The following is a 72,089-nucleotide window of genomic DNA, read 5'->3' as shown; positions in this document are numbered from 1 at the left end:
GTTTTTCTCATTTTACACGGGAACCAATTAGTCGCGTGAGACCCTATGTAATTCCTTCAGTCTGACGCAAGCACCACTGTCAGTGTTGTCGACGGCCATTAAATTTCACTACGCATGGAGACATTTGAATTTATGCTAGTCGCAGGGGCCTTGAGGTTGCACAAGTGCTAGATTTTGTAACTTCTCAAATTAGTTTCATTATTATGTCAAACCGACTATCACATATTTCTCAAATTTGTTTTGAAGGTCTTGAAATAGGTTTGCGTGTTTTGTTCATTTTATGTCACTTTTCTGGCCTTGAAATCGTAAGTTTTCTCTCGGTTTCATTTCTATGTTGTTTGTAGAAATCTGTGAGCCAGCAATGCCTGCTATTTGCACCCGTCTGAAGATACAAGCTGACAATTATATTTTGCATCGTGTTACTATCAATGATGTCTGTAGAACTAGATAACTCACAACAACGTGAGCCAATAACGATTTTTTTTAAATAGATGGCAATATGCAAAAACCTTTTGTAATTTAAATACTGATTTCATGATGCATTTTATGAACCCCCGTGCTTTAGTGTTCGTCATAACGTGATGTCAGAAATGTAATGGTTGAAAAAGTACTGTATTGTACCTAAATTGAGAATAAAATTCCCTTCAGAATGAAATGTACGAAAACAAAACAAACTTTTTTGTGAGCTAGAGGGGATAGTAACACTAACTAAGCAAGTCATGAAAATATAAGTTTTCAAAAAGGAGAGAGGATATCTTGAGCAATTAATTCGGGCATTGAATTGGTAAAATTACACTAGAGAGAAAATCTGTTGCAAAGTTTTCAAAGTTCTTCGAAAAATAGTTTCATGTAGAAAAACCTCCAGCCAAACAATGTTCCAAAAATGTATTTACGATGGCACTTTTTGCGAAACTTGGTTCGTACTCCTTTACAGGTGTCAGTAATACAAATGTTTTCTACCACGGAATGAATCTCTGAAATTTCAAATTGATAAACGTGATGAACATTTCAAGTGCTCCTTGAACATTTTAGAATCTAAAAGTTGGCAACAGTGACTGCATGACTCATGTATCTGGAGACAGTGCAAAACCGGAATGAGAGTTTCCTGTAGATAAACTAGGTGTGTGTGTTTGGAAGTTTTCAAGGCCTGCCAGTTACCCGTGCGTTTTCGATGCTTGAAGCTTCAATACCTAGGCAGGCAGTTCTTACTCGTTGACTCGTCAGGCGGGAGGCGGAGGAAAGCCCGGCTCGGCAAGCAGGTGGGCGTAGTAAGCGAATCTGGCCGATGTGCAGCGCTCTGGGCAGGAGTGGAGCTTGATTTTTGTTGTGCGATTTTTGTTATTCAGAACATGATTAAGTGAAAATATGAGCTTGTAACAATCAGATAAACGTTACTGAACGTTTTAAAAAATCATATTTTGAATTTTGTCTAACAAATATGTCTGCATGTCTAAATGAAAACTTTAAAATATCACATCTTATACATTACTCCTATGCTTCAACTCTTCAATCCTATGAAGAGTGCCACTTTATGTAAACATGAATGTACACTCCTGTGGCACATTATTCACTGTTTAACCCTGTAAATGTGCAACTTTATTCGGACAGGACTGTACAAACAAGTACTTTAAACTGAAAATATGCAATTCAGAACATGTTAAATGTATAAATACATCAAAGTCCAGACCCTATTTATGATATAAAACTGACAAAAGAAGCTTCTTTCTCAAATTGATCTTAAAGTGAATGCTTTAAATAATCACCTGCTGTCCACGTTTCGACTTAGAATATTTCTCCTAGAGGGCCTTCATATCTGAAGTTCTCAAATGAGAAATCCCGTAAACTTATTACATAGATATAAAGCAATACCCCAAAATACAATATTGTTACACTTGTTGTTCTTTGTTTAGACTATTCCAGTCTATTTAGTTTGGTCAATCTGGAAATATTGAGTCATCACGTGTAAAATCTCTTACCTAGTTATCAGAAATTGTAACTCAAAAAGTAATATATTTCTCTACAAGGACATTTAGTGATACTTTTCAAAATAGATCGGCATTTAAAACTTTCGGAGAAAATATTCGTGATCACACTATATATAGCACCATGGGAGGGCGTTCGGTCTCCGTTGAGATAGCGGCGTTTGCTTCTATAGCTTCCTGATCCGGCACTTCTCAGGTAATTGAACCCCTGTCCTTCCAGTTTAAGGGAGTCATTTAACCGCCGGGCGAGGAGAGAGCTGACCAGGTAAACGGCCGGCGAAAAGCGGAAGCAGATAAATCCGGGCTGGAGTTCCAGAACTGGAGAAGAAGAGGAAGAAACGACGTAAAACGGGGGAAAGTGAGCTCTCGTGACGTCAGAACTTGGGCACATTCACAGAGGCTTTTTGGCTATCTCCCTGTACCGCCCATCGACTTGGTCAGGAGACAGGAGAAAAGAAAGAGAAAATAGAAAAAAGTCTGCCTTTGAGAGAGAATTTTCGCGAGAAAAGGTTCGCGGAAGTGGGAAGAATGTGGTTCACGCCTCGAGATACCGTGCGATAACTCGCCCCCCTCCCCTTTCCCTCTTGGAGCCCAACACGCTGCATGAATAGCTTCATGAAGGACTTAATCGCACAGTGCGTCGATTGGAAAATGAATTGGGCGTTATGCAACGATTGCTAGTACAGCTAGAACTTTATATCTGGGTGTGCACAAAGAAAAAAAAATGAGGTCTTGTACCTTTTTAATAGCATATTTTGCAATACAATCACTTGGCTCTTTAACTGCACTGATGTTTGTAAAGGAATATAAAATCACTAAATGACAGTGTTGAAAATTTCTGAATATATGTAGTAGAAAAGATCAAATTGCATAGAAATTACACACCCACAAAATGTTCATAAATGTTACAAACAAATGCATCAAAATACACGTCATCTATAACAAGAGACGTCTGTCAAAAGGTACAATGTTCTTAAACTCATCAATAACTTCATTTACATCCATAGACGAGGCTTTTTCCTGTTCCACAAATAGCAAGAGCAGGGCTTCCAATCTATCCTGCTTCTGAGTTGCTCTTAATTTCGTTTTAACTTGGGTAAGCTTGGAGAAAGCTCTCTCACACGTGCAGCTTGTGACAGGTATAGAAGAAAAGCGCTGTAGTACAGAGTAGAATCCAGTAAATATCTTGTTTCTGTCTTCTTTCTCCAACCACTCAAACCACTCTTGTAGCGTAATAGAAGAACTTCCCTTAGGTACAAAGGATTTTCCTTTCAGAAGTCTTACTTCTGCTGCCAACTCGTCGCCTGACAATTTGAATGTTCTAGCTAAGACGGCTATTTCTTCATCCTTTACATTAAAGCCAACCAGATTTCCCATGGCACTGACGACCCCAACAGTTTCTTCACGAAATCTCTCATCAATACCACAAACAACTAAGTCTAAAAGAGGATAATAACAATAAATTCTCATCTCCTCTTCCTTTGTTTCATTCAAATACTGCGAGCTGACTGATTCGTCAAGAGTCTTTGCAATTTTGCGCCTCCACTGGAGGAATTGAAATCTCCAGACCATCACAGACCTTCATAGCTTCGTTGAAGAGTTCCATGAATTGAGATGAATTTCTCATGGATTGCACAGCATTGCGAAGTGATCTGACACTAGATACAGCCGAAAGTAGATTTACATCTGGACTTTGGAGTAACTTGCTAACCTTCACGATCATTTGTAGGACTGGTTGCAGCATTGTGAGACAAAAGACGAACTCAAACGATCTGGCTTGTTGTTTCAGTCCATTCCCTTTAGCTCTCACATCACCCTGATGACTGTTTGAGTGATTTCTTCCAAAATAATTGCAGAGTAGTTCCCTTTTACTGCAGAAACAGCTTCAGCACGGCACGTCCATCTCGTTGTTGACAAAGACTTCAGTGTTCTTAAACTTAGACCAATTTACTGGCATACACTTTAAAAGCCTGCATGCCTTGACGAACTATCTTCAATGAAAGAGTAAAGGAATTGAATTGTTCCGAAAAAATCTGAAACTAGTCTATTTTCGGGTCGCAAGTTATATGAGTCCACAAGTACAAGATTCAAACAATGAGCATAGCAGTGAACGTACATTATTGAACTGTTCTTTTCTTTGCACTTCATTTGCACCCCAGATAGTGTCCCAGACATTGTTGAGACTCCATCAAAGCAAACTGAAAGAACATTTTGCCAATCAACACCAAACTCTGACACTACTAGTGCTAACGTATTAAAAATTGTCTGTGCATCTACAGAAGATAACTTACGAAGAGCCACTAAATGCTCAACAGGTAACTGTTTAATGACACAAAAAAATCGAAAAACTATACAATCTGTTCATGATGACCAGAATCACTCGTTTCATCAGCAATAATGCACACGTTTGTACCAAGCAATGACATTTTCAACTTCCTTACAAGGACATTTTTCAAACTGCAGATTAGATCACATTATGAATTTGTGGTCTTAAGTAAATGCAATTTTTTGGCCCGTTCACTAAGTGTTCTTTCAAAATGGGGTCATATTTGGAAATTAAATCAACTACATCTAGAAATAACCCCCTGTCGTATGCTTCTTTATTCTCAGTATGACCTCTCAATGGGCGGCCTCCTTTTGTAAGACAAAGAATTATGTTTATTAGCCTCTCCATGATTTGTCGATTTTGCAGTCTTGTTTGTTCCTGCTTTGAAAGAAAAGCCTTCTTACACTCATCTAATTGGACGTCAATTGGTTTATTTTTATTGTATAGTTTGACCAGGAACTTAAGCTTTGCTGGTGTCCTTTAGATTTTTCATGACTTCGAAAACATTCGTTTGCTCTATGCCAGTTTTTAAAACCTCGTGTGATAAATTCTTGATCAAGGTGCCCTCTCACTGATGCATTGTTTGAAGAAAAAACTCTGCAGTAAAAACAAAATGCAGAGTCAACAGCTATACTATATTCCAACCATTTGTAACTGTGAAACCAACTAGATTGAAAAGCCCTTTCTTTCCCACCTATTCTACTTCTAGGGAAAACCACCAGGTTTGGTTGGTACGGTCCAAATTTCAACCTTACATCACATTCTGTTCTGTTATGTGGCATTGCATTCACAGGGTCACAAGGATCTACTGATATGTCTAGAGCCCGGAAGTTTGGCAAAATGCCTCTTTTTATTTACTGCATATATTGATAAAAATTTTCCGAATATACGTTTTTTATGTTGTTTCGAATGTTTTAGAAGCCTTTTCATTTTGCCTATTTTGCCTATTTGGGACCCCATTGCCTATTTTTAATTATAATGCCTTTTTCTGCCTTTTTCAATGAAATTTGACCATTTTTTTTAAAAAAAATGTTGGCATTTATTTTTCTTCCGTTTATTACGTGAATAATTTTCGCCTTATTTAAGTAATATTGAACTCGTGCATGTTTCAACATTGCTGAAGGAGAAAAGTGTGAGAAAAAAGTATTTCATCCTGAGTTAGGATATTGCCTTTCGGTTAACATTTCCTTGTGCATGATTGACTGCTGAAGTGGACAGGTTGATTTCGAACACAAAGAAGATATTTCTGAAATCTCCCTCTCGAACCCGAAAATTTCAGGAAGTTGCGCCTGAGCTTAGTTTACCTCCGCAACGAGTCTTGACCAGATGGGGAACCTGGATATCAGCAGCTATATATTATGCTAACAACCTTCAAAAAATCAGTGAGGTGATCGATGCTCATCCAGAAAATGAAGCGGCTTCAATTCGTGAAGTGAAAAACTCCTGTGCTATTCAGAACTGAAGAATGAACTGTCGTTTATTTTTGCACATTATGGTGCATTGCCAGAGACAATTACAAAGCTAGAAAAAAGAGGTGAGACTCTTGTAGCATCCATGAAAATCTTCGAGGAATCTATGCAGCAGATGATGGAAGTGCCAGGAGAAAAGGGGTCAGCTGTTGCGGAAAAGTGCAAACGGGTAGTGAGTGCAAATAAGGAGTTGAAACAATTGAAAACAATTTGTGATATTCTAAAAGATGAAAATGCTGTTACCAAAATGAGTCCAGCTACATTAGCTTGTTATATGTATGCTCCAATAACTTCTGTCGAAGTAGAAAGATCATTTTCTATTATGAGAAATATTCTCTCTGACAGACGACTATCAATGAATGTTGAGAACTTAAAAAAACACCTTGTAGTTATGTGCAATCAAGACGGAGAAAATTGAAATGCTCTTCCCAATGTAGATTTTAACATGTTGCCAGATATTTTGCCTTTTTTTTCATTTTTAGTGCCTATTTTCCACATTATAAATGCCTTTTTGCCTGCCTATTTTAACGAAAATAAATGCCTGAACTTCTGGGCTCTAGATATGTCAATAGGCTTACCTGGTGTTTGTTCAGCATCAGGAGCATCGAAACAGGATGGTTTGTTATTTACAAGTTCACCGATACCACTACAACTTGCACTATCACAGGCACTACCACTTAAACTTTCAACTGTCTGCTTTCGATCGGGAGCACCTTCGTTTCTTTTCAGTCTTACGACAAAACGAACCATCTTCTTTTAGAGCATAAACTACCTGTTTAAAAAAAAGTACGGTAAGTTTACACGAACGAAATATCACGTCCACAAGCGCCAATTTTCATCAAATAATGGCTCCTTCGATCATTCCGAGAGACGAATTTGCAACAGAATCCGAAAAAGCAAGTACAACGACAGTTACAATGTCGGTTCGGGAAAGAGATGTAAATACCAGCCACCAGCGACATTGATAAATAAACTTCCAACAATATAGTTGCATTGTCAAAATGTTTACTGATAAGCTTTCTGTCCCACAGAAAGCATACAATAATTAGTTGATTGTGAGAATGGAGGGGAAGGCGATTGTTGGCAGCAAATATGTTTCTGTGACATTGTTGTTATTGTTACACATACTGTTTCCCTGTATTATATCAGTTTTTAATTTCGAGCGTTCAGTAAAGAAAATAACGTTTCCACATTTCCACAAATATAGGTAATTTTTAGACCAATATTGAGGAAGGGGGTAGGATTAATATTTCGAATAATCTCTACTTTTAATAATTTTGTCCTGGAAAAAGAAAGATGCCGCTTATTTTTTCTCTTATTGAAATATCTGTCTTTAATTATCTTTGATAAAGCAATCCATTAGGGTGTGTCTAGGCACACCCCGTAGCTACGCCTTGGTACTGCTATCTGTCGGCGATAAATGCAAAACAGAAATTTGTTCTTCGAGCACCGCACGGGATTTATGGTGGGTTCTTTTGTGGTTGCTTCTTTGTTAACTTTGTTTTCTTAGTTACTGCTGCAACAATTGCAAAGTTGATTGTAAGAATAACCACAATGCGCTTATCTCCGTCGCTATGCCCATTTACTGAAAAAAATATAATCATTAAGTACAACTCACAATTGTATGATTTCACATCCTTTTGTCAAACATTTGACATGCCTACTAACATTGAGATTGTTGATGAATGCAAGAAACACTATGTAAAATTCCCGTACGTAAGATTTTTTTACGATTTTTGTTTTGATATGCTTTGTTTGTTTGTGTGCGAAGTGCCGAGGTCAGCGGTCCTACGTAATATATTTATCCGCATCTCTCCCTTCTCGAGGAGGTAGATTGATTGACTCGGTTTATTTTACTTCGCTCTTCTGCTATTTTTGGCTAATCGTGAAGATAAGAATAAGTGAGAATATGATGAAGGAACATACACAAAGAAGACTAATGCCCAGGCAGGAATGGAACCTGGGACTTCTGGCGTCGTAGCGCGCTATGCTAACCACTCCCCCAGGGACGTCAGCCCCCTTGGGAAGGGAGTTCAGACTTCGGTTTGGACAGCTTTTAAGTAGCACATTGTATGTATATTCCGGGCAGAATTCTCGTATTTTATCTAATCAGAATTTTGTTCTAAAAGTATTTCAATTTTCTCCTGCTGCCCTAAAATAAGAAATCAGCAATTAAATCCCTCATCCCCATCTCCTCTGGGTGGATGGTTGTCTTGTGTCTCGACGATTTTTTTTAATTACTATCCGTGACAAAAATATTGACCCCTTGGTTTACACGCTTGTAAAATTGTACTCTGTGGGAGGAAAAAAGTCAAATATACCTCATTGGAAAGCTTCAGGTATCTACTTTTTAATAAGTGTTATTTGAAAATTAATCTTAAATTTGTTTTCTTAGTATAATGAAAAAATCACTGAAAACTGTAGTTTTTCTTCCAATCTTCACGAACGGGGAACTTAACACCAAACAGTTTATAATCGACTGGACATATAATTTTGAGATTTTGTGTACTTGAAGTTTGATTATTTTTGCACTTCTGTAGAAAAAATCAAATGCATATTTTTACTAGATACTTCAAAAATTGGCACTTTAGGGAAACGTGCAAACAAGAAATGCATAATTACAAATTCAATGAAATTGCAAAAAAACTGTTGATATCACGCATTTGATCAAATTCCAGAAGTTTGGCGTGTGTACCTCAAATATGGTTCCAGATATTAATTATTCTTTCGCATTCCTAATATGATAAACGGCTGCATGACGTATGGCCGGGTCGGCTAATCTCAGACTCCGCTGGCTGCAAGCGACTTCCACAGCGTTGCCGTTTCGCTGCAAGTAGGGCACTATACCCGGTTCTGCGACCTCATTTGGGGCTCGAATCATCATGTGGGGCTCAGTGTTGCCAACTCACCCCACGAAAATTTCACCAACTGATATTTTGAAGCCTTTCACGGTGTATGTTAACCTCACAAGCAGTGTTGCCAACTCGGGCGAGGCGTAGCCTTTCACGGAGTATGTTAACCTCACCAGCAGTGTTTCCAACTCGGCGTAGCCTTTCACGGTGTATAATTTTTTAGCTTTTTTTTTGTGTGTGAGTGTACATGTGTTCGGGCGAGGCGTAGCCTTTTACGGTGTATGTTAACCCCACTAGCCTCAGCGTACATGAGAGTTCTGAATCTTTTTTTGAGGCTCGAATCATCATTTGAGGCTCGTCGTAGCCTTTTATGATGTATATTTTGAAGGCACAGAATTGGCAACACTGTGGCCTATTACTGTAGCTTTTTATGAGGGGCCTATGTGCGCCCAGTGTTGCAAACTCTGTGGGCCCTTGTCGTAGTTTTTTATGATGTATATTCTGAGGACAGAGTTGGCAACACTGTGGGCTTTTACTGTAGCCTTTTATGAGGGGGGTCCATTGCTCTTTGTTTACATCTGGCAACACTGCCGTAGATTTTCTGACAGTGTTGTCAACCTACTGGGTTTTTTTTACTGTAAATTTTTATTAAAGGGCCTGAGGGGCCCATGTACCCTTTATGTTTGGCAACACTGTTGGAGGCCTAGTGTTGGCGACCTGTGGGCTCTTACTGTAGCTTTTTATGAGGGGGGTTTATTGTTTTTTTATATTTGGCAACTCTATTAGATGCTTTTTTTTTTTTGAGGCTTGGGTTTTGCCAACCTATTCGAAGAAAATTCTACTATATGATTTTTCACTGGTTAAGCTAACCTACAAATAGGAATTGGCAGCACTGACGAGGCTCGAAGCTTTGCTTTACCAACGCTGAAATTGGCTTGCTCGAAACGAATCGCTAAATATAAAATAAAATAACAATGCCTATGAACCTGTTTGGCTTCAGGAAGCAGGCTATGGAGGCATTCGCCCAAAGCGCACCGTCGCCACCTGCAAGCTGGGACTTGTTACCCTCCCTATTATCTAAACTCAACGGTTTGTTGATTATACACTTGAATAGCATCCTGACCCAGTACGACGAGGATGTGGGCAAGACTTTCTACATATTCAACAACAACTTGAATTATTACCAATTCCCCATCTCCGGCAAACTGCAGTTTGACATGAATCCCGAGAATAAAGGAGAGGCCAAAATTTCCTCCGGCAAGAACATCTATCGCATCAAACACGATAGGATGAACAGTACCACCACGTACGATGTATCTGCTGGCGATCGCCTGTACATAGAGCTCTTGGACGACTACGACAAACTCATCCCTCTTTTCATAGAAATGAAAATTAGCTATCCTATAATAAATAACAATAATGCCTAACGATATTTTTGGCCATACGAAACGCGACGACCATGGCGACGAGCTTCTCATGCTCGACGTCAGGGTCAAGAAGCTGCGAAGCGATCTGCAGGCCCTCCAGTCCACGCTCAACTCCAGCCTCCAGTCCGAGATAGCCAGCTTGCAGTCTCAGTGCTTGGACCCTGTACTCAAGATTGATGCATAGCTAAAATCGCTGCTGCAAAAATACACCGACCTCGCGTCGATAGACAATCTCGACAAGCTGGCACTGAGTGTGGGCAATCTGCAGAACGAACTTCTGAAGCTGCAACAAACGCAAACCTCAGACGTTGAACAGCTGAAACAACGCTTGCAGGACCAAACAAGCAACATCCAGACCGAACTGCAAACTATCATCCAGAGCATTAAAACACAAGACGACTACGATCGCGTGAACGCTAGTATTGCTAAATTGCGCGAACAGTTTCAATCTTTCAAAATCCCTACGTTGGAAAGCATCAAGGCTGAGCTACAAACGGACGCTTTGCATGCGGCCATCAACGAAGTAAAAACTAAACTCCAAACACTGGAGGATTTTATCGACAATTTACCGTCGTCTAGCGAACTGAACGCCATTGCCCGTAGCGTGGCCAACATCAAACTCCAACTTGAAACCTACGAGGATTTCGGGAAGCTGCACGGCACCATAACCCATATTGAGGATGCACTTGCTGTCATTAGAAATGATCTGGCGAACGTTCACGATGAGCTGGAAACCAAACTGCCGGGCATCAGGGATACACTGGCCAACGTTCAACAGCAAATCGCCAAACTGGAAAATCTGAATGCAGAATCCGAGTTGTCTCATTTCCATCACTTGATCGACGACATACAGACTAAGTTGGAAACCCTGCAACAATCTACCCCCACCCAGGATGACATAACACAACTGCAAAAAGGCATACGTGCTGCTGCCGATGCCTCCGAGTTGGACGCGGTGAAAAAAGCTTTGGAGTCGCTCCAAAACACGGTGGCCACCTTACCTACCTCTCAGGAACTGAAAAGCGTGAAAAGAACTCTAAACCGAATACTCAAATCCGACGACATCAAAAACATTCAAACCGAAATTGAATCGATACGGGGGTCTGTCGCGACTTTACCTACCAACCAGAACATCACCGAGCTGCATGAATTGTTTGCGGAAATTAGAACCCAGGTCCACGACCTTGTAATACAGAGCTCCAAGTTGACGCTTGTAGAAAGCCTGCAGCAGATTATTGCCAGCGTGAAAGAGCAAATTGGGAGTATCGAGGCAAGTCAGGAATCGACTATAGCTAATTTCAGCACCCAACTACATGACTTAAATGAAAAATTCAAGAGCCTTATTGTTGATGTAAAGATCAAACCAAACTACGACACTGTTGTTCATGCTATCGAGGAACACCTGGAATCGGTGAATGGCAGATTGGAGGATGTGGAGACTGAGGTTCGAACCAACATAAACACTCTAAATGCCAGCATCGACAATCTCAAGTCTACGATTGTCATCGAACTGTACAGCATACCAAACAGAGAGTTCTCCTCCCCTTTCAATCCAGGTTACAAACTCTACATGTTGACTCCTGCAAAAGCCTATCATCAATTTTTCCTCGCTGGCACACTTCAGTTCGTCAAGGTTTCCTACTGGTCTTTGCCTCACGCAACCCACTACCCAATTATGACCGTGACGAACATTGGCGATGAGCCTAAAATAAGAGGAGTTGAGCTGGTCGATTTCACACACCCCGAAAGTCGCGAGACTGCCTATGCCGAAGATGCCACTCAAATTATCGACATAGAAATAGGTGACAAGCTGTACATAGAAAACCCAGCATTGTCTGCAGCCAGAAATCCCATCCAGGCTATATTCTTATTTTCGCGCCATGTCTAGGCAGGGTATTGTGAACGAGCTTCATAAACCTGCACGACGAAACTACAAACGACTGGCGGTGGTGACCAAAGGCGTGGATGATCTTTGGCAGGCTTACCTTGTGGAAATGAGTAGCGGCAACCTAAAAAATTTACATAAAATCAATAAAGGATACAAGTATCTTCTTACTGTTATAGATACATTTTCAAAATTTGCGTGGGCTTTGCCCCTCAAGGCTAAAACAGGTGTGTGCGTAATGGAAGCATTCAAAACTATTTTCAATGAAAGTGGCAGGCGACCTCGATTTCTTCAAACGGATAACGGAAAAGAATTTTACAACTCGATATTTCAACAGTTTGTTCAGAAGCAAAATATTCAACATTACTCGACTTTCAGTCACATCAAAGCCAGCGTAGTAGAACGTTTTAACCGTACTCTCAAAACACGCATGTGGAAACGATTTACGCTTCAAGGTAACCACAAGTGGGTAGACGTACTTCCGGAACTCGTAAACGACTATAATCACACGTTGCATAGCACGATACGCATGAAGCCTGCCGATGTCAGCAAGTCTGATGAAGCACGACTGATCTCTACTGTTTATTGCCCCAAGTACCGGCCCACTAACAAAAAACCGAAATTCAAAATTGGAGACCAAGTAAGAATTAGTAAATTTAAGCGCATGTTTGAAAAAGGCTTTACCAAAAACTGGAGTACAGAACTTTTCACCGTTGCTCGATTGTTACCCGGTAACCGTCACACGTATATAATAAAAGATAATCGCGACGAAATTTTGAAAGGGCGATTCTACGAGGAGGAACTCTCCAAAACAAAATACCCCAATACGTATCTTATCGAAAAAGTATTACGTAGAAAAGGTGACAAACTGTTGGTGAAATGGTTGGGACTCGAGGAAAAAAGTTGGATCGACGCAAACGAAGTGATTGTGTAACAGGTGCTTGGGATGTGGTGAGACGACTGCCAGATTTTCCCTCGGAGTGTCAGGCTAGGAAAAACGGCGAATTGTTGCCGGACAACATTCGCAGCCTTATTGTCGGACCTTCAGGGTGTGGGAAAACAACTTTACTTATTGATAATTTTCTTCTTGCTCCCGACTGGTTAGATTGGAAGAACAGGCACTTGTATGTTTTTTCCAAAAGTTTGGAGCAAGCAAAATATCAACAGCTGACAAAACTGTACGAAGGGCTGAGCATAGCTACTTTTGCCTCCGAAGTAATGCCACTAGACTGCTGCCATGAAAATTCGGTGGTGGTCTTCGACGATGTCATCCTGGAGAACCATAACGAAATTCGCAATTTTTTTACACAGGGGCGGCACAGAGGCATGGACTGCTTCTACCTTGCTCAGACCTTCTCCAAAATTCCCAAGCAGCTTCTCCGAGACAACGCTAATTTTATTTGCTTGTTTCGTCAAGACCACACCAATTTAAAACATTCTTACGATGATTATGTAGGCGGGGACATGAACTTCAATCAGTTTTCCAAATTTTGCTCTTCATGCTGGAACCAAGATGATTTCGGATTCGCCACGATAGACATGACGAGGAAACCCAATGACGGAAAATACAGAAACAAAATAAACAACTTTCTAAACGTTGCGACGTTACAAGAAACGTCTTGTCGTATTATAAATAACAAATAATGAAACGCAAACTCGCAGACGACAACTTGAAGCTGCGCGACTACCTGGCCAAACGCTTCAGGGGTTGGAAATCAGAGAATCGCGGAATTTACGAAGAGAAAAAGCGACAGGACCAACCTATTATTGATGCTATAAGTGGACTAGGTAAAGACATCAAAGATGTTACCGAGCAAAATAAAGATTTAATCAACGAGCTCGTGCCACTTGCTGCTCGAAATTATGCTGTGCCTACACCGATATCCAGTATTCACACTACCCCGTTCGAACTTGGAGCTGCACCTCTGAGACGTCAGGTTCTAGGCAGTACCTCTTCGGACAAGGTAGTTGAATTAGGTCCGTTGGCGAGAGATTACCTGAGCACCGGGAAATTTGAAAAGGACGAGGTGTTTGGATTGTACCCCTCTGTGGAACCTAACGAGGGTGTGGTTTGGAAAATTGGAAAGTCAAAAGTTACGTTCGAAGGTGACGACGTGAAAATTAATTTGGGCGAGAAGAACAGCTGGACTAGGTATCCTGGCACTGTGGGCCTGTGGGAACTTATCACCAAAAAGCAACCTAAAGATTATACAGACGAGGATTACCAAAGTTACACAGAAATTTTAATCATGACGGATGCCCTGTACCAAAACAACGATGCAACACAGAATTGCGTAAAATCAAGCAGTGGAGAAAAATACAGGAACCTCATCAAGCCAATATGGAACCAGCTCAAGACTGGCAGCGGTGTCAAACTCTACAATACCCTACCTAAAGAGTTTGTTTGGGTAGACGACGTAAGGAAGCTTGTAGATCGATTGCTGGTTATCGCAGGCGAAGAAAATGCAGGCAATCGCAACTTCCACAACGAGAAGGTGGGCATCATGGACATGATTAGCACCAAGCTTAGCAACTTTATTGTCAACGACAACAAAGGTATAGGTTACCTTATCAAAATCATCAACACCCTGCCTCCCAAATTCTGGAATGTGGCCGAGGGTCGAGGTCTCGTGAACGACATCATCAACAAGCTACCCTTCGAGATGCACCTACCAGGTTACCAATACTGCGGACCGGGTACTAAACTGGAACGGCGACTGGAGAGAGGAGACAAGGGGGTAAATCTGCTGGATGCTGCATGCAAGGATCACGACATTGCTTACAACACATATACGAATTTAGATGCGCGTCACGATGCTGATAGAAAATTGGAGCATGCCGCGTTCGGGAGACTCGTCAGCAGAGACGCCTCGCTGGGTGAACGGGTTGCAGCATTGGGCACGACCATTGCCATGAATACAAAACGAAAATTGGGGTGGGGGCTGTAATTAAATAACATACAGTAAAAAATGTCTACGCATATAACAGACTTACCAACAGAAGTGTTATACAAAATATTTACATTTACTTTCGACGATAGTCACGAGGATGTTAAAAAGCTTATTGATTTAGTTAAAATAACACCACAATTTCGCTTGCCCTGTGAAATGCTACTTCTGGATCATCTGAGAAAAATAAGCGGTGTAAAATCTTCTTCTTCTCCCTATGCTCTTTTTCGGGCTGCTGATGAAAAATTGGCTGATAAGATGGACGAACTTCACGAGTGGAGACAGGGGAGGAGACGATATACAGACGACTGGTATGCTTCAAATGCTGAAACCAGCAGGATCATCGATCACTTGATCGCATTAGGCAATGCCGAAATTTTTTTCTATAAATAACACACTGTAAAAAATCTACGAGACCAAAAAAAATATTTCTTCGATATGAGTGAAAAAATTAGTGACGTCCAGGCATTAAAACAAATGCTAAATTTGTCAGTCGAATATATAAAAATTCAGGAATTGGAAGTGGACAAACCTTATGCAATAACTTCTGGTTCAATTGTTGCAACCCAGTTTGGTCCTAAAGTACGTCTGTTGCTCAACGGACAATACAGTCTATTTTTACCAGATCGATACGCTAGCATGTTATCCGACGAGAAGCTATCCATTTTAATCGAGAACACAACTCGAATCGTGTACAAGGGGGCAAAAGAACTTCTTGGTAAGAAAACAAAGCACATAATCGAATTTGTTTAATAGCTGCAAAGTATATATAAATAACATACCGTAAAAAAATTACACGGGAGGGAAACAAAAAATCTCTGAACATATATAAAATAACATACCGTAAAAAAAAAATTACATCATGAAGGCCAAGGGCGTCGTGTACCAGATACCATATTCGAATCTGAAAACGCTGGGTGCCCTCAATGGGTTACTCACCAAGAAACAACGCGAGAAGAAACGTTCATGCTTGTCTAAAGGACACGGAATGAAATTGCTGCTCAGCACTCCACAATTGAAAAAGTTGCAGCATTCGCGGAAGCAGCAGAAGATTGGAGGTTTCATATTCAGCATTCCGGCCATCTTGGCAGCTTTGGGTGCAGTGGGCAGCTTGGCAGGAGGCAGTGCTGCCATTGCCAAAACCGTCATCGATGCAAAAAAGAACAAGGCCGAGCTGGAAGAACAGAAACGTCACAACCTGGCTATGGAGAAGAAGGGGAAAGGTGTGACCAAAAAGCGAAAAAACAACCTCGATGCTTTGAAGAAATATAAAAAAAAGAAGAAGCCCTGTCCAACTTCGATATTGAATCTCTGATCGAACTGTTGGGAATAAGGAACTTTAGGGGTGTTTTCATGTCCGATTCTCTACCCTCTGCTGTGAAGAAAAAGGAGTATGGCGTGGTCAACCTGGACAGTTACAAAAATCCTGGTACACATTGGATATGCTACCTCAAAATTGACGATGACAAAGCATTTGTTTTCGATTCGTTCGGTGGCACACCGCCTCCCAGGTTGGTGAAGTATCTCAGTGTTGCCAACCTCTACTACAATGACGAACGCATCCAGGGTTTCACCGATGTTAACTGCGGCCACCTATGCCTTTTCGTTCTCGCATACATGTCTAAAATAAATAACCCCTCAGTGGAGCATTTTCAGAAAGCATTGTGGTACCTAAAACACCATGGGAGTGTTCCATCTCACCAGCGAGACTTCGGTCTTGAAACTCGCGTTGCATGACGACATCATCTATCCTAAATCTATTGCTCTTCGTGCATTCTACAGCATGTACCTGATACCCAATGTCACGGAGCACAATAACAAAATTACTGTTGGAAATGAAAAAATAGTTATCACGCCAGGACAGTACAATCTGTCTACCTTGCAAGCCCAATTGCCAAGAAATATACTGCTATCTCAAAATTCTGTAACTCACAGAGTTGAAATTGTGTCTGCTACGGAAACAGTAGACCTAGGCACTGTTGGAGAGCGTCTGGGATTCGAGAACAACACAAAGCTCGAACCTGGCATCAAGCACATCGGTGCCAACATTCCTAAATTTCTAGCCATCGAGACTCTGAACATACATTGCAATGTGGCAGAAGGCATGATCACCAAATCCTCGGATGGTATCCCAGGCAGCCACAAGCAAACAGGTATCATCGCTACGTTCAAACCAAACTCTGAATTCATGGAACCGATTATCTACACACCCTCACCACCGATATACTTCCCTATATCTCGTAATCGCATAGACAACATAAAATTGGCAGTGACAAACGAGAAGGGGGAGGTGGTGAATTTTGCCGGAGCTACTACCACCGCCGTCGTGGAGATTAACGTATAATAAATAACAATCATGGAGCAAATCGAAAGTTACGAGTTGCAGTCCTTCCCACCCAATCGTCGCACGTTCGCCAATTTGAACGAACCGAACAGGGAGATTGAATACGATGTGGACGTCGGGGATGGGTTCATTCACCCTCACAGAGCTGATTTGTATATCAAGTTTGATGTGGTGAAGAGAGACAACGGGGAAGCATTTAACGCCAATGCAAATTTAAAACTTGTGGACAATTTTGTACCGCATCTGTTCTCGCAAGTGGAAGTTAGAAAGCATGGCACCGTCATCGATAGGGTTGACTACCCCGGGATTACTTCTACAGCTGTGGGAACACTGAAGCTCTCCAAGACCGATGCAGCATACTACCAGGCAGGGGGATTCGAAGCAGATACAAAAATCAAAACTCGAAGCCACACAGTACTGTTTCCCATGCGCTTGCTTCCAGGCTTCTTCTCCGACTACACGGAGATTATGTGGAAGGGTGGTTTACGCGTCACTTTTCGCAGAAGCGCCAACGACAACGATGTGCTGATGCGTTACAGCACCTTGGGTGCAGACGGTACAGCACTTGCCAACACACTACCCGACGCTGCCAAGTGCGTCATCCAGTCCATGGAGCTGCGCATGCCTGTGGTAGAATACGAATCTAATTACGGTCTCAAGTACAAAGCCGACATCTTGAAGAACCCCCAAGTACCCATCCAATTTTACGGCTACCAGTGCGTGCAGAAACCTGCTTCCGGCAACCATTTTGAATTTGATGTTACTACGCAGTTCAACAGCATCCGGTACGATATGCCAGAGTTTACCGTCGTGCTCTTCCAGACAGGGAAAGATAATAACCAAGAGAAAGATTCTAGCCAGTTCGATAATTGCAAAATTAAGAATGTTTACCTCAAAAATGGCAGGAATGAAGTTTTCCCACGCGAGAACTACAATCTAAACATTACGAACAACGATTACCTGAAACTTTACGAGGCGTACACAGCTTACAAGAGAGTGACCTCCAGCAATGTGGACGTGTACTACAACCCCAACGAGTTCATAGCTCGCAGACCCATGTTCGTCATCAACACATCTAAGAGGAAGCAGGTGGTTGTCAACGATCGTACCAACATAAAGATCGTATGCGAGTTCCACGACGCCTTGCCTGCAGATACTCTGTGCAGCGTCATTCTTATTGCAGAGAAAACATTTGTGTATGACGTCAAGAATGAAAGAGTAACTGAACAGTTTTAGATACAAAAAAAAATTAAAAAAATAGCACACAATAAGAAATGTGGAATTTTATATACACAAGTACAAACTACAATAAGCAGTTTCCCAGAAGTTTAATTTTGCTGTGCCATGCATGTAATCGAGGAAGTTGAAGTAAATTAAAATTGATTTTTTTTTTCATTTTGCATTGCCTATTACTTTTTGTTGCACTCTGGGCAGGCCTTACTAGTTTGGAGGCGATAGTGGCCCCACGGAAGTGTGTGGACCCCACATTCAAGAATACACCTCTTGTCGTCGTGTGCATCCAGAGCAACTTTCCTAACAATATTAGTTGTAAGCACATGATCGACGCTTTGGATACGATGCTCTTTTTGTAGAATGGGCGATTTTGTTCTGAGGCACTCGAGGTAATCCTCAAACTTGAGGTGCTCCCGAACCACTTGCCTGCTTACACCCTTTGCCTTTTTTGTTACAGAACCCTCAGCCCGGATCGCATAGGCTTTGGCACGAAGTCCAGCAAACTCCACAATCACATCCCCGTCTTTCTCGTCCTTGAGTTTGCCGGGTATTTTTTTGTTCCGGGGCAGAATTCCATACCGGTTTAGCTGGGGATAGCCCGATGTGTCGAAGAGCTTGACAAGAGCTGGAACTTTGGCTATATCACCATACGCATCGGCCGTGCGAACATGGTACACCAAGCTGTCTGTGTCTGTGTAGAGGAGCGAGATATTGTGGTTGTAGTGTGCACGTAGTATGTCGTAATATGTCTCGAACATGCACAACTTGCTCAGATCCAAAACTGCAGCTCCCACATAGATGGGCTTGTTGAGTAGCACCTCGCCCCGGTTCATGTGAACCAGAGACATCTGTTCGTTGTAAATTGTTCGAGATCTGAACAGCGGGCTTGCAACAAGTCGACGACACTGTGTTTTCTTCGTCACCAACCTCACATCAACGCGATTTCGCACATTCTCCATGGTCTTCCCAAATACCGCATTGTTCATTAATTTGAAAAACTCGCGATCAAGTTCCGAAGTGGCAGCAGTGCGATGTTTGGTGTTCAGTTCGATGTACGGCTTCAACCATGGAGACTGCCTGAACAAGAGCACGTGGTAAACTGCTTTGACCGAGACCCCTTGCTGCATTAACCACTGGAGGTTCCGGTAGTGTAGCACATAACGCTTTTTGGGCTCCAAGTCCATGACGAGCTTCGGTTGATCCGAGCCAGGTGGACACTTGAATTCCGGAGCAGGCGAAAGGTCACAGAATGTATCCTGCAGCTTCTCGGGGAAGTCAAGGTCGACCTCGGCAAAAAACCCAAACTCGTCGCACTCTTTTTCGATGTCGTGGTATAAAGGATCAACCCACTCAAACTGTCCTGTTGGGAGTGGCTGCATCATGGAGTGCCCGTAAAGATTATTCACATCAGTGTACATGATGTAGCTTGATGGTTGGGAGGGGTCGTAACCAGTGGCCATGTGGTGATTGTTGGCGTGTGCGAAGCGTTGCGACACTTGGACCATGCCGCCCCGGATAGCTCTCTCGATGAAAAGCATGATATTAATATCGGAGATAAGTGAAAGTTTAATTTTAGTCAGCAGGAGCATGGCCGACCATGCCAGTCCAGGAAGGCTGTAAAAATATACAGGGTCCAGGTTGTAAATGTTTATCGCAGTCGCCCGAAACGCCTGGAACACATCGGCAAGAAGCGTCACATCAAGCTTCAGGTATGCATCGTGGTAATCACCAAAAGTTCGGCAACCCAACTTGACCCACATAGACTGAGCATGCTTGTACTCCTCGTCGGTAATACCTGAACCTCTCAGCTGGCTGTAGAACTTATCCTGGGGAGGCAGCAACTCTTCTTCGAACTTGGAAGGGTCGGTGACGTATTCGTAGGGGTAGACCCCTTTACGTCTGATGAGTGCGACATCTAAGTTCGGGAAACTTGATGTGGTAATGGCTAGTTGGTCGTCTCTGAGCTTCCCAGCAAGAGCATCCAGGCTTGCCTGGAGGAACCTCAGAGAGTCGAGGAACCGAAGCTCGATGCTCCTGTTTTTTGAGTTGGGGATCGGCACCCACTTGCTGACGCTAATATAACGCTCCTCGTTTTGTGCCAGGACATTGATTCTTGCATTGTCGTACCCTAGATGTGTGACCAAGTGATGGAAATCATATCCCGAGCCATTGTGAAAAAAGACCGGTATGAAGCGCGGGTCCCTGGCTCTCGAGTTACACCTGTTGCACCACGGGCCAATGTAGCTTCCGGTCCCATAATGGTCATGGTGGTGGACCTTTTTGTTATCGTCATTGAAGACTGAGTTGCAAACAGGACAATTTAGAGCTATTTCGTGCTGATGCTTGTCTTCCGGAGACAGAGGCAGCATGGGCTTGGGGGCCAACAGCACCTTCCCTATCTTGATGCCTTCCTGCTGCATTCTCTCCAGGAAGTGTTTGACCGGGTCGGGACCGCGATACACATAGGGCTCAGAGGCAATATGTTGGTCTCGCCACACCACAACATAGGAGTAACTCGAGGCCTCGTGGATTTGGAAAGGAATGGTAGAGGATGTTTCGGGGTTGGGGTGGCAGTTAGACAGAGGTTGAAGAAAGGCCTCGAAGTCTGCTACAATATAGGCAGGATGCTTCACCATAGCACTGTGCATGCGAAAGCACTCTACTGCACCAGGTTCGGGCAGGATAGTTCGTGCAGGCTTGTTGGTACCACAGTAGAGCATGTGGCGAGCTAGCTTCTCAGCAGCAATGTTGGGTCCTCGAGAGTGTTTGAATTTATATTGTTTTTGGTTGTCGAAAGTGGACAGGCACCTGCGACACACCTCGACATGGTGACTATCACTGCTCCGTTGGCTCGAAACAAGCCGAGAGAGGGAACGGATAAGGGTGTAATGGTGATGGGTTTCGTCCTTGATGAGCAGGAGGTTGATTTCTCGTGCCTCGTTGTTGTTGCTCACGTTGCTCACCCGGATGGGGTGGACCTCATGTTTGTTCTCGGTGAGACCGTAAACATTGATGGCTAATTGTAGGCCCAACAAGTCACGAGCACGAACCTCAAACTTGCGAATATGCGAGACTTCTACAGGGTAGGCAATCCCGGCCATTGCATCCTCCAGTTCCGACTCATACTGCTTGTAGTGTGCAACACGGTGTGGACCGTTTTCCCGAGGTATAGGGTGCAATGCTGCCAGCACCGACCAGAGGAAGCATTTGGTGTCTTTGTTCTGAATATTGAGAACAGCTTTCCTTGCTTCAACCTCGGGTGGCAGGGCAATATAGCTAGACCCTGCCAGTGGCAGGAATTTGTTAAGTTTCAGACGAAGTTTGTGGGGGTCGCCACACAGCGAACCGCCCGAGCCTTCAGCCTGATGCTCCTCGTGCTTTGCCACAAACTCCTCGACAAACTTGTCGTAGATGCTGTCGAGGTCAGTGACATCTGCCTGATGCAGTGTTTTTGCTTTTGTGGCATGGAAGAATTTATATATTTCATCAGACGGTTTCTTATACTTGCAGCATAGCACAGCATAGAATTTAGTGGAGTGTGTAGCCAATGCATCGTTGAGGATGGATATTATCTTAGCTCGCTCGCTCTCCAGAAAACTACGCACATCGCAGAAGCTGTCTGATGTTATGTTAAAGTTTTCTAATAAATGCTCAAACGCAAATCGGTCTGCTTTCTTCGCCAGCTTGACGCGTTTGGCAGGTGGCGATGCATCGAGGGAGGTTACTTCTACCTTTCGTTTGGAAGGTTGCGGTAGAGATGTTCCAGTGCTTTTGCAAGTAAGCTGGTGTCGCTTGAAGTTGGCAATAGAAATATTTTTTCCACACTTAGAGCACAGTTTGGTCGCACATATTTGTTTTCCCGGCACACAAGTACGACAGTGCCTTTGAAAATGTTTACTTGACACAGCAGTTTGGCACGTAGGGCAATTTTTTACAGAACGCATAATGCAGAGATTTTTTGGGGGTATGTTATTTAATATCCAATGCTGTGCAATGCAAAATATAATTGTTCACTTTTTTTTTTAACTATTCTCTATGACCTTACTTGGGTTTTTTTTTCGCCAAATTATATGCTTCTAGTCTCCTATACAATACAATATACGTACAATATTGTCAACAGTATCATATTTGAGCAGGTCGCTTGTCACCTAAACACTACAGCTCACAGGTTGGCAAAATCTGACATGAAAGCAGATAATACGCTTAAGTCTTATTTATATGTAATTTTCACGGGCGTACAATATTGTCAACAGTATCATATTTGAGCAGGTCGCTTGTCACCTAAACACTACAGCTCACAGGTTGGTAAAATCTGACATGAAAGCAGATAATACGCTTAAGTCTTATTTATATGTAATTTTCACGGGCGTACAATATTGTCAACAGTATCATATTTGAGCAGGTCGCTTGTCACCTAAACACTACAGCTCACAGGTTGGTAAAATCTGACATGAAAGCAGATAATACGCTTAAGTCTTATTTATATGTAATTTTCACGGGCGTACAATATTGTCAACAGTATCATATTTGAGCAGGTCGCTTGTCACCTAAACACTACAGCTCACAGGTTGGTAAAATCTGACATGAAAGCAGATAATACGCTTAAGTCTTATTTATATGTAATTTTCACGGGCGTACAATATTGTCAACAGTATTATATTTGAGCAGGTCGCTTGTCACCTAAACACTACAGCTTACAGGTTGGTAAAATCTGACATGAAAGCAGATAATACGCTTAAGTCTTATTTATATGTAATTTTCACGGGCGTACAATATTGTCAACAGTATTATATTTGAGCAGGTCGCTTGTCACCTAAACACTACAGCTCACAGGTTGGTAAAATCTGACATGAAAGCAGATAATACGCTTAAGTCTTATTTATATGTAATTTTCACGGGCGTACAATATTGTCAACAGTATCATATTTGAGCAGGTCGCTTGTCACCTAAACACTACAGCTCACAGGTTGGTAAAATTTCACATGAAAGCAGATAATACGCTTAAGTCTTATTTATATGTAATTTTCACGGGCATACAATATTGTCAACAGTATCATATTTGAGCAGGTCGCTTGTCACCTAAACACTACAGCTCACAGGTTGGTAAAATTTCACATGAAAGCAGATAATACGCTTAAGTCTTATTTATATGTAATTTTCACGGGCGTACAATATTGTCAACAGTATTATATTTGAGCAGGTCGCTTGTCACCTAAACACTACAGCTCACAGGTTGGTAAAATCTGACATGAAAGCAGATAATACGCTTAAGTCTTATTTATATATAATTTTCACGGGCGTACAATATTGTTAAGAGCGTCAGTTTCCGTAGAGCTCTCTTTTTCCATCCTCCCTCTATACAGTGAAGCTGTAAAAAACGCAATTAGCTAACCTAGCATACAACATACTTTCCTAATTAACCCATCCGCTTACCTAGTTGTCGAATCGACGGGTTCCTGATTTTCATCACGTAGTTCTTTTTTCATTCAATAGATGGCAGAGGTTGTATGATCTTTCAAATCTATGACGTGTATGTTTGTGCTGCTAAGTTTTTCATACCATTTCAAGCGTGTTTTGTTCAGTAATTTCTCATGTAAACAAACCTTCATTTGTTACGTCTTGCAAACATGTTGCATAAGAATGTTGTAGAAGATTCTGCGATTGAAAAGTTGCTTTTCGATAGCGATGAAGAGGAAAATATGGATTTTGGAAGTGGAGGTGAACACGGGGGTTCATTTTGTGTTAGTGAAACTGAAGAATGTAGTGAAAGTGAGGAAGAGGTGGCTGTGGCAGGAAAAATATAAAAGGTTGAGGAATGGAAATAGAATGCAGAGGTGTGTGTGATCAAATTTATTAGGTGAGTTTCTAATTATCTTTCAAGTAAACTGCATATGTGCAAACTTATTACTGTACTTCCACTTCAATATATAAAATTGCTTGGATAGTTTAAACAATATTTGACATCTTGTCTTGCTGTGCAACCTTCACGGGAGATAGCCAAATTTAAATGGTATTTCATGGCAAAAAAATTGTCATTTAAATGGTATGCGGATGGGTTAATATGGATATTGTCACATATTCCTCTTATTTTATACTGTTGTAAATGGAAAGAATTATGTACGGTAAATGTTTTGTACATTATAGGGAAAAAATGCAAAATATCCCCCAATTTTAATTCGATCCACCTCTGAATCGAATTTTTACATATTCTCACGCCGGCACATATGTTGTTCTATTTTGCTTCTTTTACTTGCCTTGCTTAATTAACTCTCGCTAATTAGCATTTTTTTTGGAAGAAGTCAACTAGAACAACATATGGCGGTATGAGAAATATGCAAATTAAAGAATATTTTAGTAATATAAGGGCCCTATCAATTAGCTTCGTCGACTAAGAGTACTCTTTTAAACGTCTTCAGCTAGATCGTATTACTACGCGAGGACGTTTAAAATGTTTGGGTGTTGAAAAAGTTTGACCTACTTTTTATTTCTATTGTTTGCTAATAGATGGCGCTGATAGTACCTCCTCTCTCTCTCTCCCCTCTTCTCCTCTCCCCCTCTTTCTCCTCCTCCTCTGCTGTATGACAAATAGCACAAACATAAAATCAAGATTTTGGAGAGCAAAACATAAAATTTGCATGCATCTGATGTCGAACTAGGAACTTTATCTTTCGGGGAGTCAACATTATTTTTTTACTCAGTCGTCATATAACATGAACACACGCAAACATTCACATGTGCTTTTATTATTTTGTGTTCGGTAAGTACAAGTATATTCTTACATAAATTATTGTTTAATTTAATAAATTGTAAACTCGGAGCCTGCTATACTAACACTCCTTCTGTGTTTCATTATACTATTGAAAGCGAATGTTTCGTGCATACGGAAATAACACAGAAAAAAAAGCGGATGGAAGCAATTTAAAATCAGTGGAGCAAGGTTAGTATTACGAGAACGTAAAAACATGTGCTTTCATTCAACTTCGAAAAATAAGAATAGATGTGTGCATACGGAACACATATGCTTTCTTTTCACAGTTGTAAAATCATATAAATTGTACATAAAGTAAGTTGCGAGAAGGCTCTCTCTTTTATGTCTGTGTATATGTATGTTGTACAATTAGGTACAAGTATTGTACAATTAGGTACAAATTGTTGTACAATTATTTCCCCCAGTTGCCCAGTTGGAGTTGGGGGCACAACACTGGTACTATTTGTCCGTTTCTTCTTTTAAAAAAAAAATACCCACAGTGCTTACTCATGTATTTTGTTTAATATTTTATTTCAAATTCATTGTCAGAAACTAGTGTTGCCAGTTCCTGGATGTAGGTTTACCTACTCTGTTGGTTGTCACTGTCAAGCTCCCAGTATTCGTACAGCATAAAAAGCCATAACCCCCCCTCAAAATATATACATTGTATACGCCAAGATGCCCAATAGCCTAGCAACACATCATGAAAAAACATGCCAAGCGGACCCAGTGGGTTTATAAGTCAGTGCTGCCAATTCCTATTTGTAGGTTAGCTTAGCCAGTGAAAAATCATATAGTAGAATTTTCTTCGAATAGGTTGGCAAAACCCAAGCCTCAAAAAAAAGCATCTAATAGAGTTGCCAAATATAAAAAAAAACAATAAACCCCCCTCATAAAAAGCTACAGTAAGAGCCCACAGGTCGCCAACACTAGGCCCCCAACAGTGTTGCCAAACATAAAGGGTACATGGTCCCCTCAGGCCCTTTAATAAAAATTTACAGTAAAAAAAACCCAGTAGGTTGACAACACTGTCAGAAAATCTACGGCAGTGTTGCCAGATGTAAACAAAGAGCAATGGACCCCCCTCATAAAAGGCTACAGTAAAAGCCCACAGTGTTGCCAACTCTGTCCTCAAAATATACATCATAAAAAACTACGACAAGGGCCCACAGAGTTTGCAACACTGGGCGCACATAGGCCCCTCATAAAAAGCTACAGTAATAGGCCACAGTGTTGCCAATTCTGTGCCCTCAAAATATACATCATAAAAGGCTACGACGAGCCTCAAATGATGATTCGAGCCTCAAAAAAAGATTCAGAACTCTCATGTACGCTGAGGCTAGTGGGGTTAACATACACCGTAAAAGGCTACGCCTCGCCCGAACACATGTACACTCACACACAAAAAAAAAGCTAAAAAATTATACACCGTGAAAGGCTACGCCGAGTTGGAAACACTGCTGGTGAGGTTAACATACACCGTGAAAGGCTACGCCTCGCCCGAGTTGGCAACACTGCTTGTGAGGTTAACATACACCGTGAAAGGCTTCAAAATATCAGTTGGTGAAATTTTCGTGGGGTGAGTTGGCAACACTGAGCCCCACATGATGATTCGAGCCCCAAATGAGGTCGCAGAACCGGGTATAGTGCCCTACTGCTGCACTTCGCTGCGAGAATCGGTCAAGTGCGTTCCCTCGAGCCGATCAAAAGTATGATCACAGCATAAAATAATGAATGAAATATTTTTCATATTGCAAATGGAGTACTGCTGGGGGGGGGGGGGCATTTCTTTTAGCTGTTAACTTCATATGAACGTCGTCTCCTTCAATACCCGGTGGAGGTACATAGTGGTTCGGATCCCACTTTAAACTGTAAGTCCAGTCCCGATTAGCCTACCTGTGCATAAAGTAGACTTAAATAGAACACCATTTTCCCAGTATTATTTTATGTCGCACATTTAAACAGATATATTGAGTAAAACGATGTTCGATGAGGACGATTTGAATGAAGTCAATGACAGATCCAGTCTTCTCTGTATATAATAATAACGCACCTGTTGTGTACAGCGGTTTCATAAGAAAGGGAAACCGTGCGAGGTGCGTACTAGCGATAGCAATGCATAAAAATTATATTTAAAAAATTGCGCATTTGAAGCCTTCACGTCAACTAATATTTTGAAATATATTTCGAGCAAAAACGCATGTAGATTGTGTTTATCTCGCAAAATTCTCTTAATCATCGTGTCGAGTAGTGGTGGTGGTTTCAGCATTTAACGTGTTGCTATACATTCCACCTGAAATATTGATTTTATATTTTGTCTGTTTCACAGCTCCAACTCTTGTAATAAGCAAGGAGTTGTGTGTTCATTACGAGTTTGATTTTTTTTACTTTGATTTGATTTATTTTACTTCGCTTCTTGTGCTACTTTTGGCTAATTTGCAAAGATGGGGATGAGTGATGATATGATGAAATTGATGAATAGCCATCACAAACGTCCATGCCCAAGCCAGGATTACAAGCCGAAACCCCTGGCGCCACAGCGCGATGTGCTAATCACTCCGCCACGAGGACCGGCGGTTCATTAAGAGAGACAGAACTAAAAACTAATAAATTTTCAATAAATATAATAAGTGAAAGGTAAAAGTATAAAATGCTGTTCATAATGGATTCCGTTGAACTGGATAATTAAAAAAAAAAGTCGTGTATCTTTCTTCTCACCACGCCTTGGAAAAACTCGCCCGATAAAATATTGGGTCGATGCAAATTTTTGTTGTTCCCTTTTTCTTTACATGCCTTTACCTTCCCAGGCCCAGCACCTCTATTTCTTTAGATTTTTGAACTGTTTGAAAATAATAAGTTACATTCTTTCCTGGGATGTTTTCAATATTTCTTTATTACTTTTATTCATAAAAACATAAATGTAATGTAATTAGGAGGCAAAATGCACTTTGTGGGCATATACGAGGGCATCATCTTTGAATGAGTCTCATTCAAGAAACTCATGCCAGTGACAGTGTATAATTGGTTGGTAATGATAGTAATTGTCGTAATTATTATATTTAATAAACAAATACACTTCTGGAAACTAAAAAGCATTCATGAAAATTATGAATTTTGTGAGTTTTAGTGAATGATAAAATATAGCCTATGTGAGACACATGCAATAATTGGTTATTATTTTTTATTAATGATAGTAATTTTTGTAATTATTATAATTAATAAATAACTGCTTATGTAATCAGCAAAGGAAGCAGTGATTTAATAATAAAATGGTTTCTTGAATTAAACAGTGATAAAAACAGTGTGGGCCTGCGAGTCGTCTCCGGTATATAAGTTTCTGGTAAACTTTCCGTATCCGGAAAACGGATTTCTTAAAATTTACAGGAGAAATTACTTACCGAATGCAGTTTCTTTAGACTTGTGGAAGTTCGGGGAAGTGTTTTCTCGCATCGTTCATTGAAATTTGCCGGTAAATCATGTATTTTTCGATATAAATGTGTGACCGATGCACGAAAGCTGTTGCATCCATTTCCTTCCAGCCGGATGTTGCTTGTGTGTGATGACGTAATCCCGGTCAGTGTTTCCAAACACGTGTTTTTGTAACTGAAGAAGGTCGTTTCCGCAAATGGTTTGGGGGCTTTGTGTCAATGGTTCGTGGGGCTATTTGTAATGGTTCGTGGTTCTATGTGTCAATGGTTTGTGGGGCTATGCGAGAATGGTGTGTGGGGCTACGCATTTTTTTTCTAAACCAATTTTTAACTATTCTAACCTAAACGTGACCCAACCTAACCTAACCTTACCGGAAATGGTTCGTGGGGATATGTATGAATGGTTCGTGGGGCTATGCGTCAATAGTTTGTGGGGCTACGTAGGTATTTTTGGGTGGAGTGGGCAGGAAACACTGCATGCCGACTACGGTAGTGAAACTGTTTCTCGTACGGAACGGGTAAGCTAGGGTTAGAACTGAACGTGTAGTCCTGATGATCACGTCTGACCATGAAATGGACTTAAAACAAGCTTTTACATGTTTGTGTCTCAATTTAAATGTTGTCATAAAATATGAAACAAATCTTTATATCCAAATATTAGATGTTTCGGGACAATGAAAAATCTTTACTGTTCACAACACATATACAGAAGTATACGTATTACATGAATGTGTGTATATATCCTGTTTAACGGAGCTTTCAGACGGAAGCGACACGTGGGTCTTGGAAACCAACCCTTAGAAGTAAATGCAATCTTTCGAACCGAAGCAACATAAGCTGCAAGTGTCGCTGTCACTTGGTCTATACAGTTTTCTCATGAAACTTTCAGAGTCACTTGGAAGCAGACCCTCAGTAATCCATTCAACCTTTTGAACCGAAGTGCGACAACGAGCTAAACATGTCACTTGCATGTTGCTCGGACTATCTGTTGTTCTTGCATGCACGGTGAAACTTTGCTTTACACTGAATGAGACTGTGTCGCTTGTCATCTGTGACTTCAGTCTGGAAGCTCCTTCAGTGGCATACATCGTGTCGCCTCGGTCTTGTTTGTGCATATGTGGTGAATGCTTGCTTATGGACCGAAGGGGTCCATGTCACTTGTCACTTCAATGTTACATCCCCCACTGTAATGTGTTGCTTCTGTCTGAATGTTATCTATACTTAACAAGATTGTTAGTTACTTCATCAGATATTAAGATTTAATTTAGCCTGTAAATGACAGAAAACAAATTGCAAGTACTGTCGGAAGAAATTCTGGCGTTTTGATAGAAGGTTCCTTTCATAATGAATGGGCCTCTGGAGCGGCATAAAGTAATGCTGTTGCCTTGTAATAAGTAGGGGTTTGAGGTTCAATCCTCAGTGGAGGCAGAATGTTTCAGATCTGTAGGTCCAGTCCAGATTTCTTAAATAGATTTTTTTGCCATTTGAGTCCAGTCTTATTTGCTTCTGCTTCAGTTTTAGTGCCAGTGTTTTTCAACCGCCGGTCTGCAAAAGGTCCGTTTGACCCAGGGGTTGACGACTAATTTAAATCTAATTTTATATTTGACAGCAAGTCTATACATAATTGATGATTATACCATAGTTTATATATTAATATTAATTAAGGGTGCATAGTAATTTCCATATAAATTTTAAAGATCAAAAATGTATTTATGAGTGAAATTGTTGGGATCAGGGCATTGACTTGTAAGAAATAAATTTACTGGGCTGTGGTCTCACAAAGGTTGAGAACCACTGCAACAAGCAGCCAAAATGCATCATTAGTTGCTCCGTGCCCATGTTTAGCGGCCATTTAACCAAATTATACATGATGTACTGGAAAGCCAGAATACAAATATATTTTACTGAACACATTTAACGTAAAGAGATTTGATACTAAATTTTCAAAAGGTAGAGCAGTATTTTCTTTTTTGCTTCATGTACGTGTTCGTATAACAAATTCAGACATTGAAAATCATATAATACTATGAGGTACCATTTAAAACACATACGAAACTACTCTAGTTATGTAAATATGTTTATACTACATAGATATATTTAATAAGTTTTCTTGAATGCACTGTTTATGTCTAGCTACGAATTTCATATTGTAAATTGTATTTTACTGTATATTTAGAAATGAGTGTCTATTTTACAGTAGGGAGATAAACGAAAACCATGGAACAGGAAAAATACTGCCAACTCCTGTATTTTCATTCATTTGAGACACTTTTGTGAAAAAAGCCTAAAAAAGCCGCGGAAAAAAACTCCGTTTTTTTTCCAAAAAAGCCTTTTTTTTCAACCTCCTCCAACTCTAGTATCCAACCACTAAACACACATTCCCAACTCTAGCTTTCTTTAATTAATAATGAAAATTAACCCACGTGCTCCCTCTGAGGACAAACTCGACTTGGATAGCGACGGTATTTAATTAGAGGAGCATGTACGGTCACAGACAGTAAAAATTGGACATCTATATCCCGAAATACTTGCTTCCCTGCAATGCGTCATGTGTGTTGCCTAACCCTGCTGCGTTCTTGCTATTATCGCACATACTCTGTGCCAAATTTCATGGTGATATCTAAATATGTACTCTTCATGTACTAAAAGAAGCACTATTACCCATTTAGATCTCTCCCTTATCATTCCCTACCAGACCACTAAAACTGGTAATTAAATCAAAAGTCAACTCTCTATATTCGATTTATAGATATATGTACTACATGTGACCGCCCTTTCCTGACAAATCCAATACCTTTGAATCACCACTTATTTCTTTATCAATTGCATCGCAGAGTTATGCTAAAAATTTGACCAAGCATAAATTGGAGGAAAATTAGATAAGTTGTTTTTTTCGATTCGTGGTATATTATACAACAAAAATTTAAAAAATGAATTTCCAAAGCGAAATTACAACACCTGCCCTACCCGCCAGATTTCATACCGTTCCATGAAGAATCCAACAGAAGGCAGAACAGTTTCTCTCCGTAGATGTGCAAGTAGAATCACGGCTTGCTATGTTGCATTCATATCACTTAGCGACATCTGAACGTCCACTTTGCGAACTAAATCACCATACCTCGTATACACCGCATAAGCAAACGAGTCCGACGTTAATGTAGAATCTTTACAGGAGTCCGGTAATTCTATTGGGGACGGAGGGGAGGGGGACAATGCCTAAAGCTGTAACCACACTGATGAAGGAATCCCATTTCCTCACCTTATCTGCAAAATTAATTAATTTCCTCCCTCGCGTGACCCTCTCCCACAAGATCTTCAATGCCTCGCTCCGGAGCTGGAATTCGACTTGGGAAAACAGAGATACCATTCGGGTTAATATTTCGTTACGCTACCACCGAAATTCTTCCAGTTAACACCTCTCTCTTTGGTACGAGAAGGGTTTCCAACTTCGGACGTTGAAAAGTCACCAGAACCTTGATTTTTCTTCATCTATTCTACAATCCTAGATTCTACTTTTTGGCAGTTTTGTGTATTTGTCGTCGACCTCCTGTTGGGTAATCGCGGCGATGTATGATGATTCAATGATGGGAGATTCACAAAGGAACACCCAGGCCACTATTTCAACCAGGAGCAGCCAAAAGAGCAACCTCACTAACACCCCAGCAACTGCTTCTTGCAGGCCAACGAGGGTCTGGCGCCTAGACTCATGGTCGTGTTGTCCTGCGCCCCTTTACAGCCTCAGCTTTTAACTAGAGTATGGACATTTTATCCTCAGGTAGGCTATAACTTTATTTTTTGATTATAGTCTATAAAAAGTAAAATAAAATAGTGCTTCCCTGTGCTTTACACCACGCCATGAAGGCGTATACGGGGTTCTAGAGTTAGGGCCCTACACTTTTGTGATAACGGCCAAAGGTGAGGGTGATGTGATCAGCACCACTCCCCTGGACGCCTTTAACCCCCAGAGATTCCTCCAGGTACCCACTTTATACGACGGTGGGTGGGCGCTGGGATCGATTGAACAGGTGGAAAAAATCCAGGTTCTCCCTGCCGGGTATTGAACCCGGGTCTCTCGCATGGTAGTCAGCCGCCCTAACAATTTTTTTCAAAGGAATACCCCGTTTTCACTTTTTTCTTACTATCACACATATCAATTTTCTATATATTCTCTGTATGCTCATTGGGAGAAACAAACATCCATGTCCGAACCGGGATTCGAACCCGGGACCCCTGGCTTTGTAGCGCTCAGTGCTAACCAATTCGCCACGGAGATCGACAATGACCGAGCTACTGCTGCCACTATGACAGTATTAATTTTAGAAATTGATTGAGAAAGATTTTAACACAGGTTTTCTTCTTGTCTTCCATTTTGAGTTAAGGAACTTATCCCCCATATGCGTGACTGACACAAATAGCTCAGGTGTTGGCGCGATCAATCAGTCAATCCAACTCGGAAACTTTTGTGAACGCAGTCAGCAACTGTGCTGATTTTGAGTATTATATTAGGATCATGTGAAATGGCGTCAGAAGATAAGGAAGATGTGCAATCCATTAATGATTGATGGAATTAAAATTTTTGGATGCGCCGGCACATCAGGCCATTTTTTGCACCCATCAATTCGTTTCGATCAACATTTGAGTGTAATGTTATTTTTTCTCCGACTCTAGTAGTAATCTGTCGTGGTTGGAAACACTTGAGAAGAAATAACCTAGCTTCTCGAAACCGAATCCCAAGAGCTACAGGAAGCCGCGGCAATCCTGCTTCTTGAATTCCAACACAGGGAGTGGCTAACAAGGAACAGGCATGGTTCTTCAGATTGCAGTTCTTATCATTTAGAGGCATTCATGTCATGTCAACATGTTATTTCTGAAGCGGTCTCTTTTATTTTTTTACGGTGACAGGAACCATCAGTTTTATTTGATTTACATAAGCATATACCGAATCGTCACTTTCACTCATTAGGAATCAAACAAACATACCCGTGTCGCACTTAGAATGTCTAGTATAACAATAATTGGATTCGATTTGCTGACCACGCGTCACCCACGGAAATCAGCTTCGTAGGATTTCGCTCGATTCTAAACATTTGCTATGTTAACATTAAGAGAGAGAGAAAGAAGAAAATTACACACGGAGAGATAATTCGAATTCGTATTAACATTACTGGATGTCCATTGCATATTCATTTCTGGATGTCCATTGGATATCCATTTCTGGATGTCCATTGGATATCAATCTCTGCATTACCATTGGATATCCATCTCTGCATTTCCATTGGATTTCTGGAGGGGTGTAAGGGGTGACCTTCCACGTAGTACACCCAAATGTCAACCTCACTTCCACGTTAGTACACCCTGACTGAAGACTAACGAGGCTCTGGCGACTGGCCTCATGGCCAGTAAAATTTTGTTTGTATTGTCCTCTTCTTTTGTCCTTATGTGTGTTGAGTGCTCCTTTACAGCCTCAGCTTTTAACGAAAGTCAGAAAATTTTAATATTTTATGATTTTAGTTCTGCAACGTAAGAGTTTTTATTTGTAACGATAAGGGGCTGGACCCCGTATAATGTGACGGGTGCAAAATAGCCTTAGTGCTCACTCATCCAAAATTTTAAATTCGAATTCAAATTCAATCCATTTCTGGATTTTCATTGGATATCCATTTCCGAATTTCCATTAGATATCCTTTTCTGTATTTCCATTGGATATCCATTTCTGGATGTCCATTGGATATCCATCTCTGCATTTCCATTGGATATCCATCTCTGTATTTCCATTGGATATCCATTTCTGGATTTCCATTGGATATCCATTTCTGGATTTCCATTGGATATCCATTTCTGTATTTCCATTGGATATCAATTTCTGTATTTCCATTGGATATCGATTTCTAGATGTTCATTGTATGTCCATTTGTGGATGTCTAATTTTTTTTACATCAAATTCTGGATTTGCACCGTAAAAGTAATAGTAACATTTCTGTATTACTTCTGAATCCTTTATGATGCAATGCTACTTTTCTTCATCCATACTCTTCGTTTTTCTTTCTGTAGCCCACATCCGTAAGATCTTCAGAAATCAGCCGGGATGAAACAGACAACGAGACTTCGCGATATTGACAGAATCCCAGCATCCGTCTCACGAACACTGTCTATTCCTTACTCCTAATTGCGTCATTTCATGCGATTGGAACATCCATCTGCTCGGTAGATGTCAGCACCAGTTGGCATTGTAATGCAGACCCTGCTCTCCCCCGAGGAATGTCTATTCCCCCTAAGTGTTGTCCCAAACCCACTCTGCTAATTAAATCCTCTTTTTTCTCCCGCGGAGAGAAGCGAACTTTCCGACCCGGCTTCTCCACCTCCTCCCTTGGTTCTTGTAAACAAACTGCAGCACAATGGAGGAAACTCCAAAACAACAGCTCTTGTCCCTCGTTGTAAATTGCAGAATCGAGAGTTCGAGCTTTTCTGTTTTCAATAGCTGAAACATTCGTTTTCTACAGGTGCTTTTGTATTGTTCGCAAGAGTTTTGTGAATTTGGAAAATTGAAGTCGGACGGGTCGATGGAGTTGGCGTTACCATCAAGGGGGAGAGTTTCTGAGAAATCATCTTAACCTATCCAAATGGACGCAATAAGAATTGTTTCCCAGAAAGACCAATACGAGGGTATATCAAAAAGTAACGGAACCAATAGTATTATTTTTAAACTATTTGCTTTTCATTGAATCTCATTCACAAACTTTTAAAATAATCTCCTTTTGAAGTGGTACACTGTTGCAGTCGACTGTTTAATCATAGATGCCATTCCTTAACAGTCTGTTTAGCACATTCGAAACATCATTGTTTAGCTCAATATCTGATTCAAAATGGAGTAAACGAAGCTCTGCTTAAAAAAGATGCGTTTTCATTTGTATCAGAGTAGTACTGCGCTGTGACTATAGATTGTTTCCAAGAAACATGTTCATAAACAATTGCAATTTGTCAAACAAAACCTGATTTCCACGCGCTGAAGTAGTTTGAAATCCATGCTGCGTATTAGAAACACATCCTAAACGAACGGCTGCTTCAGACCAACTGAACAGTTCCAGAAAAGTGGCGCTTCTCTCATTACGTCATTCAAGGTCACGACAACCTATGGACGCTCGCGCGCGTGCGCGTTTAAACAGAATAAGACCAGTCCAGTTTCTTAATACGAATGCCACGTAGTTGCCCTTATAAAAATAGAGTAACGTAGAGGAATTCATGGCGAGTAACCTGATAAAGTCCTTGTCTCCCTAGTTTCTCGCTTGATTTTAGACAATTTCCACACAGCTGGAAATTGCTTTCTCTTAAAATAGCCAAAGCGAAAATAAGACGAAACCAGGATTATCTCGGCACCCATACAGCACAAACCTCCAAGGAACATCCACAATGTGCAGATCAGATCCATGGATATCTATTTTTGGATATCTATTAGATGTCCAACTTGGGATATCTAACTCTGGATGTCTACGGGACATCTTTTTATTATCCAGGGGACATCCTTTGAATATTCAATCGCGGATATCCAGGGGATGTCTTTGGATGACTAAAAGTAATATGTAAATTTTGTCCAATTTTTGATACACAGTAAAGGACTACATCTTTTCGAAAAAATCCTGATACGAGTATACTACATACAATATAACGATGATCTAGAAATGAAATTTCATTTCCATTTAGTTCAATAATTGTTATTGAAAACTGTCTTAAATCACAAATCGCAAAACATTACCCGAAGACATCATGCATAACCCTATTGTCGGGTCCACCGCGCTAAATTAATTTAGGTGAAAGTTAGCAGTCTGTCTCTCTAAGTTTTCAAAGACGTTGCAGTGTTTACCCTTGATAGAATGCGTCCAAAATAAATGAACTGACTACTACAGCACCTTTGTTTTTATATTGCATATCTAAGACAATGTAAACATTTCTACTGTTTTCTTTGTTCTGTGTGCGTTCTTCTGTAAGTGATGCTTGTGTTAAATATTTATAAGATGTGTAGATTCGAGAGCGCGCTCGTAAGAGAGAAGACATATTATAAGCATATGTGAGCATTAAATCTTTGAAATGCCTCGTAGTCCAAGAATGTTCTATCCAAATCCAAAATGTGCGTGGAATATCCAGATAATGTCCAGGCAATGTCTAATAAGGGTTCTTATTGGGTTGAGTTCCAGTTTAGAATATATACTTCTCCTTTCCGCAACATATCTGAAGCAAATTGAACGTCCAGATATTCAACATATACACCAATAATTAACAGAACATCTATGAAATATTATTTTTGTATATAATAAGGGTCTCTCCTGAACGGATACATGGATATTCAGGAGACATCCAATGGATGTCCACTGGATATTCTTTGATATCTGTTGGGTATTCAGAGAACACCCACTTGATGTCCATTCGACATTTGTGGGCTTAATGTGTAGTTCTGTTTGTAGAGCAATTGCCCGGTATGAAAAAGACCTGGGTTCAAGTTGTGACTGAGTCTGCCTTTTTTGCTTAAGTTCTGAAATCATTCTTCACAATGAAGGCATTTTTGGAGATGGAGGACCGCAACTGAAGCCACCGCAAGCCTCCTTTGATGTTCTCTACATGTTGTGAAAGTTTGCATTCCTTGAAGAGCACTCCCTATAGTGTTAAAAATGGTACCACTACTGTGTAACATTGTATATTCAATGTACGTAAAGATGACTTTCCTCACGATTCTGCAACAGCGTGTGAAAAATTATTTTATAAGCAATGTTGTAGCATCAACCTTCTGGTGGATGGACTTGAATTAAAAGCTGACGCTTCATGTAAACATTCCCTCTAGTTTATTGTGTTCGAAAATAAATGCTAGGCAAGGAGAAGCTAACTTCATCGTATTAACATTTGTTTCCGTCAAGTGTAATGTTAAGTCAGATGAACTGTATTGAAATTATTTTAGGACCATTTTATGCACAGGACTAAATCTACAATGTAAAATGAGATCCGAATCACTGTATGCTTCCACCGAGCGTCGAACCTGAAGTATCTTGATTACAAGACGACGTTACCACTATGTCATCGGGAAAGTGCAAAGGCATCCATATTAATCTCAACTGTACATGCTTTGCTGTAAAAATGAACACGTTACAGTAGTAGCCCTGAATGTTTGAGTGTGTGTGTGTGTGATAGTCTGCTTTTATGAGTCGTGTTAAATTTCTCTTTACCAGAATTTTTCCAAGACAAACTTCTTAATAACACAGAACCGTTTCCTTCCACGCCGTAGGACGACGCTTCCTCCCCTTGAGATGGTGCAGATATCGTCTCACGATGTTGCACCGCCGCATTCCTAAAAGGATGCCGCTCTTGCATCATGAATCTTTAATAAATGTCATCTTAACGTGAATGCAAAAGTGAGCCTGCTCACTTAACGATTTTTTTGCTAAGGTTGCCTACAGTAATGAAGGAGTTTTAATTGAAACTGGAAGATCTGGACGAGACCGTGGAACTGCTTACTCTCAATTTCCCACGGCTGCTGCGAGAAATGAGAAATACGGAGGTCGGGATGCCTGTGCTGCCATCTTTTGGCTCGCTCTCGCAACAAGCAATTATTAGCATGTCCTTAATTAATGAAACGTGGTTTGTGAGTTGCGTGAAAGGGGGAGCAGACGGGATCCTACATTGGCGGTTAGTGGTTTAAGTATTCTGAACCAAAATAGCTCCAACTTACTAAATAAAATATGCAGGAAGAAATGTTTATTGTTCTGATACAGAATAGCTTTAATACTTGTTTTGAATTTAAGTTATTCTGATTCGTTTCTGAACTTCCACTTAACCGAATGGTTAGAGCTTTCAGCTTTGGTGTGAGCGGTCTCCTGTTGGATCCTTGGTAAGAAGTCGTCTTCTTCGTTGACCAACCATCGTGAGGCCAAACAGGAAACTACTTGAAAGCAAAAGTAGCTAATTCATATCTAGAAAGTTAGAAAACAGCGGCGATGGGATTCGATGCTCTGACCACGGTCACCCAACCAAAAACCACTTGGAACGTCTTGGCTTTCAAGGACTGCTGCACCACAAGTAGATATGGCGCTGTAATTTTGCCTCTTGATTGAATGAATTTACTTCGCTATTATCGCGATGATGAGTGATGATATGATGAAGGAACAGTCACAAAGAACACCCTTGCCTAGGCCAAGATTCGAACCCGGGAGCACTCCACGTCAATCGTCTCTTCCTTGCGCCTTTAGTAGATTTATTTTCAGGCATTTTCTACCTCAATCTGTTTTCACTTCTTTACTTTTTCTTATTTTCATCTCTCCACAAATCTAGTTTCCTTTGTTTCTTCCGTAATAAATTCTCCTCTTCTGTGTTTATGTATGCATCAAATTACCTTCTCTGCATAATTCCCTTTTAACATTTATCTTCGGAGTCTTTGTGTCACTCTCTTGTATTCTGCTTCTCTCGTAGGCAACCATTTTTCATCTGCTGTTTTCCTGTCTCACCAATGCCTACATTATTGTGGAAAATGTAGATTTAATGATATGCTGGTTTCGGTTACGCCGTAGCTAATTCATTCCCCGCCCACATTTATTGGAAGTAACTCAATTGTATTTAAAAATGAAGACACGTTCTTTCTTATGCTTCTGCCACGTAAAAGTTTCCTCAAAATGGAAACTATATTCATCTCGCCACCCTCTTTAGCAAAGTTCTGTAGCGTAGCGCGCATTGAAGTTAAGCATCTTAGTCATCCTCATCGTCGCGATTAACTTAGGGACGTAGAAGAGTAAACAAAATTTGGATTTGATTTGCTTTGCTTTTGTTATTTAGCGCCGCTTTTCTGCGACGTTTTAGCTAATCGCGACGATGAGGACGAGTCGTAATATGATAATATTTGAAGACACTTCATAAAGAACATCCATGCCCACGTCGGGATTCGATCCCGGGACCCATGGCGTCGTAGCGTCCTATGATAACTACTCAGCCACCGAGATTGAATCAATAAAATTTGGAACCAAATCGTCGTTCTTTCAGGCTCAAACCTTATTCTTCACTTGATGAGACTTGGATAAAAGATAATTCTAATCTTAGTTTTCTCGAGTTTCGTACTTGCTTAGTTCATTAGCGCATTAGTACATACGATTTGTACTTAGGTTTTATTTTGTACTGCATATTTTAAAGTATGTTATCATTAGACTTCGGATTTAAGGTTTTTAACCTATTTTTTCCTTTGTATGTAAATGAGAAACAACAAGTTACATCAGCGTTTCATCAAAAAACACAACTGATGACGTTTTATAGAACCAAATAACCTATTTTGCCTGTTGGAACCTATTTTAGATTTTTGGTCCTAAATCAAACTTTTTTTTAGGTTTCTATATATTTTTTTAATACATGCTTTTTATACCACACCGAGGTATTTGTTCTGTTTGGCAATGAAGAAATTCAATGACTAACATGTTTGAAACATGCTCTCTGCCGATTTCCCTCCAAGTCCATAATGTTTTTTTCAAGCTCTAAACAAAGCAAAATGTCTGGCGCAACTGATGCCTGCACAGTCCAAAGTACAAACTTCTGATCCGCATTGTTTTGCTTACTTTTGGCGCTTTTCTAGCATTCAAATTTGCACACTGACAAAGTTTCTGTTTAAAGATCATTTCCATCACATAAAGTGATCCTCCCAGATAAAAGGCGGGGTTTTATCGAGGATAATAATTAAAAAAAATAGTGGATTGTTTTGAAAATGATGCATAGAAATGAAAATTTGGTTAGAAAATTATTACTTGATGGTTATATATATCTATTAAAATTTCTCACGGTTCTTTTTAACATTTTTCAGGAACTTTGAACAATTTTAGATTTTTTGGAACCTACTTTAGGATATTTTTAGAACCAATTTTAGGATTTTTAGAACCTATTTTAGAATCTTTAGGACCTATTTTAGAATTTTTGCTACCTATTTTAGGATTTTTAGAGCCTATTTTAGGAATCTAATAGTACATTTTTTAGAACCTAAAAATCCCGAGATTTAGTTCACACATAAATAATAAAACTGAAAGAAGAGCGTGGCCTTTTGAGAAGACACCCAATAGTCAACCACACTTCCACACAGTATATACCGGTAACTGCAGTCTTGCAGGGGAACGGTGCTCTGGCGTTTGAACCAACGGCCAGCATAATTCTCTGCAGGTTTGTGTGTTGTCCCATTATATGCTGAGTGCCCGTTTAGACCCTCAGCTTTTAACATGAGTAAGGTTTCTAAAATAGGCTCGAAAAATCCTAAAAGAGGTCTTAAAAATTCTAAAATAGGTCCTAAAGATTCTAAAATAGGTTCTAAAATCCTAAAATAGGCTCTAAAAATCCTAAAGTAGGTCATAAAAATTCTAAAATATGTCCTAAAGGATTCTAAAATAGGTTCTAAAAATCATAAAATAGGTTCTAGAAATATTATATTAGATTAAAAAATCCTAAAGTAGGTTTCAAAAAACCTAAAATTGTTCAAAGTTCCTGATAAATACTAATTAGTGCTCAGAGGCAGATGTTGATTTTATTTATGGTAAGGGGTGATAATGTGTCGGGTGGAAATAGCGTAAGTACTGACATGCCCCAATTGCAATGTCAATTATGTCAGTTTTTTAATTGGAAGAGACTATGAGTGAGAGAAATAGAAGCGGCGTGGTATGAGGGTCACTATTTATATTGTGAGCCTTGGCAACACTGATTGAAGTTAGGCGCGATTGGACGTTTGCACGGAATCGTCTGGCATTATTGACCATAACGTACTTCAAATGTTTTGTCAATAGCTTCATTTGTGTTGTTTATGTTGCCTTGGAGATTGCGCGACAACAATAAAATGGAATTAACTCGTGAACATTTTCGTGCGATGATTTTTTACGATTTTCGACGTGGATTATCAAGACAAGAGTGCATCGATCAACTTACTTCCACATTTGGCGATGAAGCCCCATCCTTTGCCACTGTGAAACGCTGGTATAACGAATTTAATCGTGGCCGGCATTCGCTCACCAACGAGATTCGCGAAGGTCGTCCAAAATCAGTTGTTGTTCAAGAAAACATTGATGCTGTGCAAAACCTAATACTGCAAGATCGTCATGTGACATACTGTGAGATTGAGGCAACCATAGGCATTAGTTCCACCAGCATATATAAAATATTACATGATCATTTAGCTGTGAGAAAGGTATGTTCTCGTTGGATCCCACACAATTTGACAAAAACTGAAAAAGACGCTCGCGTCAATTGGTGCAAACAAATGCTCAATAAATACAATCGTGGTGCTTCAAAATACGTATATAAGATTGTAACAGGTGACGAATCATGGATATATGCATATGAGACGGAACGTAAACAGCAGTCGACTGTATGGGTGTTTCAAGATGAACCCAATCCAACAAAAGTTGTTCGCGCTCGAAGCACATCGAAACAAATGGTCGTCTGTTTTTTCGGGAAAACTGGTCATGTGGCAACTGTGCCTTTAGAGAAACGTAGAACGGTCAACTCTGAATGGTACACAACAATTTGTTTGCCAGAGGTCTTCGGTCAAATACGGAAAACAAACAAACGCCGTCGGATCATTCTTCATCAAGACAATGCCAGCTGTCACGCATCTCGTCTAACAACCGACTTTATGAACAGTCAAAAAATCGAATTGATGGGTCATCCGCCGTACAGTCCTGATTTGGCACCCAATGACTTCTTCTTGTTCCCGAATGTGAAGAATAAATTGCGTGGACAACGATTTTCGTCGGCGGAATACGCCGTTGATGCGTTCAAAAACCATATTACGGAGGTGTTTCAAGAAGATTGGAAAAACTGCTTTGACAAATGGTTCGAACGAATGCAAAAGTGTATTGACCATAAAGGAGAATACTTCGAAAAACAATAAAGCAGTTTTCAATGCCAAATTCCTGTTTTTTTATTGTTAGGCTCAAAATATAAATAGTGACCCTCGTATAAGTTGAAATCACTCTTGTATACTCAAGTTGCACATACTTAAACTGTTCAACCATATAATGAGTACAACTTTATGTGAACAGGAGCGTACCATGTAAGTTCAGTCTCCTTTAGTTTTGGATTTTTCAAGTCCACTTTATGCGCATGTAGGCTAATGCGGACTAAAACTACAAAGTTAGGAGGAATCCAATCTACTATATGCCTCCACCTGTATCGAACCAGGGACCCCTTGATAACAAGGCGACGATGTTACCACTACAACATCGGGGAGAACCTTGCACCATCTAAGCACTCAGGTGGCACAACTGAGGGGAAAAGAATCCTCATAGCCACGAGGCTATACAGATTCAGGAACTCAAGTATTCAGCAGCCAAAATTGACCTTATATAGAAGTTGGAGATGCCCCGGGGACGAAACGGTTTCCATCCCTGGGCATATCAGAACACTCCTTCCCCCACCGGTGCGAAAGGGTTTGGAGAAAGAGGGGGGAGAGAACACAAGAGTTCCGTTGCTAGGTAACCGTGAAAAGGCCACTGCTGGAACCGAGAAGTTGGGAAATCGCCTAAGAAAAGAGGTTGGCCCTTGCGGCGACGGGGGTTGGGGGAGAGGGGAGCGAGCTCGAGAGAAGAAGGAAGCTGTTTAACTAGTGGGAGGTTTCTGTTTGACTGGAAATGTCTGGCAAAATGGACCGGATAAGATGACGCAAGTTCATGCACGAAGGGTGCGCTTGAACCTTGGATTCCCTGGCAGGGTGGAGAACACGGAGACTTTCAAGATATTGGGGGCGGGTAAGGGGGATGAAGTAATAGCAATGTAAATGCAGATTAGGCTTTACAAGATTGACGACGCGGATGCTGTGTCAGGATGCGTTCCTTGAGAACCGGAGCTGAGCAGGTTCATCATGCTATGAAAACATAGATCCTTATTTTAGTTGCTGTGTAATCAAGGTGTCCCGGGTTCGATCCCGGGGGAGTCACATTGCATAGTGGTTAGGATCTCACTCCAAAATATAGGTCTAGTCGCGATTAGTCCATCTGGGCTGACAATAGGATTAAAATAAGTCAACCTTTGTTTCATTCACAAAGAAATAATATTTCCTTCAAAATACTCTATGTTTATTTAACAGAAAATAATTTCTCCGGTTATAGAAAGCGATGATATACACATAACATTTAGGAATATAATAATAATATTAATAATAATCTACTTACAGATATTACACTTAATTGCAGGTTTTTTATGTTGTAGCTTTAATAGAGAATTTAAGTAAATGCATAATTTCTTTATGTTCTCTTATACAGACACGATGTACATTATAATGTAAAAACAATTTTTTTGGATTTGATTTTAAATTTTGAGAGCGTCACCACAGGCTGCTGGAGGTTAGATAACAAATTTTTAAAACCATATAGTTGAGCAAAACTACACACTGAGAAGATAGTAATAAGAGACGTCTGTGACGTCACGCCCTCTTTGAATCTGCTTCAGTCGGACCACGAGTCACTGTGCGCTATATTCAAAATCGCGGTGAAAGCGGGAGGCTTCCCTTTTGCAGCCCCCAGGCATAAGATTCCGTTGTGGAAGAAAACGCCGTGGGACGCCGTCCGTTGAGCTATTGACCTTTTCAACTGGAACCTGCTTTCCGAAGGGACCGTGGCCGAGGCTGTCGAACTGTTTACGGACGTGATTCATGCACTAATTCAGGACTATGTGCCACATAAAACAATGAAATGTAAAAAGTTTCCCCCGTGGTTCGATAAGGAGTTGCAGCATCTGTTGCACAACAAAAAGAGAGCATGGCAGCTGTGGAAAAGTTTCCCCAATCCCCACACACACACAACACTTTCAAAGCACTTCGTAAGCATAGTAAAGAACTTACGAAACAGAAATACACAGAATATGTAAACACAGTCACAAATGAACTCCTTACTAATCCGAATAGATTCTGGACGTTGATAAATTCACGGAGACAAACCAAACGCATCCCTTTGGAAGTAACACACAATGGTATTTCAGCTGTTGGTAATGATAGAGCTGAACTATTCAATCAAACATTCCAAAAAAAAATGATTCGAATGATGTTTTAGATCACCCGCCTATCAAATCTATCTGCTCTCACTCTCTTTCTACCGTCTTTACAGAACCAGGTGAAGTCTTGAACTTCCTTACCTCCTTTTCTTCTCACCGAGCATCTGGACCAGACAATATTCCTACTATTTTCCTTCAAAAAACAGCTCACTCACTAGCCACTCCTCTTGCAATGTTATACAATAGGTGCTTCTATGAAGGTTGCTTGCCCACTCAATGGAAGAGAGCAAATATCATTCCTATTTTTAAATATGGCAATGCTAACGATACTACATGCTACAGGCCCATTTCTTTCCTTTCCACACTTGCTATTGTCTGTGAAAAAATTCTAAAAAGTAGACGTCTGAAATTCACATCCCCTTACGTTAACCCAGCACAACACGGCTTTCTTCCAAATTCTTCATGCCTTACCAATCTGTCTTCTATGAAAAGTTAAACTGTTGTCCAAATTACTAGCAGCTTTATCATGTATCATGCATGTTACTGAAAAGGACTCAGGTGCTACATTAAACTAATTATAAAGCAAAAAGGAATTAAGAAATGAAGTAAAACAGGCTGTTTTTAATATGAAAATACTTCTGTAACTTGTGCGTTTCTGTGTTCGCGAGGAATGCGCTATTTTTAATATATTGTTTTTTTCTTGCAAAGTAATTTTTAAATATATTTGTTCTTAATAACTTGGCTGCATGTACAGATGACTGGAATTGGTACTTAAAGAAATATTAAAGTATAAAAGACTTGTTTCACCATGGTAAACATTAATTTAAAGTAGTACTGTAATCTTTATTAGTATTTATGTGTACACTTTTGGAAATTGGTGCCCCTCCAAAATTGAATCCTGGATCCGCCCCTGGAGGAGACCCAGCATACGCATGCAACCCTTAGTGACTGCAGAGATGTGGTCAGAAAAGGAGAGTTTCTCATCAAATATGACGCCTAAGTCCTTCTGTGCGGCAACCCTTTGAACGCAATTGTTTTCTATGAAATATTGCGTATTAAATGTATTTTTCTTTAAGGAGAAGGTCATGGTGGTACATTTCTGAGGATTAAGTTTCAGGTTCCATATTTCACACCACTTTATTAGGGAATCTAAGTTCTTTTGCAAAAGCGCCATGTCATTTAAATTTGATATTTTACTGTATATTTTGCAATCATCGGCAAACAAAAGAAGGTTTTTACAAGTGTCAGAAGGATATTCTGGAAGATCATCAAGGTAGAGGATGAAGAGAAGAGGTCCAAGAACACTGCCTTGGGGAACACCAGAAGATACACCTCGATATGAAGAAGAGGTTCCGGAAAGTACAACCTTTTGTTGTCTGTTTCGGAGATAGTGTTTGAGCACAGAGAGAAATTTCCCATGAATATTAAAACGATGAGATAATTTATGTAGGAGGTAGTTGTGGTTTATAGAGTCGAAGGCTTTGGAGAAATCAAGATACATTACATCCAGTTGGGAGTTTTCAGATATACAGTTGATGGTGTCAGAAAATACGATGCTCAAGTTAGTTAAGCAGGAGCTGCCTGGTAAGAAGCCGTGCTGTGCTGTATTTATGTATGGAGAGGTGAATTTGTAAAGTCGGTCTTTCATTATTTTTTCACAGGCGATAGAAAGTGGTGATAACAGGGAGATGGGTCTATAAGAAGCAACAGCATCCTTGTCGCTAGATTTATATAACGGTACCACATAACTACGTCATAATATGAGAAAAGTATTGTTTTTAAATGTAACATTTTAGATGTTGTGTAATTCAATTAGGCAGATGCTCAACAGGCTTAGATTGATTGGTTGATTGATTTGGTGTTTTAAGTCCAATTTATGCACAGTAAGGCTAATCGGGACTGGATTTACAGTTTAAAGCGGGATCCAAACCACTATATGTGTCGACCGGGTGTCAAACCCGGGACCTCTTGATTACAAGGCGACGACGCAACAGGCTTAGAGTATGGAAGGAGGTTGTAGGGCATTAGCAGAAGTCTAAATCGGTTACAACTCTGACTGGCGCTTGACACTGCACTGCACTCGTCCTGCCTGCGTGTACAGAGTTGTTATTTACTGATCTTCAGCGCCGGGGAGCTTTGACTGCCGACTGTACAAGTTTCGACAAGTTTCATATTTCAAGGCCTATTTACACTGACTGCTGACCATGCATGAGTCGTTCAAAATCTATTTGAGTTACATAACATAATATACAATCTGTATATGGCATAATGTATATTTCACACAAACATCACCTCCCCATTATTCATTCTCGGACCTCTGCACAGTCATACGCAATAAAATGGGACACATACATCCTGAAATACTGGTTACTCTGAGTTTTGAGTATTGCCTAACTCTTAAGACGATAAACGTACTTCCTTGCCAAGTTCCACCGCCGTAGAGTCGCATTGCAGTGAATTGAGCATTTCAGGATATAGCTGTTCCATTTTTATTGCCGGTTACTGTACAGTCACCGGCAATAAAAATATAACACCTAGATCCTGAAATACTTACTTCACTGCAAGGTGTTATGTGTGTGGCGTAGCTCTACGTTGGTGGCAGATGTTGCCATTACAACTTTGCTATTTAAATCCACTTATGACCGTATAGTTAGGCAAGACACACAACTCATTGCAGGGAAGCGACTATTTCAGGTTCTGAGTGTTCCATTTTATTGCCGGCGGCTGTACAATAATTTTGCTTATATTTCCTTCACCTTAGGTACATATATCGTCTTTCGAGAACTTCATGTAAGCCTGTTGCAACCAAAATACTCCACTGCCTGCTCAATATTCCGTCTCTTTCAACCGCCACAGATAGGGCAGAACTCTAGGCAATTAACGAGTAACAAAGCCACAGCGTTGGTGCACTCCGCTCCATCGTTTCAGAAGCGGAATGAAGCTGAAAAAAATATGCATTAGATTTCGCATGGGCCTTTGACAGCAATTGTCGCGAACGAAGCAGAAAAATTAAGTCCAGAATTTACACGGCATTTGCGTGTTTGGAAATTAAAACAGTGCTACCATTAAAAGAGCGTTCGTTTCTACCTTGATTCCGCAGTCTGCCGCTTTTTCATTCTCGCATGTTCAATTGAGAAGGTTTTTTTTACCCTGGAGGGGAAGGGGAAGAAGGGGGGGATCCAATTTGTCCGGATCTGATGCTGTAGAGACTGTTAATTGGAACACGGGCGGTTGGAATTTAGATCACGGGGGAGCAATTCATCCAGCACCGGCGTTATCGTTTCGGCCCGAAGCTCTCTCTCTCCCTTCTCCTCCTCCGTGTCATTTTGAAACAGCTTTCCAGCGGACATCAAAGTCAAGCGCTGGGAAAAGAAGCTGGTGAATAGTGGAGAGAAACATGTTTCCAGAGACGGATGAGAGTCATATGCTCTCTCGCTTTCTCCCTCGTCTCGCTGTGCTTTTTATTAGTCTCGCAAATTTTCCTCTGGTCATTTTAGCGGATGACAACTTGCATGCTGGTCACGAGCGGTGTCCGTGTGCATTCATACCCCGCGTATGAAACAAACTTTGTTCGTGGCGAGATGTGTGGAGGACTGGAGCTGTGTCCACCGCGAGTGTGTTTTGTTGGTTCATACAGACTCCCCTCCTTTTCGTTTGTACACGTCATGTGTATTAAGATAATGGCTGAGTCAACATCATAGTTATTAGTCGAAACACTATATTTGTCCCGAGTATGCTTACGTTGTCGCCTCTTAGTAAAGTGTCCCTGGTTCGAACCAATATTCGAGGCAATATAGGTTCTGACCGCGTTGGCTCAGTCGGTAACGCGTCTGACTACCATGTTAAAGGTCCCGGGTTCGATCCCCGGCCGGTTCAAATCTGGGAACTTTTCTAACGGTGGAAGCGCCCCGGCGCCCACCCAGCGTCGAATAACATGGGTACCTGGGGGAAACCCTGGGGGGTAAATGCGGTCAGGGGCGTGATGCTGATCACATCACCCCCACTCACGACCGGATCAAGAGAGTGTGGGGCGTTACCCCCACACCCCCTATACGCCTTCATGGCGTGCTGCTATGCACAGGGGAACACTTTACCTTTTTACCTTTACCTTTTATAGGATTTGACTTTCAATTGTGCATCCAGTCCCGATTAGCCTGAACACAGATTGGGTTTATTCCAAAGAAAGGTAAAGGTAAAGTTCTCCCCTGTGCATAGCACCACGCCATGAAGGCGTATAGGGGGTGTGGGGGTAAACGCCCCACACTTTCTTGATCCGGTCGTGAGTGGAGGTGATGTGATCAGCATCACGCCCCTGACCGCCTTTACCCCCCAGGGTTTCCCACAGCTTTTACTATTACTCATTACTTTTTATTATTTGCCTCCCTCTCGAAACATATTGCTAGCCTTACTTTCAATTTATTTTCGATATTCATCGTCTCTCTTCTGCTACTTTTGGCTACTCGTAACGATGATGATATGTGATGATTAGGGCTAGAAAGTTGAGGAAAAATCCTTTTTTTCCTAGTGTCCGAATACGAGGTCCAATATAATATATGATAATTTTGGGTCATTGTAGGCCAGAAAAAAGGTGGGTAGTATTTGTCCTTTTTTGCCTTTTTCGGCTTTTTTTGGCTTATTGGTCCTTTTCTAGCCTCTTTTTAGGTCCTAACGGCTTTTTTTGCAACTTCATCTTCTTTCGACTATGTTTTTACTGCCCATTCTCAATTCGAATCATCATAAGTTCATCACCTCTTAAACATGCTTTCTGTAGTAAAGAAATAAATATATTTGAACCATCCCTGAAATGAGAGAAAAACATTTTTGGACGACTGAAGCAGATACAGTACAAGGTCCTTTAACAGTAACTTGTCTGGAAGGTCGCGCTCTAAGTGGCAACTTTCTCTTGTTTTGAAGCTATCAGTTTTATCGCACTGTTTGCTCCATATCACCATATTTTTTAATTTTTTTATTTATTAAATATGTAATTAAAACTGAAGTTAGTAATTAATTTGGATCACATTTATACGTCTTTTTTCCGTTTTTAGGTCCTTTTTTGACATATTTAGGTATTTTCTTTGGCAATTTATAGGTCTTCATTTTCCGAGCTCTAGTAATGAGTATGATGAAGGGACACGTACAAAGAACACTCAGCCGTTGCCGCAATTCGAACCCGGAATCCCTGGCGCCGTAGCGCGTTATGCTAACCACTCCGCTACGGGTGTCGGCTAAACTTGCATTGAAATAAGTCAATTTGCTTATTGTATATTCTTCCGAATTACTGTACCCCCTTTCTGTACAGAATACTACGCCATCCAACATAGAAATAGCAGACTATGATGTAGCCATCAACTAGGAAGGCAGTTGAGGTTTCTGCCCTGAAATAGGCAAAGAAGCCCGCTGTTGCCAAACTGCATGAAGTGCAAATTTAGTCGTCTGCTTTCTGTGTTTTTCACAAAACTTTGCCGGAAGCAGCTGGAACAAATAAAAATGCTACTTGGGTGTCTCCTTCCCAGAAACGTGGGCGAGAGAACGACAGCGTAGCTTGACTGCTACCCTGTTTTCCTAGTTGATGGAAACTATTGTCCTCAGAGGAATATTTCTCCTTTCACTGAGTGGAATATCAATTTCGTAGTTAAATTGGACATGATTGCATTACCGTTTATAGCAATATGCTCCCATCTAGGTCAAAATTCACTCACTCTCTTGTTGTCAATATATCAATGATTGAAAATTCCACTCCAAAATTGTTCTAGGGAAATTTTGCTTAATAACCTAAGGTATCCTGCGGTTTATGCAACCACCATTACTGTACAGTAAAATGGGTTGCATATACACAAGTCAACCATGCCGTACTCGGTCGCACTTTAACGATACTGCACCAGCGCCCCCCCCCCATAGAAGAGAGGCGAACGTTCGGCTACAGCCAGATTGCGCACACTTTTCCGGTTTTTTCAGTGGTATCTGATAAGCCGTTCAAAAGCTGTCACAATGTACAGGATTGCGCACAAAAAAATGAGGCAATGTTGTCAGATGTAATATGTTCTCAAGCCGTTCTCACTTCTGTTGTGCCTGTTTGTGTGTGTGTGTGGACTTACACGTGTTTTTGCAGTCATTTACCTAACCTAACCTAACTTTTGAGTTTGAGTAAATTGGTATGATTCACTATTTTATTTCTAATTTTTCTCTCTCTTCTTGTCTAAAGAAAAAAACAGTTTTGCGCACAGACTTTAAAGCTATCAAAGTGGCAACGTTCGATCAAAATCTGTGCGCAAAACAGGTAAGTGAGATTTGTGCGCAATCCTGGATCTAAAGTGTGCGCAATTCAGTTGCGGCGGAGCGTTCGACTGGACTGATGTCTTCTACAAAGATTCTCACTTCGAAACCTTACCAGCACATTTGTTTCCGATATATCATTGTCATTCATGCTTATTTTGTGATCAAAGTGAAAGGGGTAGAGAAATGTAAAATACAATACCGGTTACGTTCTACGACTTTGTCAAGAACAACTCGTTAGATGAAACCCGTCAAATTGTGTTGATAACTGATTCGATACGAGAAGAAGCGGGTGAAATTTCCATATGCGCCATAACAGATGATAGCCTCACTGCACCAGCATTGTTGCTTTAGTGCCATGGCAGCGATTCACTGAATAACATAATGGTATAAGTAAACGGTATTTGTTCATTCATGCCTGTGCCTGTTTCCCACTTTAGCACAACAATGCTGGAAGTGCTAAGTCCTAAAGCTCGCTAAATGTTATCGCTGTAAATTTAACAGGTTCTCTGATATCGATATGAAACTCTCGTCAGATCGATTTTTGAACTTCACAACAGTCAAAACATGTTTTTACTTATTCTCTGAATAACTTTTAATAGTTCTTCCACTCGTTAATCCCACCAAGGTTTTGTTGCAGTTTATATCTTGAAGGGAGTTGGCATAATTTAATAAAACGATTAAAAGGTATCTAGCAACTGTGAAAGTCTCATCTGAAAGAGCTCTACATTTTAGTGGTCAGAAAATTCGTGGTGGTTTGCTTCTCTCGTTAACTGCACATTATATAAGCCATCATTACTAAATTGCAGCTCAGGTGATGCTTTAAAATGTATATACATTTTATGTATCAGGTAGTTTAAATAGTGATTTAATGATATCACCGAATATAGGTAGAGCAACATAATAAAAAATTGCTTTCGCTTAGATGCAATACCAAGCCATTCATTTAATATATCTAGTAGATATGACAATTTCACTTAAGTCTGTGCATTTATGGACAAATTCGTGACTTTTCCATCCCTTCCCGCCGACACTAATCAATACACAATTTAACATATATCTTATTGCAAAGATATCAAGATATCTAAATATTGACGAGTTTCGTTTCTTAATCTCCAATAATACAGTATTGACGTCAGCAGAATTTGAAGGGCTTGCAAAATAGAGAAAATAATTGTTCGTTTTCTATATTCGCTCAAATACCATTACAATCATCATAATTATTTAGTTGCTATTACGTTTTAATCTCAAATGCTCCAAAATTACGACAGAATTAGTGTTTCCTCTCACGTCCTTCGTAAACCATGCATTATATTTCAAAGGCTTTTACCATCAAATTGTATCGTTGTAGGTCGTTACTCAGGACATTTTCATTGGCCCAGATAACCGCGTTCTCGTCTCAAAATACATAAAACACAGCCCTTGGATCAGGTTTCTCCTCTCTGCAAAGGAACATATACAGCAAATACAGTGATCATTTGCACCGTAGACGATCCCTGAAGGGTGGGTTAGAATAATTCACGGAAATTCAAGCTCCGAGAGCTTCCTAGGACAAATAACTGCTGGAACTTGACATAATGTCATTCTGAAACGGAAGAAAATATTGACGGAAGGGAATTTTAATATGTCTGTCAACAGATGTCAGCAGTCGCGAGGAATATCCATATTTAAATGTAATCTCGTACAAATGTTTGGAGAGTTTAAAGCTATAATACTTTGTTACTTCTTTTAGAATGTCATTAAAATTTGCACAAACGTTCACATAATTGTGCGACGTTAGGACCAGCAAGTAACTAGATTTCAAAATACCGGACCGTTTATTTCTAGTTTTGTATATTATATTGCTGGAAATGATATAGATACCGTCTTAACGCTTTCTTTGGTGACGATGACTGTGAAGATATTTCTCGGGGAAGTTATCCTGGCTTTAGAGAGATAAAGCTACTCCATTCAGAGATCGAAAATCTCACTTTACTTCATGATATGTGCGATTTTTTATTCCTTTTATTTTACTTCGCATTTGCGTCACTTTTGGCTAATAGCGAAGATGATAATGAGTAATGATAGAACGAAATTGATGAAGGGACTCTCACAAAGAACATGCATGCCTCGTCCACATGTCGGCTCTGATCGCCACTTCTCTCACCTTCGTTACACTTCCATTTACTCTTTTCGCGAGAGCATCAAGAATCAAGATTCGGTTCCGTCACATCAGCACGACAATCGGCAACCTTAAGAGGCAAGATTTTAACTTGGACATCTCTCACCAGCGTGTTCACCGCATCAGGAAAGATAGAGAATTGTGAACTGAAACAGCTTGTTTCTTAGATTTGTCAGTAAATAGCGGACATCCTGAATCGTGTATTGATAACGCTTCCGCCTTGTAATCAAAGGATCGCGGGTTCTATTCCTGATGGAGGAACAATGTGATGAGGTACGAATCTTACTCTAAACTTTAAGTCTAGTCACTAGTAGCCTATCTGTGCACAAAGTTAGCATAAAGCAAACTTGCCTGGGCAGTAAATGTTGCACACCAGATAATTGATGAAACATATATTATTAAGATAAGGATTTCACACTCTCCACTCTTCAAAATAAAGTTCTGGTAATGCAGTTAACATGTGTTACCATCTTAGAGGTTCTGATCAACACATTATCTCTCTCTTGCCTTCATTACAGGACGTTTGGCAACCTGCTGTATATCTGGCGCTCATTTGTTTCATCCCGTCAGCAACGTTCGGTGCCTTGTGACACGAGAATGTCCGATGTCAGGCGAAGAGAAATCAACTGATTGCTGATTCGTTGTTTACCAGCCGCCAGCTGGAAGCGGTTTAGAAAATCTTAGGAATGAATATGGAGAATTTTCAGTAGCTTGTAGCTAGACTAAGCTTCACTTCGGCTGTCGTTCCACTAATGATGATGAATGATTATTCATCACCATCATTAGTGGAACGACAGCCGTATTGAAGTTTAGTCCAGTGCAAATCCTTGATGAACGTTAAACAATAGAGTAATACATATATTCTCAGAGGGGGGGGGGAAACTGAGAGAGTGGTAGACTAGGAGATAGAGTTGCATTTGTATGTTTTATTATTTTACGTCGCTTTTCTTCCACGTTTGACTACTCGCAACTATGAGGATGAGTGGTGATGAGACAAAGTTAGAGAAAAGTCACGCTCACTAAGAAAACATCTTGATCGTGCCCGTGTCGTGTGTTGTGATCTTCAGAGAGGTTACCTGGAATACATTGCCCACACTATTCAGAAGGAAGCATTGCAAACCAAAACCGTCTCGGGTTACAAATCTCCTTGATCACCCAATTGTGAAAGTCAGAGCGCAAGTTTCTTTGCGGGGTGAAGAGGAGAGGGTCAGTTGGCTCCTTCTCTCACCAGCGAACAATTGCGATGCCAAAGGCAGGAGCAGAACTCTGCTTCGCTTCTCATAAACAAGTTCCGCTCCAACCGCGGTGATTGCCTCTGGGATTGAAAGGGTGCGGGACGAAGTTCCCAACCCTATCCGCCGGCCGTAATCCTCTTCGAAATCCCGAGACCAGAATCCTCCTCCCTTAACAATACTGTTCAGACGCACCGCGAGGCGAAATAAGTTGAGGGTTTCCAAGGGCAACACCTGGCCACGTGGCCTCCTTGTTCTAGAGCGCCCCCCCCCCACCCCCGGTCGAACCCTTTGGACCCTCTCCCAAGTGTCCCTAAGTTCTTCTCGGAGTGAGAGAGCCTCTCTCCAGAGTACGCCGGCGGGCAGCGGTTTCCAACGAGAGGAAATGGACGCCGTGAGAGGCCGGCATCTGTCGCTCCCCACCCCCTTCTTCTCTGCCGGCGAGCTGCCAGCATCACTTCAACACGCGACAGAGGGACTGGACGTAAAAGGTCGAGCTGGTTAAGCTGAGAGCTGACGAGGTGGATTTCCGAAACACCACGCACACTCTATCTCCCTTTTCCCCCCATCTCCCAACCGAAACGTCAGTTTTATTTCCAGACGTTAAACACTCATTTTTTTTCCTATCTGCAATTGTCCAACCACAGATCCAAACGACGCATCCCTGTTATTATATGCGGGGCAAACATTGAAGTAACGAAAAGAGATACGCAGTAGTTTTAAAATCCACATCCAGATTTTTATGAAGATATTTTGTTGGGAAATCTACCACGTCAGTTCAGAAAATGGTTCCTAGTTTTTGATCTAGCCTCTTACTTATCAGCGACCTCCGCCAGGTGAGCCGGGTTCGAATCCCTGCCTGGCCATGGGTGTTATTTGTGAGAATCTCTTCATAAATTTCGGCCTCGCCGATGGTGCAGTGGTAGCGTCATCGCCTTGTAATCAAGCGGTCGCGGGTTCGATACCCCCATGGAGGCACATACTGGTTCGGATCCCACTATAAACTGTAGGTCTAGTCCTGATTAGCCTTACTGTGCATAAAGTGGACTTAAAGCGCCAAATCAATCAACCCTTCATCAATTTCATCATATCATCACTCATTCTCATCTTCGCAAAATAAAGCAAATTAATCAATCAATCGTACTTTTCAGAGAGTGAAGTGAGATTTTTTATCTCTGAATCTCTCTAACGCCCGGAAGCCTATTCCGAGATATCGTCTGGCGTTCAAGAAAGCCTTAAGACATATAAAAATATTAAAGAAATCAAGATTATTTTTAATATGCTATCAATAAGGCACATTCAACTATAACACAAATCAAAACGTATGTATGCAATTGAAGTTCATAGTATTCCACATAATATTACTGCTCCGTACTCTGCCTGAGCTCTGGAAGGAGAAATAGTGCGCTGTTCATTATTCTTGTAAAATAAATGTATTTATTATTTTCTTATACCTATGAGAGATCCTTTGCTCCATTTGGAATAGGAGTACGTTAGATCTTGGAAATTCATACATACCCAATGAACTAGAAGAAGAAAGAATGCTTCAAAGAAAGAGAGGCCAATTGTATTGACGATTGCATAAAATATACTAGTGTTAGTGTACTTAATTCAAATAAATAATACTAGCGAAAGAAGCCGGGGTGTTCTAGTCTAGTCACAGCACAAAGCTGCTCTGTGACTCACCCGGCCTCAAATCAATGGATATTTGGATGGGGGGGGGGTAAAGGCGGCCGGAACGTAGTGCTGATCTCATCACCTACAAACTGGCCGAGATCGAGAACGTGTAGGGCTGTAGTCGCCCCCTAAAATGTGCCTTCATGGCACGGTGCTCCGCCCACTACTTTCGTCCCTTCTCTGCCGCGGCCTTGCTCCAGAGATTCCCGGAATAAAGTATAGTATACAATTTATGCTTGATACATATTCAGTGTTTCAGCCAACGGTTTCAGGTTGCTCAATGAATTATAATTTAACAGCGATAAGAAATGGTCCTGGTGAAATCAGGACCATTTCCCTCCCATACGTTTTCTATTCCTGAAAGTCGTTTCTGTTGAAAATTTGAGCATGCGGCGCAGTTGAAAAACCGACAGCTACCAGTTAACTCGGCATCCAGTTACTCTGTTGCGGGACAAATCGGCGGGTCAGGCCCTTTTTCCGAATCGTTAATGGCATCAGATCAAACTGCAACAGTATTATAGATTCCCCTTTCCGTTTCTCTGTGGGACGTTTCCTGCAAGGAGCTACACTGAGAGAGGGTGGATGAGGAGTGGTGGGGGAGACTTCAAAGTTTGAAACAAACGAAATGCCGCCAGTCGTCGGCGTAATTGAGAAAATTATAGGAACTTTTCACCTGGCTTCAAGAGGCTGGGTCTAGAGCCTCGGAATGAACCGAGAGCACCTTCCCCGCCCACTCCATCGTCTCCTCTCCATGGAAACAGCGTAATGATGAGTCCCTCGACAGCATCCTCTTCTCGCAGTCATCTCCGGACAAATTAATCAGGAGACGTGAGGAGAGAAGAGCGGGAGATGGATAGGAAGAAAAAAGAGAGATTACGGAGCAAAGGTGATGAACGCCAGGGTGGGAATCGAAGACGAAAATTAATGAAGAACAATTTTTTCCACTCTTGACATTGAGTACCAGCCTGGCAGCGAATAAAAAGTGGAAAGATGCAAAGGTTATTAGATTTTTATTCCCATAGTTTGACACTTATTTCCTCCCTTGGTGGCAGCAGCGTCGGGCCCAATTATATCTTGGGGCTTTAGTTCGGCTTCTGGTTTCTCTGAATGCTTTTTCAAGATCAATTATTGTAGAACTTTATACAGGGTGTTCATAAAAATCATCCTGCTCTGCGAAGCAGTTTCCTAACGTATTTCAACCGCGGCGATGGTGAATGATGAAATTTATACGGACAAATACCAACGCCAATATTAATAATTACATGTCAGGAACTGCGACCACCTTACGGTTAGTGTAGAAGTGTGCGTGAAACTATCTTTGGGACTCTAGATGATCAAATTTCTTACAGAATCACTTCTCGCCTGTCCATTAGGCAGATTGCAATGGAAAGGTGTGCCTGTGTACTGTATATACTTAGTAGGTTTATCGTGGCATTTTAGAGTGATAAAATATGAACTATTGAAAGAACTTATTTGCTACATAATTAACAACAGTTACTTCTGTCATTTAAAAACATTTCTTGTGCTAAAAATTAACATTCCGGTGCCTTACAAACTTGCTTCTTGGATTAATTCCAAGGAACTGAAATATTCCCGTTAGTACATAAAAAATCGATGTACAGAATGAAATGAGGATTATGAATCCATTAGAATGTAGAACATTAGAAAATAAAGGATGTACATTAAGTCAAGTACAATTTAATCATTTAATTATTATATAAGAACGAGTGAACGTGTAAAAATAGTTGTAAATAATAAAAGACATCCTCAAAATATCCTTAGAAAAGTGAGATAAAAGAATTATAGTATAAAGGGGAAAATCATGGAAGGAATTAGGCAATGAAAAATGTAGGTGGTTAGAAAAGAGTAAACTTGAAAAAAGGAAGCTTATACGAGATTGAAGAAATTGTTAACAGTAGAAATTGAAAGATGGAAGAACATAAGAAAAATAAATATTCAAGAAGTAAGGAGGTCATTGGATATTCTAGAAACTGCAAGCAAAGAGAAAAATCATATTAAGATCAGTGTATGAAACCGAGAGCTGCCTTGAGAGAAATTACACGAGACATATACAGGTTGAAGCAAGAAACAGACAGGAAGTGACAAACTGCAGAAGAAAAGAGTTCAAAAACAGAGTTACAAAACTGAAAAGTTATTTGAACTGAATGAAGAGGTAATTAAGACAAAGAAAAATATACTGAAAAATCAAAGTAAGAAGCAGATAGACAGAATATAAGATGAAATCAGAGGAATAGAATCAGATAATACAAATGTTAATAAGCTAATGAGTCATAGAGAATAGAATAAGAGAAAATGAAAGAAGAAAATACATTCACAGCATAGGTAGTAACATCTCGAGAAGTGAAATGAGAATGGAAATACTAAAGCAGTGAAAGGAAATTTTGAAGCATATAGTTTCAGAACGCAGACACCGCAGTGTACCTGATTTTCAGCTTCATCCTAACTCTATAAACTAACGGAACCTAATAAAAACGAGATGACATCTTCTCCAGACGGGCAATGCTTTCGTAAAGGAAGCGATCACAGTATCTTTCCATCTAAGCATCATCCAGGCCTCGTCTGCAAGAAATTGATGTCACGAACTTCCCTCCCAACTCCTCACCAGGATCAAGCAAACAGACGTCAGGTATCCAGGAAGAAATAGACAGTATCTTTCCATCTAAGCATCATCCGGGCCTCGTCTGCAAGAAATTGATGTCACGAACTTCCCTCCCAACTCCTCACCAGGATCAAGCAAACAGACGTCAGGTATCCAGGAAGAAATAGACATGTTATGAGCTCTTTACACCCAGTCGTTGCAATTACGGTTGTTTTTCCTGTTCCCTCCTAACGAATTTACAGCCCGCAGGTGAAATTTACGAGCGGAATTTGCCGTTCCTGATGTCGATGGACCAATTACATCCAGGAAGACCTTAAACGCGAACTGCCACTGCTCGGAGATTGTCGCTACACGGAAGCGTTCGTGGTTCACCAGAAGGTTGCTTTTGCCGAATTAAAACCTGCGGGATTTGGATTTCGCTTTTAAAGTCAAACTCCGTGGCATTTAGATGATGGAGTCGCTCTTTTGAGGGAAGAGTAGCAGCTATGGGATTTTTATTGTTAGTTTCGCGTAGGTGGAAACCGATTCGACAAACGCTCTTGGAACACCGAATTGGATTTTCCTCCGTCGTTAATTTTGATTGCGGGTCCCGTTCGGTTTTTTTAGTAGGCGGGAGGTGCTGCTAATCTCTTCTGGCAGATTTCATGAGCTCGGTGCGTTTATTGTGGATAGCCATTAATGGTTGCTGTTGGCAGGACGGCTAGATCCCCTTCAAAAAGTTGTGCACGCTTGTTCCGACGCGAAATTCTGTTTGCTTGTGTTTGTGTCTGGCATTGTAACAGTGTTCTCAGTCTTGGAGAAACTAGGGGTTACCTTCGCTGAAGGCACCCAGAAAGCAACTCTTTTCCAATGCTGCAGGCCAACAAGGCTCTGGCGTCTGAAACTACAGCCTGAATATTCTCTATAGGCCTGTGTGTTGTCCTGTGTTGCGTTCTTGCAGGTGTTGAGTGCCTTTTTAGAGCCTTGGTTTTTAAACTTGGTGACCAGATTTTAGTCTTGAGATGTTTATTTTTAGCTATGTTGTTGGGTTTTTACCTACATATAATGAAAAACTCAATATGCTGACCAAGGCAGATTTTTTTTTCAACATAAACTAAACGTAACGTTTCAACCGTCTAGCAAGGTCTTCATCAGACTCTGTACCCAGTACAAATGAAACAAGGTACAAAACAGGAAGATATATATATACACTAAAATCACTCCCCTCCAGACACAAGATTATTAGAAAGTTGTTTTCTCTCTAGAACAGCAGGTGGCCTTCACTTGTCAACTGTACTTTCACCTGACGGCGATTTGGATAAACATTTCCTTTCATCTGGAAAGTGGTTGGACTCTTTATCTTTCTTTCTTCATTCCTCTTCCTTCTTCTCTCCTCTTTCGCTCTTGTCCTTTCCACTCTATCTAACACCTTCTTCCATTCTTTGTTTATCTTCAGTCCACCATTCCAGTTCATTGTGTCTTCTCCTTTCTTCTCTATTTCCTTGGCCTCCTTCCATTTTCTTACTAGTACTCTCTTCTCCCTTCCTGTCTGCTTAGCCTCATCCCACTCTACGTCATGTCCTGTTTCTCTCTTGTGTTTAATTATCGCCTTGGTCAGCATATTGAGTTTTTCATATCATGGAAACAAGGCTTAATGGTGTTATAATTCCACATTTAATGTGATGGGTGCACATAACCTAAGTATTTACACCACTAAAATTTGCTCATTTCATTTCTTGGGTGCATCCGCGATTATCCTATCCGTGTTTAAAGTGGACTTAAAACTCAAACTCGACGTGCATGCGCAGATATGTGTATATTGCGAAGCCAGGAATCAATTGAAACACTTGCAAGTCTACGCTACCCACCTCCGTGGTGAGTGGTCAGCGTCATGTGCTGCGAAACCAGAAGTCCTAGGTTTGAAGCCTGGTCAACGCGAGTGTGTATCATTGTGTATGTCCAGTCACCATATCGTAATTCATCGTCGCGATTAACCCAAGAGGTAGAAAAGTAACGTAAAATAATCAGATTAGAAATTAGACGTCTCTAGGCTGTGTCCTTTTTACATTGTACTCTTCCCGTTACATTACTCTTCCCGTTTTTGTAAATTAACAGGCAGACTGTTACAATTTAACGGTAAAATACTGGACATTGCACATTTACTTATAACAGTGTATGACGGGGAACTTTATTCAAATAAATGGAGCACGTCGCTTGTTGATCACGTGTGCTAAAGGTTGACGGTATAGCTCACGTTAAGATCACAAAACGACACCCAAATGCGTAGGACTCGACGAAATTTTGGCTTCGCGACGTCACCAGCGGTAAGAAAAATCTGAAGATATTTTCGTGAATCATCGAGGGGCACAATTGTAGGGACAGCAAATAACTCCCAGGACACGGAAAGTCCCTTTTGGCGTACCGCATTGGGCATTCGCCCCGTAGCTGAACCTCCCGACGAGCGAACAAAAGTAGGACCATTCTGTGAGCAGAAAGCAAGATGTTATCTCGCGCATTAGAGTTATCTTCCGGTGCGCTGACGTAACTGTTCTGGAGATCAGTCACGTGCTTCCCTCCCAGCAGCCGGAGGACTTTGCAGTCCCCTCACGTCGCCCGAAATTACGTTAGCGAGGTCCTGCCTGTGTGACCCTTGCCCACAACCTGCTGGAAATGTGTTCCCGCTATTCCTTTTCGCGAGTTAGGGAAGAATCTTCGCTTTTCTTTCCCTCCCTTCTATCCTTTTGGAGTTTTCGTTTCGGCTGTAATAACAGGAGCGCGGACGGGGTGGGACGTCAAGCAGCGGGGTTCTTGGTTTTCAGTGTTTCAGATTTTTCTCTTTTAAGAGCGAGAGGAACAGTTTCCATGTCCAACCAGACGCGAGGACCCGAAACTGCCTCAGGAGAGGTGTGTGTGTGTGTGTGTGCTGGATGGTTCTAGGAGGGTAAGAAAACTTAGCATTACGCTTAAGGGAGTATTATTTTATTTGTTCTCTTGGGAATATCAAACTTCCGATGGTGTAGAAAAACCCATGAACCGAAAGAGGACAGATTGAAGATTTTGGAAAAGTCGAAACTTCCATTTCATTAGGCGTAATTGAAATTGTTCTTGTCCATGAGTAATATATGCGAGTTTAAACATATTCATCATATTTTTACACACCTTATCTAACTTAATAATGAACATTAACAACCGCTTCCATTACAACATGGGGAAAAATCAATACTCTTTTGTGCTGTTTTTCTCAGTAGGATTGCCAATTCGGACAATATTTAAATAAGTGCATATCTGGTGAGAAACTGCCAATCTTGGCCATAATGGTAAGTTTCTGGCGGTACAGGATTTTACACACACACCAGTGTACAAAAATTAAGGATAATTCCTGATATGAATGCTGTCGTTCGTAAATCTTATTGGTGGAATTCAGTTTACCCTGATTGACAGAGGGCTTTACTGTCAGCCCACGCCTGACGAGTGGAATACGCAGACGTCACAAGAAACGTCACGTCGACGTCACTAGCGAAGCTGTCCCACGCTGCAGTTTACGAACAGCGTGGATTATGGCGTGGTGGATCGTCTGCTTGACTCTTGAACATGTTTAAAAGCAGTTGACTATCTTTTGGAAGTAGTATTAGCTGTAAATGGCACTAAATCTCACCTCTATATAAAGCTCGGCTACCTTAATATAAATCCCTATAATATTTTGACAAGTTTTATAAATTGGCACAAAAAATTACCGAAAATACTAAATCAACTGTATGCCTACATATCAAAAATAATTATCTTCTAGTATTTTATTGGTTGGTGGATTTAGTTTGGTGTACCGTGTATTAACACGAACTAATAACGTTGTATTATGGTAAATGAAATGGCTTTTAAAATATTTATTTCATTGCAGTTCAGATCAAAAACGACTTTTTTCATTGTTTTATTCTTTGTTCTTCGGATACCAGTTTTTTCATATTTTTTCCATATATACATCAACGGAAAGAATTATAAGATAATATTAACTACACCTTTTCCTTCAGTTGACTTGTCTGACTTACGAAGGCATCAAATAAATGATTGCCGGTCATTGAAAGCTGCTGCGTCGTGTTTTCTGCTAGTTTTCGTCTGCAGTCGCATCGAAGCTAGCCGTACTTGGATTGAGTTTACGAACAGATGTAGCCGGATGGCTGACCAGGCTGGAGTTTACGAACAGCCGTAATTGAATTCTCTTACTTTCTGATAAGGTATAGCAGCAAAGGTGAAACAAGTGGTCTTGGGCTGACAGGTAAGTGAAACGCTAGTCACATGTTTGATACATTGTGTTGTTTGTGGATGCTGCAGTGCTTGTTCCCGTTAGAATATGGCTCCACGCAGTCGTTGATGAGTGTGGAGTAATCTGGTGACTTGATGCTGAACAAACACAGATGGCAATGTCCTAGGAGCTAAGTGTTTCACAGGCTGTCAATTCAAGACTCTGGAAAAGGTTCCAGCAATGTCGGATGATCCCGTGGCGGAGTGGTTAGCACATCGCGTTACGACGCCAGGGGTCTCGGGTTCGAATCCAGGCTCAGGCATGGAGGTTTGTGAATGTCCATTCATCAATTTCATCATGTCATCCCATCTTCGCAAATTAGCCGAAAGTGGCACAAGAATCGAAGTAAAATAAAGCAAATCAATCGATCAATATCGGCTGATGCTTTAGCAATGGATTCACAAAGGCTACAACAGCACAAGCCAATATTTGGCTCTAGCAACCAAACGGCAACGTCGGGGGCTCTTGCCGGAAGTCTCACAGAAGCTGCAAGGACTACTGTTCCTAGACAAACCGTCTGGAGACGATTACAAGAGCAAAGATTGGAGGTATTCAAATCTGCAATTCCATTCCATTCCACTAACCACTGCCCAAGGAAGATTCCGTCCAGTCAGTTGTACGGAACATGGCGTTTGGACACACGTGTTCTCTTTACAGACGAGTCCATGAGACGCCGTTGGTGGCTCAGGGTGATTCACCTTCATCTGGAGAAACTCGGAAGTCGGTACAATCATGCCAACGTCGTTGAAAAGGACCATTACGGAATTGTTGGTGTCATGGTATTGGATGGCATCACAATGGGTGGGCTTGTGTGTGTTCTAAAGAGGAACTCCAACAGCTCAAACATATCGAAGGTCATTCTGCAACCACATGTTCGGTCCTTCAGGAGTTCAGTGAGACCAGCATTCCTGTTTATGGTCGAATGCATACCTACATAGAGTTGTCATCGTGGATGAATAGCAGGAAACAGAAGGCGCTTGGAATGGCCAGCTTATTTCCCTGATTTAAACCTTATTGAGCATACATGGTTCTCGCTTGAATGACCTGTTGTGGGATGTCAGCCAGCACATCGGGCCGATATGTATTATTGAATGGTTATATTTATTCTAAAAATGACTTATTTTTAATTAGAATTATACTTTTGTTGTAAAAATATTATTACGAAATATAATTTTTCAACTAATAAGGCCAAGGCACCAAAAGTAAGACATTCTCAGTGCAAGAATAGATAGTGTATTGTCAAATGGTGTATTTTATTGACGTTCTCTTAAAGTAAGGAGGTATTTTTTGTTGCCAAAACAGAACAATTTATTGTCCGAGCAAGATTGATTTCGTTGCTGCAAGAGGAGAAGTAGACTAGTTGTCGGAATGGAAATTTTAGTGAGCTTCTTTGCAAAGAAATTCCTCGCATAAAATCTCGGGGCGCTTTTGACGAAGGGCGGGCCCATGATGAGTATTCCAACAGGATGCCGAGGTGTCGAAAGGAGGAGGAGGTGAGGACGTGACTCGAATTACACACAGAATTACCAATCTGCTTCGATTAATTGACGACTTCTCCGTGACGGTCTCGTCAGAGGATCTTCCTAAAAGGATGGGCCATCGATTCCACTCCCCCCCTTTTTTGCAAAATTCATCGCTGCATTTATAAGAGGGCTTGCATGAATAAACAAAGAGCTAGGGGAGAGATGGAACCTCTTTGGACCCTCTTTCCGTTCCCTCACTTGCTGAGAATAAATTTACACACACACACACACACATGTGAAAGACTACATATTCTACTACTACTTGACATTTTATAGAGGGGAATGAAATGTAGAGCTATTCTCAGAAGTGAGACATTAATATACATAAATACATACACACGCACCCATACAGGGTGTCCGAAAAATAACTGGAACTTTAATTTTTAGTTTATCGTAGATTTTTGGATATACAGGGTGGGCCGTGGGAAATAGTACAAATGAAAATGCTGATAATAAAAAATGTAGGGCAGGTACACAAATTGAGATAATGGATACACCATCATCGTGTTTATGCACCAACACCAAACAGCATGTCTACTTTGAAGATAACACCAGACAAAATGACCTCCATTGCCGCAACCTTATCTCCGACTCGGTAAGTTATATTAATATTAAATTTGTAATTATAAATCCTAGTTTATCTTTAATTGAAAAATATGGCTGGAATGGGATTTTATCTGTAAGAGTGAAAGAATTCCCGTTGGTTCCATCAAATGAACAGGACTTAAAGAGATGCTCCGTCCGCGTGTGTATCCATTTCTCAATGAAACCTCTTGGAACTGTAAAACATTTCCAATGCAAAATTTCCAAAAATTATTATTACTGGTCGCTTTCAAACACACGGAAGTCCAGACACATTTCGTGAAGGAGTAATTAGAGTTACAATTAATTGCAATTGTTTAGGAAGACGTTGCGCTAACCGTCAGATTATGGAGAGGGAGTTGCATGGTTTGCAAATTTTTCGGACAAAATATCTAGTCATTCGAGGGGAGTTGCCACACCTAAGAAACAACTGGCTAAAAAACCTAATTCTTTTTAGAATACTAGTATTTTTATATTTTTGACCCAACTCTAATTTAGTCTTGTTTGCATCGATCATGTTTCAGTTTCTGTAAATGCATTTCAACGTGAAATTTAAGCCATTTCGTACACCAATGCGTGTGGCCATCTCTTTTGAGAATTAAACGGTAGATGCCCCAAATGATAAATATTGTTTAAGGTAAACCGAAATTGTGTAGGCACAAGTAGTTCGTATCCCACTTCACACTGTAGGTCCAGTCCCGATTGGCCTTCCTGTACATATAATGGACTTAAAACCAAAACTCAAAGTAAATCAAAAATAATTACACTCCGCGGCAAAAAGAATCGCCCCCTAGTAATAAAGTGTAAAAATTTTCTTGCATTTTTGGAACCGTTTCACTAAGCATTTTCATCCTTTATGCCAATTTAGTTTCCTGAAAATATCAACTTTCTTTCTATTGTTTCAAGTATGTTTGGGGCAGTTTGGGGGCATCCATCTTTACTTATTCTAAAACTATGAATTGTTGGCACCTTTTAACAATAGATTTGCACACTTTAACCAAATTTATTCTCCTTCCGAATCTCAACTTTCTGCATTGTTTGAAGTATGTTGAAACCAGTTTGAAAGCATCCATCTTTACTTGTTGAAAATCCTTTGTTGAAAGGTTCCAACAATGATCGACCAAGCCTCATTGTTGGAGAATAAGTATAGATGGATACCCGAAAACTCGATGGAACAGTGCAAAAAGTTGAGATTAGGGTAAGGATGTCGAATCGACCCTTCTTCATAGAAATATGTATCATATATCGTTGGAAAGGGTGAGAATCAAGGATTCCAGAAATGTAGGGTTTAAGGTGAGGAAACAATTGGAAGTGGAGAAAAAGTAGTATTAAATTTTAAGAACCTGCATTATAAATGAAACATAATGAGCCTAATTTACGTGCAGATGCAGGGTTAGATGCCTAATTTGTTATTTTAGGCTTGTTGGGTTTAGTTATCTTAGCACAAATACTACAATTACAGTGTATTTATGCTAAGAGAACCAAACCTATCAGACCTAACCTAACAACGTAGGCATTCCTCGAGTGACGTCACAATTCAAGGATGTCCTTACTTTGTGCCATAAGGGAGACAAGTGAAGTAAGGTCTCCCTTAACGCACAACGCTAGAACAACTTTGAACAATAAAATCACAAAAAAAAAAACATTTATTTCCCCCCAAAAATGAAGTAAAACAATTTGAAATAACGAAAATAATTTACAGCTACTAAAAAATAGAAAATTCAATATCCAAAAATAGAATGAAAATCATAAATACGGATGAAGAAACGAAATAAAGAAAGTTGAATCCTAGTGGAAATTCGCAAACAATCCAGTTTAAAAACTAAAGTTCGACCTGGCAATACTGTATGTTTAGATCATGGATTTCGATAAAGGAAGGCTCCTATGATAAGTAATGTAAGAAAGTTTATATTATTTTACGGAACAGGATCTTCTAATTGAAAAATGCACAGTGCCAAATCGATGCACGAATTAAGTACTAAGAGTGAACATATTTTTCTTTTACGCCGAAACGGTACAACACAAGGGTCGATTGTGCAGTATAGCCGAGATTAGGAAGTTCAATAAATTTGGATAAAGTGTGAAAATCCATTGTTATAAGGTGCCAACAATGGAGGAGCAAGATTCATTGTTGGAGAACAAGTAAAGATGGATGCTCCCAAACTGGTTTCAACATACTTCAAACAATACAGAAAGTTGAGATTCGGAAGGAGAATAAACTTGGATAAAGTGTGAAAATCCATTGTTATAAGGTGCTAACAATGCCAACTTCATTGTTTTAGAATAAGTAAAGATGGATGCCCCCAAACTACCGTAAACGTACTTTTAGCAATAGAAAGAAAGTTGATGTTTTGAAGGAAACTAAACAATGGTAACTAAACAATAGCGGAAGGCAATAAAGGCCATAAAACGTAACAATGTAGTCAACTAACAGTTTTCTTCATTATAACCTTCATTGTTAGATTAAGTAAAATATCAGAAAATGTTAAAATTACGTACAGTATGTACAATTGTCAAAATAATTACAAAAAATAAAACATACTGCTTGAAAGAAAACATTAGTTTTTATCACTAGGGGAGATTTTTATTTGCCGCAAAGTGTAGTTTAAAATAGAGTTACATTGTGAAAAAAGATGTGCATTACCAAAAGCAATCGTTTTTTGGATGAAACGCAAAATATTTTAAAATACACCGGGTTCGAATCCCGCCTTGGTCATGTATGTTTGTGAGTGCCCATTCAACAATTTCATCATGTCATCACTCAACCCCATCTTCGCAAATTAGTCAAAAGAGGCACAAAACCGAAGTAAAATAAAGCACATCAATAATAATAATAATAATAATAATAATAATGACAAATAAGCAAGAAAAAAATTGAAAATTTGTCGACAAATATATTTTTTTTTAAAATAGAAAATATGAAAAGCTTCCAAAGTAAACTTATTCATATTCCTCCCAGGCTTATTTGTAATTCATTATTTTTTTCCATTCACTCACAAATATCATGCCTATCACGATACAACGTACATGTTTCGTGCATGTACTTCTAACAGTCTACTCTGGAAGGTACAGGTATTGGACAAAATAATGGAAACACGAGTCAGAAGTGGGACATATTTTCAATGTGCCTGGTAATACTGAGGACGGCGGAAATCAACCTTCTCTTGTTTGTTGCAGTTAGTATGGACTGTGCACTGACAGTAGAGTGAGGCAGTGTGGTAGTGCACGTTGTTCACGTGTAGTGAGTGACCAGTATAGCCGACCTGACGGAGTTTGAAAGAGGTCGAATTGTTGGTGCCCGTTTCACTGGAGCATATGTGAGCAAAACAGCGAAGTTATGCGGTGTAACACGAGGCACGGTCTCGAAAGTCATGACCGCATACACAGTGCACGGTGAAACAGGGTCTGCTAAGCACAATAGTGGTTGAAAGACGAAGCTGCAGGAACGGGGCCGCCGGGCCTTGAAGCATATTGTGACGTTGCAGAAGAAAACAATGGCTTCCAAAGTGACTACAGAACTTAATCAGCACCTAAACACCCCGTGTCATGCAAAACAGTGAGGCGGGAACTGCATCAAATGGGTATCCATGGGCGTGTTGCTATTGCCAAGTCCCTAATAACTGAGACGACTGCTCGAAGGTGACGTGCATGATTCAATGACCACAAAACTTGAACGTTGGAGGGCTGGAAACATGTCACTTGGTCAGACTAGTCAACCCTTACCCTCTTCCCCACTACTGAACGCGTGTTTGTATGGCGAACACCCTCGGAAGCATACGATGTGGACTGTCACCGCCCGACTGTCAAACATGGTGGCGGCTTTATTATGGTCTGGGGCATTATATCATGGTATTCGGCAGCCGCCTTGTCACATTACACAGTTGGGTCTCATAAGCAGTGTATAGAGAACTCTTGGGTAACCAGATCCACCTAATGGTGCAAACCTTATTTCCAAACCGGAATGCCATCTTCCAGGATGATAATGCCCCCATTCATACTGCTGGCACTGTTCAACAGTGGTTTCCAGAGCATGCTGATGAGGTTCAACATCTTCCCTGACCCACCCAGTCCCCGGACCTGAATATCATCGATCCTCTGTGGGCTGTTTTGGAAACCAGGGTTCGGCGTCGATTTCCACCTCCTTCGTCTCTACCTGAGCTGGAGGCTGTGCTGCATGAAGAATGGCTTCAAATTCCACGCACCACCATTCAGGACTTGTATCGGTCTATTCTGTCCCGAATCCAAGTTGTATTGCATGCTGAAGGTGGCCCAACACCGTATTAATACATGATGTTCCGACTTCCACAGGTGTTTCCATTATTTTGTCCAATACCTGTACCTTTTCCAGTCTTCCAAGCATTCTAAACACATGAATTTATTTCTGCTGGGTGAGTCCACGGTTTCTTCGTCCACAATATAGGTTTCTAAACTGTCGTCATCATTTATTGGCTCAACTTGTATTCTTCATCTTGAACATTTGCCCTTAATCGCTGAATTCTTATTCTTCGTCTGTAATTTCTTAGATTTTACTCAAGATTTTACGAAATATCTTCATTTATTTATTTTTAAAAGAATATTACAATTAATGTGTCAAAGTAAACATCTCTTCTCACATGAAAGTACTGGGGCATCTCTCCTTTCTGTAAGCCAGCTCCCGTGGCCACATCGCGCTATGACGACAGGGGTACCGGGTTCGAATCCCGCCTTGGACATGGATGTTTGTGAGTGTTCATTCATCAATCTCATCATATCATCACCCATCCCCATTTTCGCAGGCAGAAAAAGCGAAGTAAAAATTAAGCAAATCAATCAATCAATTCTTTCTCTAAAACGGAGCATTTGTCCATTTGTCTTAAGGAGAGATGTCCCGCTGTGTCCTGCTCGTTGAAAAGACGACATGGCCGTTCAATTGTATGACGCCATTTCTTTGTACGTTTCTTGCACCATTTAGCATAAAATATGGCCTAATTAATCATTATTGTAGAAGTACAACTGTACGTCAACTCAGAATTCACACATTATTAATTTCGGCCTGCACCTTAGAACAACGAATTCTCGCAGAAACTCGCTGAATTACAGGACGTGGGGCATATCTCCTCGATGACATACAATAGGCAATGCTGAATACTGCAGAACAGTTACGCAATGGTATATGCCTCGAAGGGTATGAATAGGATGAACAGTGCTTATCAACATATCCCATGCACCGCTAAAGCAGCTTGAACGGGAGTTACCTAGCTTAGCATTCATGTGCATTGGTAATTCGCAGAGACAGATGTATTGGCGAATTCGATTTGCTCTTGGTTCATATGTTACTCACACTCCTTTGATCTCTCTGGGTTCGAATCCCCGGTCTGGATCAGATTGCATTTCTCTATACGTTATTGTTGGGCTACCGCCTTTGGTGCAAGAGGTCCTACGTTCAATTCCCAGTCCGGTGTAAGCTGTAATATTACGCGTACGAGTATAGTGACATGATAAAGCCAATTCACGTAACTGAGCTGCTATAGTTGCAACGTCAAACCCCGGGTGTACACCAGTCATCACAAAGTTAGTCCGCTGCTACTTTTGTCGGGAACATGAGACGCTTTTATCACTCATCAGGGTTTGCTGGGTAGAAAAGAAACAACACTGTTTTCAAAGTTAAAACGCAGTTTTCTAATCGCGTATATTTCATAATGACTTACCAATAAAACACTAGAACATTCAATAATAACGTTGGGCAATTCACTCAAATATAGCGAAAGTCAAAGTACATAATTAATTGCTTACTTTCAACTTATCGGCAAGAAGAAAACTCGAAAATCCAAAATCTATACTTGAATTCTCTCCGTTTCCAAGTTCTTATTGATTCTTCACCTTCACCTGTTTTTTAAACTCAGTCTGTCGTCAGGTGAGGAACATTCAGGTGGGTTCACTTCCTCGGCTGAGATGAGAAAGTGACGTCAACACGAACAGGTTATGACGTATTTATAAACATCTACACAAGTTCCAAACACAACTGTATCAATCTAACTATAATTATCTGTGACAACTTGAACATTATTTGATGTAACAAACATTTTAAAAATCTTAACGTCTTACAAATATAAAACCTTAAACTCTCAGGTTCGTTACATAGTGAAAGCGTGGGACAATATTTTATGAACTATCTATCTACGAATGATATATCTATGCACGAGTTATGAATTAGCCCAATAGTTAAACATATACAAGCCACGTGCTTTTGTTTACATTGACTTCATCCATACCGCTGACCAAGAATAGTTGTACCATATTTGGAAACTGGTGAGTTTACATTTCACGTTGAGATGTCATCTTTCTCAGCGTCAATTTACTCAGATCATTGAAACTACGTATTTGGTTCGATTTCTAGAAATGATCTGGTGTTTTGCGAGTGTCCTGCACTGGAACATAAACTTTTTCCATGGAAATAAGTAAAGTTGTTACTGGTACAATCCACGAATAAAGAAAAAATGTTAATGTGGTCTTCCGTAAAAAAAAAATTAGGGAAGCAATATTCTGAGGAGAAATCATCAGACGTATCCATAAAACTTAAAGGAAAGTTGGAAGCCAGTTCGTGATACAGCTGTAAAACAAGGGAGGAGGAGTAGGAAAGAATGAGGCAGAAACAAAATGAAACGTGAGCAAGAAGAGAAAATGAATGAATAGAGAAATTAATAGTTGATGAAAGTTGGAGTAAGAGAAGAAGAAACGAAATGAAGATAGAAAACGAAAAAGAAAAAGGGTATTAAGAAATTAGGCAGTCGAGAAAGACGTAGAAAGAAAGATTAGGAAAGTTGATGCACGGAAGGAGAGAAGTGGCAAAATATAGGTAGAAATGGAGAGGGAATAAAGACGTCAGGAGAAATAGATAAACGGAGGAAGGGAGTAAAAAGGTACAACGAGAACTGGAAGAAGAAGACAGGTTAAGAGTAGAAAGTTTGAGAGAAAAGAAAGAGTGATGGGAAAGCAAGGGAATTGGGGAGTATTGAAGTGAGAGAAGGAAAAGGCTGAACTTTGGAAATGAAAGGAATAAGTTAGGGAAAGATATGGTAGAAAGTTGGAGAGCAAAGGAAGGGAGGGACGCAAAAACCGAAATTTGGAGAAGAAAACGTGAAG

The sequence above is a fragment of the Lepisma saccharinum genome, chromosome 14 (assembly GCF_977018435.1).
Source record: "Lepisma saccharinum chromosome 14, izLepSacc3.1, whole genome shotgun sequence".
Lineage (NCBI taxonomy): Eukaryota > Metazoa > Arthropoda > Insecta > Zygentoma > Lepismatidae > Lepisma > Lepisma saccharinum.
This window is presented reverse-complemented; position numbering follows the sequence as displayed.